The 71,706-nt window shown below is 42.1% G+C and overlaps 2 protein-coding genes across 5 annotated transcripts; both read right to left on the reverse strand.

Moving 5' to 3' along the window:
• Window positions 1-23,861: 23,861 nt before the first annotated feature.
• Window positions 23,862-43,151, reverse strand: LHX9 (LIM homeobox 9). Of its 3 annotated transcripts, XM_028120351.1 has the most exons (6): window positions 43,124-43,151; window positions 37,830-37,948; window positions 35,627-35,829; window positions 34,129-34,484; window positions 28,087-28,289; window positions 26,589-26,846 (listed from the first exon to the last, which is right to left on the reverse strand). In XM_028120351.1, the coding sequence occupies exons 1-6, from the start codon at window positions 43,149-43,151 to the stop codon at window positions 26,589-26,591; spliced, it is 1,167 nt and encodes a 388-aa protein (XP_027976152.1). The 3 variants fall into 3 exon arrangements, with proteins under 3 accessions (XP_087872881.1, XP_027976152.1, XP_027976151.1); XM_088016755.1 differs by lacking the exons at window positions 26,589-26,846; window positions 43,124-43,151 and adding an exon at window positions 23,862-23,918 and having other exon boundaries at window positions 37,830-38,003; XM_028120350.1 differs by lacking the exon at window positions 43,124-43,151 and having other exon boundaries at window positions 37,830-38,003.
• Window positions 43,152-48,436: 5,285 nt separating this feature from the next.
• On the reverse strand, window positions 48,437-53,204 carry CUNH1orf53 (chromosome unknown C1orf53 homolog). 2 transcript variants are annotated; one of them, XM_028120302.2, is made up of 3 exons: window positions 53,000-53,204; window positions 49,877-49,978; window positions 48,437-48,621 (listed from the first exon to the last, which is right to left on the reverse strand). In XM_028120302.2, exons 1-3 carry the CDS (start codon window positions 53,198-53,200, stop codon window positions 48,550-48,552), a joined length of 375 nt encoding a protein of 124 aa, XP_027976103.1. In that variant the 5' UTR covers window positions 53,201-53,204; the 3' UTR covers window positions 48,437-48,549. The 2 variants fall into 2 exon arrangements, with proteins under 2 accessions (XP_027976103.1, XP_027976102.1); XM_028120301.2 differs by having other exon boundaries at window positions 52,937-53,204.
• Between the last annotated feature and the right edge of the window lie 18,502 nt (window positions 53,205-71,706).

The following is a 71,706-nucleotide window of genomic DNA, read 5'->3' on the forward strand; positions in this document are numbered from 1 at the left end:
AAACATGCTACTAAATGGGCCTGTAGTCAAACTTACTGAAAATCTTTTATACGACAATTTCCTCAAATATTTTTAAATGTAATGAAATAAATACATTTAAATAAATATTTACTAAATTGGTGTTAAAATGATCAGAGTTTAAAGAAAAATGAACTCCGCCTTAGTACCATCCATGATTCCAAGTCATTGCACTAAAGAGAGAGAAGGGTCTAGAATGCACCTAGACCCTTGTTCACCACTGGTGGTGAGCTCTACGCATTCACACCACGTCATCGAGAAGGCTTGTGAATATAGCAGAACGGTGATGCACCGGAAAGAAGAGCCAGACTGAGCTAGCAATTAATGATGATATATGGTATCCCCCAAATCTACTCGTCTCAGGAGAGAAAGTGTTCCACATGTCAACAGCAACACAGTTGTACAAAAAAGTGAACCACTATGCAAACTCTACGTCTGCCAAAGCCCCATTTAAAACAAGTAGTGTATAAAGTCAGCTACATTCATCAGTCCTGGGGCGTTGGCGCAGCCCACAGCCTTCTCAGAGAACTTCCGGTGCCCACCCACGTCTGGGGGAAAATACGGCCTTCTGGTTTATACCATAGGACCCTGCCTCTCTGGCACGGCCCTGACTACCTGCGGCCTATCAGAATCGCTCTCCAGGAGTTCGGAATTATGAGAGGGGAAAATCAGTCAGCCGCCCTCATCTGTGATCTCAACAGACACGAGCTGTGGTGCAGCCATGTTGATCACATGTGGCGCAGCAGAGCAGCCAAAGTCCAACTGGAGGCGGGGAGGGGGGAAGAAGGAGAAGGCGGAGGAGGAAGAGGGGGAAAGAGGGGAAGAGACAGAGAGAAGCAGAGGGAAAAAAACAAAAAACCTGTGGGGCTGTGGGGTCGAGGAGGGGAGGGCAGGGAAAGGCAGATGATACCCGGTCGGGTATCATTCCACCTCCTCTTTCCAGTCCCTCACCTTCGGTGGCGTTTATTTCCTAAGGCTCGACTTTCCCTTGGGCTGGTTTGAATGAGTTCTGCAACGTAGTCTATTCTGGCTCTTCTTGCCTTCCTCGCCTAGTTGCCTAATCTTGTCCTGCCTTCCCCCCTCCCGCCCCGCCGGCCCCCCGCGCCGGCCCGGCCCCGCCCCGTGTGAAGCGAGCCATCTTGAAATCGCGCGCTTCTTGCTTCGCAGCTGCTTCCAGCTCACGGTTTTCGCGCAGAAGTCTCTCACACTATAGCCGTAGGTGTCTCTTGCTGCCGTAAATGAGGCAAGTTTCAAATAATCAATCTTTGTGCTCACTTTGCTCTCGAATTTGGGACTTTGAGGCCCCTTTACGAAAAAGTATTTCCTTTTAAAATCTCCTGACGTGTAATCGGAACCAGAATCATGCAATGGACTACGACCTCCGCCCGGGAGCACCCACAACCCCTTGTTTTGCCTTCCCTTTGATTTCTGGTTAGTCCGTCTGGGGTGCTTGTTTCCAGGCATGAAAAAGGAAGGGAGGGAGGGAGGGACCTCCTATCTGACTTTGCCATATTTTTTAATGATTTAGCACACTGACTTGCCAAAAAGCCCAAGGCTCAAAAACCCTAATAGGGCCTTATAATAATAGAGTTTTTCCTCAGAGCAAACTTCCCCTCGAGAGCACCTGAGTCAGCTGGTTCACTCTGTAACAAGTCCCCTAATAAGCTACAAATCCCTGCAAAACCAGAAAGGAGGATTGTGTTCTGGAGCGGGCAACCAGAGGATTCCGAGTACAATTCAGGCCGATGCAAAGACTCAGCAAAGAGACAGCTCCCACCTCTGGCACAACGTGGATTATTTCTTATAAAGATATTAATTAAAAATAGAGTTTTGGAAATTTGCATCTTACTTTTGTTAGATGTGGGGCTCACAATTTTTCTGAATGAGAGTTCATGCTATTCTTGATAATACACATGAAGGTCATGCAGGTCTCCTTTTTTTTTTTTCCCCCCAGTATGGAGAAGTGAGACATTTTCATGTCAGTGAACTGTAAGGAATTTTCTCATGGACCTTTTGCCATGAGAGATCTTTCTCTGCCTCCCTGCCAGGTGAAAACCTTCTGCTGGGTGACACTTCAGGTACACCAAACTCTCTCTGGAAATTGCCTTCCAGTGTTTAAGGGTTACTAGGCAGGTGATTTTGACCTGTTCTTCCCTCCCCTAATGGAAAAACAAAATTAAAGTACACAGGCTTTAAATTCAATACAAGTGTTTCACAAAAACTATAACCTGATAAAGAGTTCTAGAGCAGATAGAGGATTGAATTAGCTTGGTGGTGGCATTGCCTTTCCAAGGTGTTCAGACCTGTTGGGAGAAAGTGAAGTGATCTGAACTAGGACCTCTTGAAGTTGCTTCCAGGCATATGGTTTTATTATTACTAACTTCCAGAAATACACAAACATTTTTATTTGTCTGCCCCGTTTGTGGAAATAGTCACAAATAGAAGTCCCAGCCCCAGGGAACTCTCAGCCTTTATTTAAAACTCATATTAATTAATGAATTTTACTATTAGTCAAAGGCCTTTCTGTAAATTGGATTTTGAGGACTCAGGCTGTAAGACACAAGCTCCATTTTAAGGCTCTCCCTGTCTGGTCTCCTCCTGTCACGCCAGCTCGCTTCCTCTGGTACCATGACTCCAACACCACTTTGTGGGTCTAGGGAACTTCAATCTATTGATCCTGCCACCTTTTCAAGGTCCTCAGCCCCCTCGTGTCATCACTCATCCTCTGTAGCAGCTCGGCTTTCCTTGTCCATCATGATAATTGCTCCCTTGGTTAGGCCTTCACTCCCAGGACCCTCTCTCACTTTGTCTTCCTTCCTTGGCAAAACTCCAGCTCCTGCCTAATCCGCGCCTGCACCTGCTCAGCTGATTGTGGCTGGAGACAGGCTGGGCTCTGTTTAAATTCACCACAAGAACCTTAAAGGGGCCCTTACGGCTGGTAGGCATCTCTGCTGTCAGTTCCTAGTCCATTGTTCCGTCTCTACTTTTCATCAAACCTCCAGCACCTCCTCACCTATTGTCTCTCTCAGCTGGTCACCTCGATGCCTTTTCCACTTGAGAAAATGAAAGTAATCAGTAGAGAATTCTAACCCCCCTCCCCGACCACCCTCCCACCTCCCCCCCACCCTCACCCCCCCCCCCCGCTTTCACCATCACCTTCACCCATCCCTTGTATCTGTGCTACAAACTCTACCTCTTTCTTATTATTTCAAAGAAACTCCCTATGTCCCGTGGGGACACTCAATCCCTGCTCACCTACTGGAGAATATTCACCCCAGCAAACTTCCCCTCTCTATTGTTACTATCAGTTTCTCATCTCAGCCCCATCCCCCCAGCACACATAAGGTCATTTATTCTGTTTTAAGAATGTCAGTTATTCCGTAGTAACTGCTCCCTCAACATCTCCGCTTGAAAACCTAATGATTTACCTCAAACTTAACTTTTCTAAATCCAAGTTCCTGTTGTCTCATCCCCCACCCCAAGCCTTTTCTCCCATAGCTTTCCCATCTCAGCTAATGGCATCTCCATCCTTCTAGTTATTGAAATTAAAGTTTTTTGAGTAGTTCTTAATTCCTTCCTTTCATGTGCCATATCCAATCTGTCAACAAATCCATTTTAATCTTACCTTTAAATATATCCAAACCTGATTGCTTCTTGCCACTACCATTGTTCTAGCCTGCTTAAACCCACCATTTCTCAACTGGCCTATCACTATGGTCTCCTAACAAGCCTCTTAGTGTCCTTCAGGTTTATTTCAACATAACAGACCAAGTGATCATGTTAAAACATTAGACATTAGACATAGTGCATCACGCCTCAGCTTCTAGCCCTCCAATGGCTTCCCATCTCACACAGAGTTAAAACTAGAATCCGGTGAGGGACGCCTGGGTGGCTCAGTCTGTTAAGCATCTGCCTTCAGCTCAGGTCATGATCTCAGGGTCCTGGGTTCGAGTCCCATGTTGGGCTCCTTGCTCAGCAGGGAGCCAGCTTTTCCCTTTGCCACTCCCCCTGCTTGTGCTCGCTCGTTCTCCCTCTCTCTCTCTCTCTGTCAAATAAATAAAATCTTAAAAAAAAAAAAAAGCTAGAGTCTAGTTAATCCCCTACAAGATTAATGATTGGCATCCCCAGTCGAGCTCTGAGCATAAAGGCCTTCGGCTCTCATGCTCCTGCCATGCTGGCCTCCTTTCTGTTCTTCCAGCACACCCTGGCCACTCAGGCCAGGAACTGCCTTTCCCCAGTTAGACCCATGGCTCCCTTTTTCCCCTGTTTTTGGTCTTTATTCAAGCTCAGCAAGCTCAGCATCTGAAATTCTGACTCCTTTCTGCACTCCCCTCCTCTCCTGCTTTGCTGTGTTCTTCTCCATAGCACTCTGTCAGCACCCAACTCTATTTCTGTAGAGAACTTAGGTCTGTGGTTATGCTCTCTTTCACCATAACAGACATCGAGCTGGAATGCAAGCCTCATGAAGGCAGGGGTTTTGTCTACTCACTGCTTTCTCCCAGCCCCTGGAGCAGTGCCTGCCTCCAGGTAAGCCCTGGAAAACTGTTCTGGGAATTAAGAATTATGTTAAATGATACGACTCTAGTTTGCAGTGCACCTATGTCTTAAGTAGTGCCCTTGGACTACCTTTAAAGCAAGAATGGTAAAAAGTCACTCTTACCATCTCTCCTCTTTTGATGGATATAATTATGCTTTTCCTTCCTGATATGATTATTATGGGTCAATTTAATGCTCAAATTTGTTACAATGTCTCATTCACTGAAACAAAATAAAAACACTACCTAGTAATGGAGTGTCAAGGTTCTACTCATGATCTGACTCCTTAGTAGTAAACAAATGGTCCAAGATTTGCAAGTGGTCTTTCTGACTCCATTAATCCATCTACTAACATTTGCTGTGCTCAGGCACAAAGATGCAGCCCACAAAGACCACAGAAGAAACATGGGTTTAAGAAGCTTGTGATCTTAGAGAGGAGAAAAGATTTACGGAGAACACAGCAGTAAAATTAATACACGACATGATAGAGTGAAGTGGCAAATACAGTGTCACAGACAGTAGGTGCTATAGAATTAGAGATTTTCTGTGCCATTCGAACTAAATGAAGCCTCTTGATTTTCTGTGTATGAAAGTAGTATTGGTTTTTATAATCTCAGTCAACTTTGTTCAAATATACCATGTGAATTTCAAAAACAAACCAACAGAAAATGGTCCTGATCAGGATTACAGAAACGTCCCACAACACTTTCCTGTTAACCAGGGAGGAGCAGGTAACTCCTCTTTGGACACTGAAAGGCTTTAAGGAAGAAGGGGCAAGGGCTGGGTACTGGTGAGAATGCCTTTGGCTGTACACTCACTGTGTTTTAAATCAGGATAAAATTGTCAGTCCCTGGAGGGAACTGACACACGATGCAAACTGTTATCTTGTAAAGTAAATGTGTGAGAGGGCAGAATGTTTCCTTATATATTGCTTTCACACTTGTGAACGGGCACTGGAGTTTTTGTGGTCTTTCAGGGGAAAAATATTTTTTTTCCTGCCTAATTTACCGGAATGAATACAAAACATTTGGCAAATTTCAAGGATAATGTTTACTGTGAAACCTATATGAACATAGGAAACAAAATGCTAAAATTATTTGGCCATGTAAAAATAACCCTAGACTTCAGTCAATTCTGTATCTATTGAGACTTTATTACACAAAGAAAGTGATCCAAAATTTTTGATATTTCATTATACTGAAAAAATATGTTTTTAAAGTGATATATTCTAAAACCAAGAACTTCACCTGTATATGTCCAACGGCTATATTTCTTTTTTTTAAGATTTTATTTTATTTGAGAGAGAAAGAGAGAGCAGGAGAAGGGAGAGGGGCAGAAGGAGAGGGAGAAACAGGCTCCCGCTGAGCAAGGAGCCGGATGCAGGACTTGATCCCAGGACCCCGGGATCATGACCTGCGCCGAAGGCAGACGCTTAACCACCTGAGCCACCCAGGCACCCCTAACAGCTGTATTTCTAAAGAAATTAATGACCAGTGGGCTGTGTCAGGTTTGACACTCTGCCACTCCAGTTGTGATTATGAGTAAACGGTTGCCCCGTTTCCAAACACGGTACTTCCTCATGACTTAAGTCCTCACCTCCTGAGCAGCACCCATTCTACAGTAGTGCTGGGTATTTTGTAATTTATCTCTGAAAAATGGTTTGATACAACAATAGCTGTAGAATCTACTCAGACAATAGTGAGATTTTTAGCACCTTTCATAAAAAAAAAGTAGAATCTTAATGGGTTATGGTAACTTCTACCAGGACCTGCTTTGATCACCTGAAAACCACGTATTACAAACATTTTGACACTTTTGTTCCTACAATGTGGCTCTATCCACATCATATTAGAGATTGTAGTGATAGAAGGGAGCACGTAATAGTTCACAGTACCCTGTGCCTTCCAGGAGGAGCCTCTGGTTTTCCCCAGGACCATTGTTCCCCTATCAGTGAGGCCAGGTAGTAGAGAATGAAAAGTCAACATAGACATAATTTGGCTCCGCACACGCAAATGTTACTGGCCCACCTTTTCTTAAGCTGCTCTCACTGCTCCGTGTCCTCTTCCCTTCTCTCCACTTCCTGCCTAATTTTATGTTCTTCCTTCCGGCCTGTTCTCTACACCTCCAGGTACCTCCTCTCCTTGGTATTATTATTGTAACCAGCACCCTTTCCTATATTTTTCATCCTGCCCCACCCTGAGAATTCAACTCCTCAACCCTTTATAAATTCCTGTAAAGCTAATTTTGAATCCTATGAACTATTTTTATAATCATTTCAGTCTGAAATGATTCTTCTTTTTCATAAACACCTATAGCAATTATTGACCATAAAATTGAGGTAGCAATCAACAATAGATAATAGATTGTGGTGTGTCTTTTCTATTTCTGGCTCCCACAATTTTTAAATACTGCATTTTTTTTACTCAGATTTCTCTTATCTATTATTTGCACCTGGACAAAACTGTAAATATCTTGAAGACAGGAACCCTGTCTCAATCGTATATTTCATTCCCTAAAGCAGTGGTCCTCAAATTGTGGTTCCCTGGGCCAGCAACATGAGTATTACCTTGGAATTGTTAGAAATGTAAATTCTTATGTGACACCCAAGACCTACTGAATCAGAAATTCTGGAGTTGAGGCCCACCAATCTGTGCTTTAACAAGCCGTCAGGTTATTCTGATGCTAAAGTTTAAGAACCAGTACCCTAGAGCATCTAACACAGTGCCCTGAACATACTATTCTTTATTCAATCCACACTCACTCAATGAATATTTATGGAGTGCCTACTACATGCCAGGCATTTTGCTAGGGATATAGTGCAAGAGCAGAAATGTCCCTGCCCTCATGAGTTTGTAGGCTACTTAGGAAGGCAGACATAATTAAGTAATCTCACAAATAAATATAAAATGGCAGCTGTCATAAGTTGTATAAAGGAAAGGCACATGAGGCTCTGAAACCTTATCGTAGAGAATTGATCTTGTCTAAGCTGTGCTTCTGGAAAAGTGTCACTTAAGCTAGAAATGAAGGATGAATATATGTCTAACAGGTGCAGAGGGACTAACGCACATTCCAGACTGAAGGAATAGCATGTGTGCAAAGGCCTGTGTTGAGGGGAAATGCGGCCCCTGTGACTGGAGAACAGAAAGTAAGGAAGAGCTTGATGAAAGATAGACCTTCCATCCCTAGTTAAAAACTGGTCTTTTTCTTTTTTTAAGAAGCAATTTAAAGAAAGTATAAACCAGGAAGACGGGTGGGATGAGGGTGGTGAGGTGATTAGACCACAGAGGTGGCAAAGGTGGAAGTGGATATGAAAAATATTTTGGAATAAAAATTAGTAGAACATGATGATGGGTTGGATATGAGAGATAAAGAAAACTAAGTGTCATGGATTAGTCTAGGGTTTCCGGCTTGCTTAATGGGTAAATGATAGTGCCAGTCCCTAAAATAAAAAAAAAAGAAAAGCAATCAGATCAGTTGACAAACAAGAGAGAAGATGAATAAATTGCTATGGATGACTCCTGAAAATACTGGAGAATCCATGGACTCATAGATGGAAGAATTGTATATAGGATAAGGTAAACCTCCTTTACTGTGACAGGAGAGAAGTGAGCTGTCATCCTGATGTGGCTAGGTCTGTCTGTTTTAGCGAGAGTTGATGTAGTCCTATCTGATAGATTATATTTCCTAAGGAATGAACCAGGTCATCTGCATACAAAGAGTGAGATGTGCAGCTGGGTGGTGTCATGGAGGAAATAATGTTAGAGGTTTGACAAGAGTGGAGCAGACCTGAATTGTTGCAGAGGGTAAGAGATTCATTTATCAGAGGAATACTTGGACGACCAGGAAGTATTGAGGTTTCCATTGTGAATTTATCACAAAATCTATCTGACCTAGTGTGCAAATCTCTCCAGCAGAGCTCAGCTGTTTTATTGTGGTCATGGGGAAAAAATGCATAGTGAGGCTCATCCAAGTCTGAATGTTTGTCACTCAAATGTGATGAAAAGATGGAGGGAGAGAACTTAAGAGTATTAGCAAAAGTGTATGGATGAGTGAATGAATGAATGAATGATGAGTGATGAAAGAATTCTATTCCATAAATATTTTAAACTTAGTTCCTTGAACATTCATGAGTATGAAAAGAATCATAGCCAGACCATATTACATGTGCTTGTGTATCATAGTAACCTTACACTACTTCTTCTAACCTTGCTTGAAGGCAGCCCTCATCTAACTATGTCTGTCTTATATTTGCTTAGGATTTTGGCTGTCACCTCCCCTTTTCATATATTCCATCTGATGAGCCAAAATTGCAGTGAGCTTGACTTTAACATCAGGGGCTGACCCTGGGGAAAGGTTCCAGGATCTCATTACTGGTGACCTGATTGGGAATGAAAGGGCCGGAGTTATGCCTGTGGCATTGATAGAAGCCACCATGTCCTTTCTCGTGCTGCCCGTTTTCCATCACTGGTTGAAACCAGCCTCTCTATCGGCCTCACCTAGGTGATATGTATCTTCACTCCGAGTGAGACAAAAAGAGGAATATGGCCCTGGAGAAGTTAGAAGAAAGAATGAAGGGAAGTTAGGATGGATGGAAGGAGGGAAGGAAGGGAGGGAGTGCAGAGATCAGGAACTCAACAGGCCAGAAATCATATGAAAATTCATTAAGAAGTTGCATGAAACTATGAAAATTCAAGTTGTTTTTTTTTTTTTTGTATACTCAATTCTTCTATCCTTTTCCTTTTTCTGATTTCTGCATTGTGAATATCCAAGCAAAGAATTATTTTTAAAAGAGAGGGAGGGAAAAATAGCCCAAGTAGTGAGACATTTTCAAGTAAATGCAGAAATTTGGTGGGGGCATTCAGCACTCACCTTACAGCTTCCAGACTCTGCAACAGCCATCACAAACTGGGCCCTCATTTTGTGACCATTGGGCCCTGCTAATACAGATCACACAGTGATCTGTGCACCTCCTGACTCATCCTCAGGAGTAGAAACACCACAAGGTAGGGTTATCCAGACAAAAAACATCATCTTCCTTTTCCATGAGCATCTCCCTACCTCAGTGATTATGACAACTGCTCTCCCTACATCCTCGTTTGGGGAATACAAAAGGGTGGTGAATGTTATCTCTTTTCTCAAATCTTGGATCTCTGGTATTACTTAACCACCCTCATCTCAGTCTCCAAACTTCTTCATCCCTACATTTCATTTCTACTTCCTGGAGATCTAATAATTATGCTACCTTTTGTTCTTATGTACATTTCCTAGAAGAATGCCCTTCATTGAAACAAAACTCAGACAAAAATTTCCATGAAAAGGAATCACGTCATAGCTTCAAAAATCAAAATATAAGAACTCAAAAAAGAGTACTACAGGTATTATAGGATGATCATTTTTCAAATTCCTGGTGGACCTTCATGTAACCAAATGAGGACAGAAGAACCGGAAGTTCAAGAGAGAAACAACAGCAATTAACTTGCTTGAGAAGGAAATTTCACTATTTTAATAACCTTTTAGAACATCTGTTCTCAAACATTTGGTCTCACTCTTAGACTCTTTTTTTAAAAGATTTTATTTATTTATCTTAGAGAGAGAGAGAAAACAAGGGGGAGAGGGGCAAAGGGACAAGCAGAGTCCCACTGAGCGCAGACCCCAATGAAATGTTCCACTCCAGGCTCCATCTCAGGACCTTGAGATCATGACCTGAGCTGAAGTCAGATGCTTAACTGACTGAGCCATCCAAGCACCCCTCAGTCTTAGACTCAGTATTTGCTGAGGACCCCAAAGAACTTTGGTTTTTACAGGTTGTTTATATCAATATTTACTGTATTAGAAATGAAAATGGATTCTCATAACTGGTTCTGTTTTCAATCTGTTAAAATGTGTTGTTTTGCTTACAGTATATGAAGAAAATTTGGCCTCATTAGGGTATATAATTGGAAAAGAGAGGAATATTTTAATTGCCTTTCAGATCATTGTGAATAGCCTGATAACACCAAGCCTTGACAATGGTAGTTTCTTAAAGGTTAGCTGCAATATGGGATCTGGAAACATGACCATGAACTTCTCATACTCCATACACTCATGAGAGAATAAGAGTGAAAATGGCAAGTAACATCTTAGTATTATTATGCAAATAATAGTGACCTTGTGGAAGCCCTGAGACCCCCTTGGGAACCCCCAGTGGTCCTAGCACCATACTTTGAGAACAGTTGCTTTAGAATTTCCACAAGAAGATTTCATGATACTGACATGGAATGGATACATTCAACTGTAATATAATGCACTGTGTATTATCACCTCCATCTCTGAAAGACATGTTTTTCACTGCCTGGAAACTGTAATAGATTTGCAAAGCATTAAAGTCAAAAGGAACATTGAGAGATCATCCCATTCAGATCATTTGTTTTTAAGATGAGGAAACTGTTAAAGAAGGTCAAGGCTAAGTTAAATGGTAAACCTGAAGCCACCCTGGTATCTAGGGAGAGACAGACACACAATCCATCTCCTTTGTGGATTGTGGAAAGAATACTGGGAACCTTAATTGTGTGGAGTATTTTTATTGCCTTTGTTACTCTTATGCCACATCCCAATGAGAAAACAACACACCTTCATGTTACTATCATTCTTTAAATCCTTGAGGAGCAAAGACCCTTTTTTTTTTTTAATTCATCTCATTTTCCAGTCATACCCATTGGTGTATGTCTGATCTTAAAAGAAGCCATCTTAGAGTTCTGAATGGCAGACAATCTAAAGGAAAAATATGAGAAAAAAATTAACCAGAACAGTTTTTTATTATCATTATAGTCTCTGAAAATGCTGTCTCTGGACTTGCACTGTCCACAGCCTGTGCAGCCATATGTGGCATCCCTGTCTAAACTTCCAACAATGATAAAATGTTTATGAAAAAGCACGATGCAAAATTACACCTTCCAGATGATCACAATGGTTTGAAAACATTCCTGTATGGTTTGTCCACCAGAGACTCCTTCCCACTCGTACTTCTCTGAGTCTGTTAACCTACCATATTCGAGGAAACAATCACATCACACTATTAGTTTACAGTGAGTCCACCTTGAACTAAAACTGTTCAAGTTTCTTTCACATGCTGGTTAGCCATGTTCAGTCCTCCCATCTCTTTCTCCCGCCACTCTCCCCAACACCCCAGAGTCCAAGAGTTTTCTGTGTTTTACCAAAACACAGAGGCTTTAGAGAGAGGTGGCAAGGAATAGGAAGGTGTCCCCCATTCTTCCACTCCCACGTCAGTCAGAACAGATTTTATCTTACATACGAGAATTCTGGTAAGATTTTATATGATGGAAATATTATATGTTCAATTAATTTAAACATCACCACCATAGCTTGTAACTGTGCAGGACAATTTTAGAGCCTACACGTAGCTTTTCATTTTCTTTCTACTAAATTTTATCTCTTGGGTTAAAACCAGCCTTCCAATCTTTAAGTATCTTTTCAATTCTGATTTTTCCATCGACTGTATTTTCTGTCCCTCCCAGCTTTGTGCCATCTGCAAGTATGATTAGCTTGACAGCTCTGTCCTCAAACTAATTCAGTAATATAAATGTTGAAAAGAACAGAGTCTTTGAAAAAGCCCCTAGCCACCTCCCTCGGGGTATATTAATTCATTAATTGGTACACTCTGGGACTGGATTTTTTAAATCAGTTATCAATCTACATAGCTATATATAGTGGCTCTCCCACCTTGGGCCCAAATTGAGATTCAAATATGTTGAATCATGTCTGGCAAAAGGGACAGGCCTAAGAAGAGTAGATTTGCAGGAGTTAGTTGTCTGAGGACTTCTGTTTGGGGCTGAAGGAGGAAGGAAGATTGTGTACAGATGCCTGGGAGTAAAGGGGGAGAGGGGTGATATGAAAATGCTATTTCTCCCACACACAATCCTGTGGACTGGTATCAAGGTCAGGGGATAGAAGAGGCCACAGGCAGAAATGGAGGGAAGGACTGTGCAAGGGGGTTCCCACAGCGCTACTCAGGTCCCAAGTGACAAGTACACCAGTAAATGGGGGAGAAGGCATTCTCCTCCTTTAGGAACATTTGGGAAATAGCACCTTTGACACAAATGTCCTGTTCTCATGGTGAGTATGCTTGCACGGCTTTATAAGCAGAAGACACCCAAGGAAAACAGAACAGAAGGGGAGAACATGAGCACATCTCCTATTATGTACCTGACAGACTGATAAATTAGTATGTCTAAAAACATCCCCTGGGGATTCCCAGATGTTTCCAGAAGGGGGTGTTAAGAGAACGGTAGAAGTCCTTTAGAAGCACAAAGTGGGTAAACATTGAGATTTGGATGTTTGAAGTTAATGTGATGCCTCATAGCCCCAGACTGACAAGGCCTGGACAGATGCAGAAATATACATTCCATTATCCGGTACACATTTCACCCTAAAGGATATTAACATTTTATTGAACCCCAAACGCATCCTTCCAATGTCCACCTTAGTTTTTGCTACTTTCTAAAAGATTTCTGACAGCTGTTGGGGTGAGGTTTGTGGGAGGAAAACACTTTTATATAATTGTCATTGCTTCCGTCATGTTTAAGTTCCTGCCTTTCAGAGCTACTACACCTTTGCCAATCTAAGGAAATGTCCCCATCACAGACGTTATGAAAGAAATAGAGGAACTGAGTGGAATCCTAACAAAGGTTGGTGATGAACGTTATCAAAGTATCTAAGCCTGTGTTTTCTTCCCAAACTCACCTGATCGCTTGAGAATAATTATGAAATAACAGATTTCAGACCTCTTGCATGGAGTGAGGGTGGGACAAGACCTTCCCCCCCCTTTTTTTAGCCAGCCCTCCAGGTGAACCTTAGGATCAGGTAAGTTTAGAAACAGGGTGGTCTTTCATTCTTACAGATGTTGAAACTAATACCACCTCTGTTCAAGTGATTCGTTCAAGGTCACACGTTCACTTAACCTTTCCCTCCTTCCAACTGCCACAGAAAATCATTTTTGTTCCTCTCTACACTTTTATCAAAATCTGTAACAGGATCTCTGGACTGGATCCAAAATTGTGGTTTTCAAAGTGAGCACCTAGAATCCCCCAGACCCCATGGCAAGGCTCAGGGTTGCTGTGTCCTTAAGGGGTTGGAGACAATGATAGAACTACAACTTTCCATATGCCTTTTTCTCTCCATCAGAACAAGCCTTGTTCTTACCTATTTTATATATTCAGTTCTGTGAAAAATCTTAGCAAGGAAGCTTTTGATGCCTAAAAGATTTTGAAAGCAACTAATTTAAAATATTCCCATCTGCAAACTTGATCATACTTTTAAAAAGTTCACCTATCTTGGGGCTCCTGGATGGCTTGATTGATTGTCTGACTCTTGGTTTTGGCCCAGGTGGTAGGATCAGCCCCACGGGGGCTCTGTACTCTTTCCTTTTCCCTCTCCTTCTCCCTACCCCCCTGCTCCTCCCCCTGCTCTAGGGCACTCTCTCTCTTTCTAAAATAAATAAATAAAATCTTTAAAAAATAGAAGAAGAAATGCCTCAGAGCCTCTTATTTCAATGTTCATTAACCTTTGTTGCTAATAACCCTTACATATATTTATCTAAAGGTCACACTTACTTTATTAATGGAAAGATGACCAGTATACTACTGGTCACCACTCATCTCAAAAAGTTCATGCTTAATAAGGACTATTAGCATAGATTTGGTAGAGGAAATTAATATCTGTTTTCTATTGTGAAGAATACCAAAGCCAACAACCATCCCAGGAAAATAATAGGATCCATGAACACCAGTGAGCTATGGCCTCTGAGGGAGAAAACAACATGCCACCTTCTCTACCATGGGGATTCTCAACCAGAATGAGGTAGCTGGTGGAAGCCAGGTTGTGAATACCGTAAAGGTTTGATGCCAAACTTAAATGTATGTGTAAAATTTGTTTTTGCTCTGCATTTATATACTGATAAGATAATGCTATTGGTTAGAGGTTTGTGAAGCCAGGTACACTTGGTGCCAGCAAGCGGAGAAAATGTAGCTTAACACTCATCTGGCACCAAAAAAATATTTATGCGTATTGAAATGTGAAATTTGCCTCATGCATGTGTAAGAAAGTCTGGTCAGGGCAGTACGCAATCTTATTGAAACCAAGACTCAGGCCAGAAGGATAGACAAGTGAAGAGTTCAACAATTAAATGCTTTTGTCTTCATGTAAGGCATTATGATTCACTAGTATGATTGTGTTGTAATCATTAGTGATTAGTGCCCTTTGAGTTTCTTAAGTCTTTTCAAGTGTGCCTTCAAAAGCTAGGAGTGGTAAGTGCTCTTAACAAAATGGAAAGAACTTCTGTAGTAACCTAACCAAATGGCATAGGGCAAGGAGATCCTGTGCTTCCCAATCACGGCACCAGGACTCGTTCTTGGAATGCTCTCTGTTTCAGAAATGTATAATGATGATGGGTGTTGTATGCTCCATTATATGCCATATTGTATGCTCATCATTCTGAAGAGATTAACTCCAAGAAACACTATTGGTCTCCAAAAAGGAAAGTAAGACTTAAACAAGTCTGGTGGACCCATATCTGTAACCCTTCCCCTGACTTCCATCATGAAGAATTATAAGTGGCAGTAGTAATTCATAATGAAAGCTGCGTTTTCTTCCAGAGTTCAGGTCAAAATGTCTTCTTCAGCCAATCCTATCCACTAATCTATGCTTCACAACTCAATTTTTAAAAATGCCTACCAAACAATTGTTATTTTCCTAGCACCTTTAGAAAGACAATGGAAATATAAGATATCATCCCTTTTCTCAAGAAAGGTATAATATTTGAGGAAGACGTAAGAAATAATTAGACATGCAATGTGTATATAACCTAATATTACTCATGTCAAATGAATGGGACATACAGTGAGTTTTATGGTGGTCAGGAAGGAAGATATCAATCATCACAAGTGTTGGTGGGAATTCAAACTAGTGCAGCACTGTGAAAATAGTATGGAGTTTCCTCAAAAAGTTAAAAATAGAATTACCCTATGATCCAGTTGTCACTCTACTAGGTATTTACCCCCAAAATACAAAAACACTAATTCAAAGGGATACATGTACCCCTATGTTTACAGCAGCATTATTTACAATAGCCAAATTATGGAAGCAGCCCAAGTAAGTGTCCATCTGTCCATCAATAGATAAATGGATAAAGATGTGGTATATATATTGGCATATTATTCATCCATAAAAAAGAATGAAATCTTGCCATTTGCCATGACATGGAGGGAAAAACAAATACCATATGTTTTCACTCATATGTGGGATTTAAGAAAAATAACAAATGAGCAAAAGAAAAAAAGAGGAGAAAAAACAAACCAAGAAACAGACTCTTAACTATAGAGAACAAACTGATGGTTTCCAAAGCGGCGGGTGGTGGGGAGGAGGGATGGGTGAAATAGGTGATGGGGATTAAGAAGGGCACTTATGATGAGCACCGGATGTTGTATGGAATTGTTGAATCACTAAATTGTACACCTAAAACTAATATAACACTGTCTGTTAACTATACTGGAATTAAAATTTTTCTTAAAGATTTCATTTATTTCAGAGAGAGCAGGAGCGAAGGGAGGGACAGAGGGAGAGGGAGAAGCAAGCTTCCCGCTGAGCAGGGAGCCCAATGCGGGGCTCGATCCCAGGACCCTGGGATCATGACCTGAGCCGAAGGCAGGCGCTTAACCAACTGAGCCACCCAGGCGCCCCTGAAATTAAAATTTTTTAAGTAAATTTAAAAAAAAACAAGTGCTAAGACAATTTTCATGGAGATACAATTAAAATAATTTAAAGAAATGATAGTTTTGAGATTCACATCGGTTACCATTTATTAAGTATTTCTCATGTCCCAGGTACCACACTATGAGCTTTAACAAAATTACTATAATTTTGTAAAAAATACCAGGACTGGACAAGAACATAGAAAAAAAATTATGTAGATGCTATATGATGGTTTGGGGATACTAGGTGATTTTATTTCTTCTGAAATGTTGATTTATTAGTGGTATGTATGAACTAAGCAATGAAGAAAAAAGAATTTGTAAGATTTAGGCAGATAAGAAGTCACAAAAAATATTTTATGATTAGAGAAGATATGGTGTGCAAAACTGTGATGGTGAGAATACCCCTGTGATACTGACAATGAAGGATTTGTGTTAGGAAGGAGTGAAAAATAAACTGAAAAAGTATGACAGTCATATTATGAAGAATCTTAACGGGGTTCCAAGAGTTTATATTTAATCATATATACAATGCGAATCCATTAAAATTCCTGAGGAAGAAGGTGTCACAGAAAGACAATATTTTGAAAGATGACCCTTGTCACATACAGGAAGGATTCTGAGGGGAGAGAAATGAGAAGTAAAGGGACCCACAAAGTTGTAATCACCGTATAAGGAATGTGGACAAATCAGGGTTTTGGCTAGAATCTCAGGGGAAGAGGTAGACTATGAATTCAGGTCTGTCTGTCCAAAAACTATGATTCTGCTGCTTCATACACCTGTCACATGGCTGGAACAAGAAAGAATCTTGGTGACTGTATACTCCACTACTTCTCAAACTCCTCCACCCAAGTATTCCTAAGGACCTGAGGTCCACATGCAGACCAAAATGTTCTTTGAAATAGAAGATTTTATGTTCCCAATTTGAGCAACACTTATTTTCTCCTATTGGGTATCCCATTTGTTTCATATGCAATTAATATTTTAAAATTTTATCAAGTAAGACTAATGATACGTATATTCTATTCCAGGTACATGTGGACTGTGGATGCTGTCCTCCAGTTCCTCCAAATAAATGATAACAAGGCTCTTTTTAAATCCACATGGAGAGAGTTCACCATTTTTAGATCATATGATTCTATATCAGTAAGAAAGCTATTTCATATAAATCATTTAAATGTAATCTTTTTAATATTCCCAACCATTAGTTCTACTCTTAGGGCACAGGAATGGGGAAGCAGCACAATATTTGAAATACCTTATGACTTCCTATTTTCCCACAAGCTAAGAAAACCTAGTTCCAGTGAGTATAGCGGTAGCGGGCGTGGCAAAAAGAGGAAGATCGAGAGGGTTGATCAAAGACATACAATAAAGAAAGGATAAATAGGACTTGGTAACAGAATGGTACAAAATAATTTGTAAAGGAAAAGGCAATGGAAAAATTGCAAACTCGATGATTCTCAGCCTGCCTGACCTACCGGGAGAAGAGTCCTATCATTAACAGAAATGAAAAAAGTCCAGGACAGTTGGCCAAAGAGAAGAAAATGTGTTCAATTCCTTTTATGCTGTACTTCAACGAACAGAACAGTCAGGTGGAAATATCCCAAGAAATATATCTGGAGTCATCACTAAAAAGTTGAACCTTTAAGAAAGAATGCAGTTTTTTTTCCTTTTTTATTGTTATGTTAATCACCATATATTACATAATTTGTTTTGGTGTACTGTTCCATGATTCATTGTTTGTTCATAACACCCAGTGCTCCATGCAGAATGTGCCCTCCTCAATAAAGAATGCAGTTTTGAGAGAAGCAAGCAGAGGGGAGATGCGGTGCTGAACCGTGATGTGCTCCCTCTGAGTCAGCAGAGCCAGGGAGAGAAGCAGCAGGTGCGCTGCCTGTGGCAAATGCCAATCAGGGAAATCGTTTTAAAGACATGCAAGTAAGAAGGGGTGTAAAATCTGGCAGGAAGGCAAATGTGAATAAAGACAGGGAAAATGCCATGATTTGGGTAAGAAAAAGATCGTTGCTAACTTGAAGGAAAAGTGTTTCAGTAGTGTCATGGGAACAGAACTGAGATGAAAGAGAATTTTAGAGGAATGAGGGTGAGCAACTGATGAGCTAAGGAGAAGCAGTGAACATTTATAGAAAATTCCAGGAAGTAAAAGCCGTCAATGTTTTGTAACCATTGTAATGTTTCTCAGTGGAATATAAATTGCACTAACAATGCAGCCGTGATAGATCAGAGGTTCTAGTAGTGGCCATATGGCTGCAATGACATTGTTTCAGCAATGTTTTGTCTTGTTTTGTTTTTTAAAGCAAATCTGCAGAACTTTAAGTTCTTGATGTCCACACTTTTCTGAGGAAGGCCCACAATTGTCTGAACTAAAAAACAATACACATCTGTCTGAGTGCTTTCTGTTTCAACTAAAAATGATAGTAATAAATGGGAATCTGAACCAGACAACCTAGTAAGGCTCTTTCCAGCACAAAGAATGATTCCATGAGTTTATCCATATCTGAGTCAAAACTCAAAAACAAAGCCCATGGCGATCATCTTTATTGGTAATACATTCAAATGCAAGGTACTTCAGAAAAAGAGAGAATACCAGAGTTGAAACCACATGCTTCATAGTGCAACACTTAATAGTCAGGGTTTCAGGCTATTGAAGGTGCATACATGGTGAAAGGTCTCTTGGGAAGACTCAGAATCCAGCTCAGTCTATGATATAACATGCTTATTTAGCCTATCATAGTGTATACTTTCATGTAAATATATATGGTAGATGGACCGATTTCTACTTCTTGTTCACTAATGAACTCATGGAGGTCCAGTCACCTTAACACACTAGTAATGCTCAATTTAAACCAAAATATCTTCTTCAAATTGTAAAACAAATGTTTGTTTCAATGTGCCTCTTTTAATAGATGAAGTAAATTAAACTATTCATTCCAACGATATTTGCCTTTTGCTGTTGTTATGGTTGTTTATATTGATATGCTAGCATTCATCACACTTTGTTGAACAGAAAAGTTTAAAACAGCAACATAATTCTAGGAAAAAGCAAAGGTATGACCAAGCTCTGTGAAGACAGTAACCTACACAGAACCTAGAAAGATTACTAGTATTAATTAGCAGGGATACTTCCAGGAGCATAGCTCCACATTCAGTTAAAAAGAAGGCCTATTACAATATCTCCAACTGAAGGAAAATTGCCATTATTTTGCCCTTTTGTTTTGCTTTTAATTAAAAATTGGTTTACAAGAAATGAGCCTTCTTTCTTAAAAATATATATCTTTTCATGAGTGTTAGAAAATATACAACACACACACACACACACACATACACACACACACACACACACACACTGCCTGGTGATACTTAAGAAGAAAACTGAATAAAAAGCTATACTAGAACCTTTGGAAATACAAAGATCTCATTAAAATATCCAGAAGGAGACTTCATATCTGCACTGAAATAATAAAGTAACTACATAATTATATTTATAAAATAAGTTGTCTCAATTTATATCATAGAAAAATACCATCATTTAATTATTTACATCATAACATTTTGGAAGTTTGCTCTTTAAAATTCCTACAGAGCATCTAGGTCAATCTGGTAAGATGCTACAATTATATTTAAATTTCCCACTATATTTTCCTTCTGAAAAACCACTCTTGAATTCAAACAGCTTCAGCTGGTTGAAATGGTGAAATACCGTTGTGCTTTTCAAAAATCACATTTCATAAAGGGCATTTATTCTATAGAATTAAAGTTTACTGAATAATAAATATAACTTTAAATGATGCAAGCTGTCAAAACCTTTGAATGTCAAAGTTAAAGCAGATAGCCCTGCATGATTTTTTCTACTTCAGAGAAGGAGAAGAAGCAGAATGAGAATAAGTAAAGGCAACTTCACCTTTGAATTTCTTCATCTTTGTATATTTGTCATAAATAACAATTTAAATATCCTTTGAGGTTAATATTTTCTGGTTCAGTGGGAAAGTACCGGACAAAAATTAATATATTCGTGCATAATATGAGGCAACAGAGACTGGAGCATCTTATTTGTAGCAAATTTTATTTTCAAATAACCATAAAAGGTATCCAGTTACTCTTCAGATTAATTTATAAGATCATGCAAGATATAAACAAGAAGTTCCAAAGGAAAAAAAAATTGTTCCTGACAATTCTAATATGTGAAGAAAAAGTACACAGAAATGCACACCAGGAACTTTCTACATATGGCTAATACCTGGATCTTTATTCTTGCCTGCTTTTTGTCATTTCAGCACAAGATAAATGTAGTGCAAAGAAGCAAAAATTAGTAATCCAAGGGTAAAAAACTTGTTAATGTGATGCATGATAAAGGAGGGTTTGCTATATTAATATTCACAAAGAAATGTTGGAAGTGGGAAGTGATGTTGGATAAAAATATCTATTGTGCAGCACAGATAAAAAGAAATTTCATTGTGGTGATTATATTGCTACTTGCATCATATTCATAGACTTTTCCTTGAGTACCATGCACAGTTCTGAGCTTTTTTTTTTGCTTTGGAAACAGGTAAAATAAAATGGAAACCTTCCCAGAGGGCATTCAAAATAATATATTAGCTTAGAATTATAATATTTTGGTGAAAATAAGGTAAATGGTAATATTATTCTGAAAAAAATGTTGGGAAGGCAGAACAGGTATTATAAAAGTGTTTCAGAATCAATGGCACACCATAAAGAAAATAACTTCTGTTTTCACATTGGCTGTAAAGTAAAGGACCGTGGCTTTACATCAGAGGGCTTTTATTTATTTGAATATTGAGTTGGTTCCCAGTTGCTAAAAATATAAAATCCAAAAGGCCAATCCAGAGTTTATCTATGTATGGTTTTAAAGACCCTACAATGCCATTTCTCTAGTTTGGACTAAGTCCCAGTGTCCTTATTTAATCCTTGTGTCTAGAGACGATAACATGTAAAAGGCATTGAATCATCTTGAGAGTACACAAACTCTCTACCAGTAAAGCTAGCTTTGTTTAAAGCATAGTTGAAAATTAAATAGCAAAACTCCATACCAAATTAGGTGTTTATATTTATCTCTTATGACAACGGTATTCTCCCTAGTGTTCTCCTTAAGAGCCTAGAATGACCTGATTCCACGATTCCATTCCACAACTTCCCACTTCTAACACTTTTCTCCATGATGCCCTTTGCAAGCACGCTGCAACAGAAAATGAGATGATAGGTATATGTGGTTTATAAAATACTTTGACTTCAAAGAAAGGTTACTGTAAAAGAATGTGCTGTGGGTTCTACAGGGGTTTTGTTAAATAAAGCTATCTATTTTTTAGGTGATGAAAAATCACCCAGGTCTTAAAAGTGTTTGCTTTGGGTCCTTTATTATGGATTTTTTTTCCTTATTTGAGGTATGAAAAGCCTGCCTACCCTGTAAGCCAGCATTAAGGGGGCCACTCAACCAAAGCTGACAGATGCTAACTCTCCGTAAAGCTTTTTTTGCCCGAGATCAATTTGCCAGAAGTTAGACTAACCCAGACATGGGAGGTAGAAACTATGAAAATTTAGTACCTTGCTCCCTTCTAAGAAGTCTACATCCTTCTCTTCCATGCCCAAAAATAAGTGTGTGGTTGCCCAGACTGAAAAACCACGGTACATCATGGGAAAGCAAGACAGACCCTCCAACTCTACATCGCATGCTTTTCTTCTCTTCCCACTCACATAATGAGGGTTCCTTTCTTTTACTTTTTAAAAATGTGCCTGTTTCAAATTTGTATTATTTTTTTCAGATGTCTAATTGCAGTTATGTTCTTTCCCTCTTTGGTCTCCTCCCGCATTTCACATACCAGACAAATATTTAAAGGTCTGTAAAACCAGGCGAGGCTCCAAAATATTTCTAACCGAAACTGCCATAGGTGACAGCACAGGGAAAGAAGGCAAAGCTGTAGGACAAGGATTTGAATAAACTGAGTGGAAATGTATTGGAAAATCTATTTAAGTTGCTATAGCCATGCATGAGGTTTCAATGAGGCATAAACATTCAAGTTACTGACAAAACCAACATGTTTCATGATCACTCAAAATAGTCTACTTGTCATGGTGCTTTTCTTTTTTTCTTTTTTTATTATTAGTAAATTGCTCTCTCTTTTTAAATTTTCTTTCCCCTTTTTAGTATTCAGGAAGTGAAAGCATTTAAGAAAACATTCAAAGTTCTGAGAATACATGTAAGTGAAATATTTAATGTCTGTCATTCATAAAAGTTACATCATTTACATAGGGTTCATTTGTATATAATAAAAATTTCATCATAATGAAAAGTTTTCTGGAAAGTTATATGTTAATTTGTTTAACATATGCTTTGGATATACAGCTAAATAGGAATCGTTAAAAAATTCTTTCTTCAAATAGTCCCTTTAACAATTAAAAAAACCTCATTCCTAAATATTTGTTTTTCTTTCCACTTGCTCCTTTGTTTGTAATATCATATGTAATTTGAACCATGCAAAGATCGGAACTTTTCATAGTTCAGGATATATTTGTATACTTCAGTAAATTTGCTCATTGCATAGCAAACATGTAAACTTACAGAGGATCTATAAATTTTACCCTAATAATCTAAAAAGTTGCTGAAATTTTACATGATAGTTTATTCTAAGGTTTATTTTTTTGTTGTAACTTGTGTTTTCTTTTTTTTTAATTTTTAATACATGGGTCGATTGAATACAACAAATAAAATGTCATGAAAAGTTAAAAACCAAGTAAGTCCTTTTATCCTAGACTACCAGAATTTTACCTCATTAGATTGTTTGGATTTTTTTTTTTTCCTAAGTATCACAAGTTGGAAATGTATCGTGCTGCCTCTTAAGACAGTGTTCAAAAGTAATTTCAACAGTGTGTATTTAACATAAAGTTAACTATGTTTGCATCAAATAAAATGTTTATTCATGAAAGCTATTTATCATACAAGAAACAGCAAAGATAAGTCATTATACAGAGATGTACACTAGAAGTGACAGATGTAAAAGTGCATGCAGAGATTTCTGTTTAAAAAGGAAGGAATAAACAATGATACTAAAATTACTGGGTTTTGATCCTATACTCTCAAAGGAGTGATAGCTTTTCTTTGAATTTACAATTGGAAAATTCTATGAACAGATAGGACTAGTACACATTAGCAAGCAAGTGAAATGGATGTTTTTGGACTTTATTTTACAATTACTGTGCTTGACAAATGTGTGGGATTTTTTTTTTTAGCAATAATAATTTTCTTCAAATATGGGGTGGGCACATTACTGCCAGGCTGCTCTGGTTTATACACGGCTTATCTAATTTTGTTTTAAACCACATAACTTTAAGCCTCCATTTGTGTTAGACACCATAAAGAACAGAGTTTTTGTTAACATTCAGTAAATGACATTTAAGTCTCTCTCTCTCTCTCTCTCTCTCTCTCTTTTTTGGCTCAATAGATTTTAAAATGTATGATTATCATAACCTAATATTGTCTTTGTCTTCACTGCAGTGGATTTCCGATCAAACTTTTCCCCTTCTTTTAATACTTTAGGGAATTTTCAAACGTCGGGATGTTTGGCTGTAATGCCCCAAGATTTGTTCTCCCTGAAAAAAATCATAGTGACAATTTATTAACTACAGAGCAACTTGGCTTTTAGGGGTCTGCAATTTCTATTTTGATTTACAAATATCCATTTGTGCTCAATAGACCTAATATTAAATCTTAATCATAGTTAAGTTTCTTTTCATGCAATTACTTTATCTGCTAATTATCTTGTTTTTAATTCTAAAAATTGGGCAGAGTCAAATCGGTGGGGCATTACTTTTATTATAAGAAAATATATTTAAAGGTAATTCTAAGTTGAATCACATTGCATATGCAATGGTGTGTACATTTAAAATGAATCAGAAGTTTGGAAATCTGAAAACTATTTGTATGTGTGAATATTTAAAATTTTTTTGTATTACCACTTTAATAGCTTTTACATACAGATATTGGAAACACACTAGTACAGTTAAACCTTAAATTAAACTGATGGGAAATAAAACTCCTTAGATTCAAAATGGTTTATTCACACAAATTTAATAGGATATATCACAATTGTTTGGTCCATAAATATTTAGGGGAAATAGTTTCTATACAATGCATTTATCAATAAACAAAGAAACATGGACAATTTTGCTAGACCACTTACTGTACTATAAACACGAAGCTCAATATATAAGATTATTGAATTTATCAACTATATTTGAAAGAGTGCACAACTGCTTTCTATGACATGTTTGTCCCCTCTAACAGGATACACCATAAAAAGAGTTTCGGAAATAAGAGGTAAAACAGTACAAAACTAGTGAGGTGTCAAAAGGGCTTAAAACAGTTAATTTAACAAACAACACATATATCCTGATTTTTCACAAACTTACTTCCAAGTTATATCATAAGGCACATAGGAGAACTGAGTTATAATTAGTCTACTTAATAAAGTAGATCTATAGTACCATACATTGTTCTGTCAAAGAACAAAATTTATAAGTATCAATATTTTACCTGTAAAAGTGTATTAATAAGATCTCAGCCTTACCAAGGTTGTTTGGTCTGGTTAGTGGTAAATGCCCAAAATGTAATAGAAATATGAAAAGTCAAGATTTAAGCTCCATATAAGATGATAACCACACTTGCTAAATATATAATGGCAATCACACCTTTCTTCTGTTACAGTGTTAACTTATCTTCCACCATCTTTTTTTTTAAAAAATAAGCTACTTTCTGTGCTAATTTTCTAAAGACCCTGAGCAAAAGTTACAATAATGCACTTTAATGTGGGCAGTGAACTGTCAATATGTAACCACACATTTATACAGCCAGAAGGACACCTTTAAAATCTATTAAATAGCCACTTCGACCACCGAAGATTTAAGAGGTCCAAAAAGTGGGGAATATGTGCAAAGTTATTCTTAACAATCCACTAAAGCAAGACATAGATCTTGACTTCTTTTTTATTTATTTATTTTTTTTTTTTAGGAAATCCACAATCTAATTGGTATTTAACTACAACAGAAGCATATAGATGAACATTCACCACTGCCCAGACCATTAAGATTTTAGCTTAAATTAAAAGAAAAAAAAATGCTACTGTAAACTAGGAAATATATTCAGATCAGCATCCACAAGGCTTCTGAGTTTATCTACTTTAAGACTAATAACTTTCAATCTGTACTGTCAGAAAAGGGTTTTTTTCTGATAAATATATCAACCTATGCCAAAGTAAAATAAAGAAAACAAACCAAAGATTTCTTGTTGTTAATATTAGTCTACTAAGGTTTTTTTTTAAAAAAAAAACATTATTCATATAGAATGCCAGATACAATATCATGGTACAGCTGAAGCCAATTAATAGATCTATTAATTAAATTATACTTTTTTAACTTCTTAAAAAATTATATTTTGCTTATTTCCATTTTCCCTAGGAAAAAAATTAATTTAGAAAGAATGGTTTTACAACTATCATTTTTAGCTTTAGGTTAAAAGTATAGAATTTCAAACTCTATATGGAATTTTCATAGATACACAGGGAGTTTAAGTATTTTTCAAACGTTGAAAAACAAGTAACTAACTAACAAGTTTTGCTGGGATGTACATCCCAAAAAGAAGGAAAAGTCACGTCCTTGGAACAGATTTCCCACCTAATTAATCTTTAATATTTGGAGCTGCTATAGATAATGCTTTTGTTTAATCATATTCCTCATTTGTAAGAAAAAAAGAATGATCAAAACATTTTTTTCAGTTCTAAAATTCAAAAAACAATGTGAAGTTTTCAAAATTCCGTAAGTACACAAACAATTGCAAGATTTAAAAAATAACTTTAATTATCTGATTCTTTATTAACCTACTCATTTAATTGGGAATATGATTATTTGCCCATCATAATACCACTTTTTTTCTTTGAGATTCTGGAAATAAGTAACATACAATTTTAAGAGGCACTTATTAGAATAATTCAAAAACTCGCCTTACCAACTGAAAGATCTAATTTAAAAAAAAAAACCCAAGTACACTTTGTAGACAAAAAAACAAAAACAAAAACAAAAAACCACTTTGTAAAGGAGACAATACTGTAAACTCATTTGCCAAGTGGCTGCAGATGCTACACACCAAGCTGTTGTTTTTATTTCCCAAATATCTTGTGGGTTAGAAAAAAAAAAATCTTGTAAATAATAAAATAAGAATAATAAGAATAATAAAAGAAGAGGAAGAATTAAAAAAAAAAACCAATGTTAGAAAAGGTTCGTTAAGGTAGTTTGTGAGGGGCTTCCGGATTCGTGGCTGTCCATGTTAGAGGTCACGGATGTCACTACAGTGATAGTGGGATTGGTCAGGTCTGTTAAAGTGGTCGCAGTGCCGGGTGGAGTAAGAGCGCCGCTGTCTGCTGAGGGCGGGGCCGGAAGCGACGTGCCATCAGCTTTATCAACACCCCCATTCTCCTGCCGCAAAAGGTTCCTTCTGAATTTGGCTCGTGCGTTTTGGAACCAAACCTGCAAACCAATCCCAATTGATTTCTTTACCGATGTTTATTTTAGACTTCTTTTGTTTTTTTCTTTCTTTCCTTCTTTTTTCCTTATCTTTTTTTTCTTGCTTGCTTGCTTTTCTTTCTTTTTTTGTTTTTTGAATGTTTTCTTTTTAAATATAATTGTTTGTTTTTCTTGGGAGAGAAGGGCTTTTTTTTTTTTTTTTTTGGCTTTCTTTTAGAACAGATTAATTCAAGTAATGCTACAGATATTCTCTCAACTGCATATATCCCCCCAGCATTAACAAGTGCCACGTGGGACAACTGATGCTTAAGTGGAAATACCATAGAAATGAAGGCACAGAGATAAAGGGGAAAAATATATCCTGATTCCTTAACTGATTATTATCTTTTGAGAATGGGGAGAGGCAGGATCACTGAAAGTTTTGCAAAGTAAGAATGACTCGTATGAAATGAACATCACTGAAACAGATTTCAGGCTATCCTTGAGTCTGACACATGGTAAGTAGTCTGTGCATAGGAAAAACCCAGGACCACAGACCCCAAGCAGCCAGAAACTGGTTGTGGAAATTTAAGTATCTGCAATTTGTCACTGAGTAGTAGAAAAGGATCACTGGTGACCTACAGCAACCCACTATAATTTCATTAGTTGTATATTCTTACCATTATGAGTTTAGGAAAACAATTGGACAGCACATCTAACTCCCAATGTTTAGTTTTGAAATATGGTTTACTAAAATGGGAAAATACTTGCTACAGTTGGTTGCTGAGACACCGTAGTTGTGGCTATTCAGGAAATGAAAAAAAAAAAAGGGTTGATCTGCATTTGGAAGGTCATGGCCTGTGAGTGAGGCTGCCAAGAGTTTGCTGAAATACAAAAGCACCAGCAGGTCCCCCTTCAACTCTGTACTGAGCCTAGTGTGAATGGAACTCTCTAAAGCCACAACTTGTACAAATAACATCAGCCACATTAGCAAAGCGGTGAGGCAAGCTTGCTGGCTTTGGTGGGCCCATCTCTCCACCTACAGGGAGAAAGTGGCTGCATTTTAGAAGATCCTGGGAGTGTCTTTGGGCACCCTCCAGGAAGCCCCTGCAAAATTTCAGCCTACCCTCTTGGGAGATAACTAAGATAAACTAATGAAAAGCAGTACAGGAAATATCTGTATTGCTCTAAACAGGGAAGAGAACTATTTTTACTGGCAAGGGTAAGGGAGAGGTATACACAGCCAATGATGGAGGCTTCTTACCTGCAAAACTCTTTTGGTGAGGCCTGTTTTCTGAGCAAGCTGCTTGAGATCCTTGGCATCCGGATTGTGGTTGATGGCAAAGTAGGATTTCATGGTCCGTAGCTGGTGATGCTTGAAGGAGGTTCGCATGCGCTTGGTCTTCTGCGAGGGTGGGTAAGGCTGCTGATCCCGGTCCAAGTGGTCTGCCTCATTCTCATTACAACCTGTTGCGGTAACAGCGAACAAGCAAGGGCTCAGTGGAAAGTCAGCCATTAGCTGCAGGGGTGGCAGGCTGTATAATGCTTTGATAATAAAGCAACAGTGGGAAAGCCTGTCAACCCACGTAATAAGCAGTATCTAGACCAAACAAAGAGGTTAATTGCCAAAGTCCGCCAAACCAGCCTCTTAATATGGACACAACCAAAGTTTATGTAACAGAAAAGTATTAGATAAATTCTCTCTTTTGCATAATGGTTGCTAGCAAGCTCGGGAAGACAAGCCCTAAGTGTGAAAGAAGCATCCAAGAGTGAAAAGGAAAAGCTCTAATATATTTATACATATCAGCACCTGCCCTTCTACACAAACACAATTTTTAAAGACTCCATATTTTGTCTGTTTGTGAAATGAAACATACTGTCTGAAGGCACTGTTCTTTACCATGAGGGATATGCAAACAAGTAATGTCAGCTCTCTCAAATCTGAGAGTTTTTGAGAGCCCACCAAGTAAGGAAGAATCTAAGTCAGTTCCAAATTTTAGCTTTTCCTGATGTTCCTAGAGTCTTCATAATCAGGAAAAAGGTAGGAAGTGGCTGGAGAAAAGGGAGAAGTTACAAAATAAGAATTTATAGATTTCTTATATAATCCTAAGAATATTGTTTTTGAGGGTTTTTAGCTATAACTGGTTAACATTGGGCAATCCCAGAAAGAAAACAGTTTTCCCTTGGAGTTATTTTAATAAATATTTCTGAAAGAGAATGAGCCCAGACTTCTCTTCACTCAGTTCATGCCTGAAGCGCTCCCCACAGCTCACAGTTCAGAGACACTGATGGCGTTTATTTCTCAGCTCAGATCTTGGCCCTTTTTGCTGGGACGTGGATGTGTGTGACTGGGATTTGAGCTGTGCCCCCCGGCTGGCCTGGCAGAAAGAGGGTGACATCTCTCTCCTTGCAAAGCCCTGCTCAGCATTGAGGGCAAAACAATCCAGCCTTTGAAACCAGCCTGAAAGTCATCATCCCAGGGTGTAAAGATGTACATTTAAAAGGCCATTTCCAATAACCTACTGGTTCTGCAAAGAAAATAGGATTACAAAATGAAAATATTTTGCTCAATATTGACTGATTTCATCTCAACTTAAAGGGCATGGCATTTTTTTTTCTTTAAACCCTTACTTCAGTTACTTAGATGATGCATTTGCAGATCTGATCATCCTACATTTTAGTACATTATAATAGAATATCTAAAATCAACCTGATCATGTCACTTGGTGGGGTCAGACAAAACCTGAATCTGAAGAAAGTAAGGCATTTCTTAATATTAGCTCTTCTGCTTGATAAAATATTATTTGTCTGCTATGGTCTGATTAGAATTATGTTCTAAAACTTATTTTTGGTTAAGTCAGCATATATACAGAAACAGTAGTTTTGGTCATCAATGAAGAGGTCATCACATTTCATCACAAAATCCACATAACAAGAAATTCTCTCTAATGTAAGAAGACATTATATTAAGCATGAATTAATGTCTCCTTTGTTTATGTTTCCATAAGACACTTAAGTAGAGGGCACGTTTGGCAAAAGAGCAGATGAGTTCATTGAGGGAAAGATTATATAACTTTCACCTTTGTGTCTGCTAAGTCAAGTACAGGGCCAGGACTCAAAAGCATTTCACCAAGATTTTGAATCTTTGTTCGTCAATAAAATTGAGTGACTACTAATGAAAAATCAAGTCAACTCAAAGGGAATCCAAGCTAGATATATACCTACAAATGTTGAACACAGACTTCTTAAACTGCACCAGAAGAGTAACATGTACTCAGAGATAAGAAAAAGTATGTACTTTACATTTTACCCTATTTTAGTCCACTGGGGATATGTTGAGTTCAAATATTCTACAGAATTGTACTTTCATATCCTCAAATGGATGAAACAGCATCTTATGACCTACTATAAAACTATACTTATCTCCAGTAAACTGAGCTATATTTCACAACCAGATTATAAATGTGCCCACAACAAAATGGTCAAAGAGGCACACCTCAGTCATTGGAGGCTTCTTCAAATACAATTTCATTCCTATCATATGTGAGTAACATGTAACTTTTCCTGAACAGCACATCAGATTGAATATTACACTTGGGATAGAAGATTTGAGTTAGTGTTTAAATAATGCCCTTAGCCATTCCCCCATCCCTAGATAATATTTCTTAGAGATGAGTATGATTCCTAACTTCACTATGTACTTCATTAGTCTTTAAAATGAAGTTTATGAAAAATAATTATAGAATAGTTTGATTAAATTGCTTTTCTGAATATGTATTCTATATTCATTATTGCAGATTAAAAACTCAGCAGATAACTTTAGTTCATTAAACACAATGATGGGACTTGTTTCCACATAGACTAGCTCTTTATTAAACAGATATTAGTGTATGCTTTTCCTGTGACAGTGTCATCATATTATTCAACTTAAAAGACCAATCTGTTTCTTCCACAGAGTAACTCAGTGTATTATCCTAAATTGCTTGTGTTTAACTACAAATGCATTATATAAACTTGCAAGTGATTGTGTTTCCCCAGGGTCTACTTCTAAAAGCTATATGTGTTCCCCCTGAATTATGAGATGAAATGATAACACTCTTAAAACTGCTTTAACCATCCACCTCTAAGTACACATCTGGCATTATAAAGTCAGTGAGAAGATCTAAATATTTTATTTTCCAGTCACTTACGAAGTGGTCACCTATACTAAAGTGAGTTTCTCTTCTGAAGGTATATAACCTTCTGAGAACTAACTGATCCCTGGGAGACCACTAGGGGTCAGTGCCAGGCTAATTTAACAACCATCAGGAGCTTTTGAAGTTTGGAATAGAAGGAAAACCTACACTTGGGAAGGGAGATTTTTAAAACTAGCAAAAATGTAGTCTCTCCATTAATGCTAAATTGCCCAAATAAGAGTTGCCTATTCTAGACTAAATCTTCTTCTCACCCCTGGAGGGCTGCTTTCCAATCCAGCATTCCAAATAAACTATGTCTCTTTCTAAAATATCTGCCTGGTATCTGCACAAGGAGGTATAAACTAAATTAGGAATATTCTCATTAAAAGGTATTTGCCAGATGTCAAGCACTAAGTGATCTTTACCAAGTTTCACATCTTCTCTCGATGTCTTTGAATCCTAAACACATTTTCTGTATATTTTTTTAAATATATTGATGTATAAATTATATTTGTTTAGTGTCAATTTTACTCTTTCTGAGACTAGGTTACATTTAAGCAGAGATGGCAATGTAAGATCCAGAGAAAGTTAAAATAATGAGTTAACATTTTTTTAACTTGCTGAAGCTTTTCTTTTGCTAGTTTTGCAACAAACTTGCATTAGATTCATAAATATTTTTTTAATACCGGGGTTGATTTCTGGTCATGTATCTTTAACCCAATTTCTCTAGATTATTTTCATCTGATTTTAAAGAAGTATATACTATTCATTTGTATCTCTAGGGAAAGTCCGGAAAGGATGGGGTGGATGCTAATTAATAAGCATCCAGTCTGAGGTGGTGTGATGTACAAACTCAGGATAGGGAGGCCTCAGCAACCCTTTCCTCCCGCATGAGCAAAACAGCATCACCTTTCTCAATAAACCTTGCAGCAGCACTAATCTGCAAACTAAAGACTGAAGTGGAAGGAGATTTTCATTCTTTTTTTTTTTCTCTTAAGAAATAAATGTGCAAGCTCTAGAAGTAGGTGATACTAAATTCTACTGTTCTTAAAGCCCCCCGGATCTTTCTAACATAAAGTAAGATCCAAGACAAAATCAATTTTAGCTAGTTAGATTAAATAAACAAGCGCAAAAACTAGGATTCCTGCCGCGTGGCTAGAAATCGCCACCCTTCTGCACACTTTCTCGAGGCTGAGGGATTCCCTCTCTGCAAAGGACTCGCTCGTTATGTGGGTCTCGGCCTCTTGGTCTCTGTCTCTGTCTCTCTCTAATTAGGGCATTAGGGCCTTGGTGAGTGGCTCGAGATTCCGATGTCATCTTCTATTAATAAAGAACAATTAGTGCCCTGCCCGTCCTGCTCCGGGGACCTCGCATCAAAGGAAATGAAATGAGCGCGCTGGGCAAAGTGGCCCCGAACCAAAAACCCTTGCGGAAGCGCAGCAGGGGCGAGCGCAAGGCCGCGACCCGCAGCCGGGGGTTGGCAAAACCCTGGGCTGCGCCCGCGGCCCTAACACAAACCGGTCCGGGTGGGGTCTGTTGCGAGCCAGCCGCTCTTTTCCTTTGGTCTAGCGACCCTGGCATGAACCCTCTAGGGACAAGTGTAGCGGCGCTGAGCTCCCTGGTCCCTAATCTCCGTGGGACGCCGCCCCGCCGCGCCGACCGGGTTGGGATTCCTTCTTCTCAGTTAAATCAGCGGAGAACCCAGGAGGAAGCCGAGCACAAGGCTGGGGAGAGCCCGCTTGTCCAGAGAGGCTTCCCCTAAAAACTCCGGGCTCAGAGCAGGACTTTTAGTTCCAAATGGTTCACACTGGCTATGTGACCGTGGATAAATCACTTATCCGAATGGATAACGTTCCTTTACCATTGAGCAACAATGGGTCAGGCACCGTACCCAGCACTGGGGACTGGAAGATGAAAACCAGCAAGATCTGTGTTCTGGTACGTCCATGCTTTGGCTGGTATCTGGGTACTCATGGTATCAGAGTGGGGTTGCCACAGCGAGGTCCCCAAGGTCCCTTCCAATAGAATGGACTCCCTAGCCTGAGTCGCCTGCCTCTGAGATTCCCATCCAGGGCTGGGCCCAGCATGGGAAACCAGGCCTTAGTTTCCCAAAAGTTAGCCTGGGCTTTCCAGGCCCCTTTTCCCAGTGTCTGGAACTCAAAGAAAGAGCTTCCTTCCTGCTTGGAGGAAGCTATGATCTGCAATGTCCATCTCCATCCTCACCTGGGGGATGGAGAGCTGGGCAGACTACCAACCATGGGAAAGTGGTGAATGAGAGAGATTGATAAATGATAGGTGTCCCCCAAAGCAAGGAAGAAAGTGCGCTCTCAGGCCTGTTGCCTGCATTTTGTTTTTAATTAAGAGAGGAGGCCAGTGGAGGACAGAAGAGCAGCCTGTCACACCACTAAGGCTCCTCAGTGGGCCTGACCTGGAGCTTCTTTCATTTTTCCAAGGGGTCTGGATGTCCGGATGATTGACCATACAGGAAATGAGCTGGTTGGATGAGTACCCTGACCTACAGAAGGGACAGGCCAGCTCAACTGTGGAGAGTGATTCCCACCCCTACAGCTGCTTTTCACCAAAATCAGGGATTCGGTTTTCAACACTCTTGCCAACTGTGTTCCTGATTAACTCTGGGCTGGTGACCACAGCCTCTGCCTCCTCTAGACAGACTGAAGTTGGGCTCTGAAGATTTTTTTTTTTTCAGTATATAGGAAAACCTCCTCCAGGATCTATAATTTGGCTTCCACACAGGAATTGCCCTGGGGCTGTTTTGCTCCTACTGGGAGCCAGAAACTAATGGGCTCATTAACTAATGGGCAACAAGGATTTGGCTCAGCCTGTTTGGGGGAAGTCATTGCGGCCCCAGGGTCATGAATGTGTTTTTTGCCACAACCTAAATAAAGGTCTTTCTCTCCCCTCTCCCTTTCTCCTTCTTTCCCCTCTCCTTCTCTCCTTCTTTCCCCCTCTTCTGAGTGAAAGGGAGTTGTACTGAGGAAAGAGGCATGTTAAGCAAAACCCCCTCTTGCCACCAGATCTTGAATGGGAAAGGAGCTCTATGGAATCTTCCTCAGGACAGCCGGAGGCCAGGGCTGGAGGGGCCGGGGGTGGGGGGAGCAGTAAGGGCCCACCTGAGTTGTAATTGACGATGTCCACTCCCAGCGCTGGGCTCTTCCGCTTCCGGGGCCGCCCTTTCTGCACCGTGCCAGTGCCATTGAAGTAAGGCAGGGCCAAGCCACCGCTCTTGGCCGCCAGCTCGGTGTAGCTTAACTGCGGTGGATACTCCCCTTGCAAGAGGGTCTCGAAGTGGGCGCGGCAGTACACCAGGCTGTCCTTCATGCCAAAATGGTCACCCGTGGTCAGGGTCTTGTTGCAAGTGGAGCAGGTGAAACAGCTTAGGTGGTAGACAGAGTCTCGGGCACGCATGACCATCTCAGAGGCGGAGATGCCAAGGTGGCAGCGGGCACATCTCTGCACAGAGAACCTTCTGGAAAAAAAAAAGTCAAGTCAGGGCGCTCGGTGAGGCCACCCGTGACACCTGGAGTTTGGTCAGCAGTGGTCCTAGACTGACACCTAGGAGGGCTCTGACAGAAGAGGACACCGGTCCATTTGGTCATTAATTTTACTTGCTTATGACCTGTTCTGGTGGTGAAGCAGGACAAAGAACCCTTACATTAAAATAAGAAGAATCGGGTAACATCCTCAGTTGCCTTCTCTGTAAAGTTAAGATTTAAAAAAAAAAAAAGTCAAAAAAAAAAGAAAGAAAAAGAAAAAGCCCAACAACCAAACAAACCCGCACTAGCTAACTCAAACGCTATGTAAAGAACATTAAATTGTGATGCCAAGGGAAAGGGTTTCATCCGTTACAAAACACTCTATGAAGGGTGGTATTATTATTATTTATGGATGTGTGCGTGTGCCTGAAAGCATTCAGACAGACGCTTTTGCAGAAGAAATCTAATTCTTTTTTAATCACCTCTCTCCCTTTGGTTGAGAGTGGAGCTAGGTCACTTGCGCATAGTTCTCTTTCCCACTCCAGAAAAAATAACTGGGAAGCATCAGAAAACATCCCTGGAGTTTGCTCGCCAGGCTAGCCAGCAAGGTTCTAACTAGCAGTAAATGGAACTCAGAACTGAGTGGCTTGGGTTTCACCAACGGCGATTATTCCTTTTCATGGCCATTTACGTGGTCTCCCGCCACCCTCGCAAAAACCTAACACCGGGTTCCGGCTGCCCCGGCCACCAGTTCAGTTCCAAGGTGCGGGTCTCGCCCAGTTCGTAGTAAACGGAAAAAAAGAAAAAAAAAAATACCCGCTTTAGTCTCGGTCGACAGACACATATTTATTCACTATTTCAAGATTTCTCCAGATTCCCTCTACTGAACTGTGAAGTGTCGGGAGTGGGGGATAGTCACTGGTAGCTCTTGACCTCGGGTATTCCTCCCACGCATCCTCACCGCCCTTGGTAGGGGTGGCGCAGCTGGAAGGCGTATGCAGTGGACTTCCCCGGTCTCGGGATTGATAACCGTACCCCGAAGGGGCGAAAGGTGGGGGACAGAGAGGAGGCTCCCGGGCTCGGGCAGGTGGCCCCGCCAGGTGTACCGGGGCGTAAAGGTCAGGGGCGGGAATACCTGTAGTAATCCTCCTTGCAGTAAATGCTACCGTCCTTGGCGAAGCAGGTGAGCTCGGACTCGAGGGCCAGCTTACATTCACAGCACTTCAGGCACCTCAGATGCCACTGTTTGTCCACAGCCAGCAGGTAGTACCTGTCCGAGATCTTGCCCCCGCAGCCGGCGCACAGAGCAGGCTTCTCGGGGCTTAGCGGGGGCATGCCCTGCAAGGCAAGCACAGCGCACCGCTGAGGACGGAGCGCGGCGGAGATGCACAACGCGGAGTTCCCTCCCCGCAGCGCGAGTTTCAGTCGTTCCGGGAGCAGGACAAGGGTCAGGGGCCACAGCGCAAAGGCAAACGTCGGGGGAAAGTTAGCGATTTTTCCTTTTGCGACTCACTCCCTTTCTGCAGTGTCTGCCTGAACCCGGCGTTCGCATTCTCCCGGGACTATTAACCTAAAGACAGGCTGGCCATCTCCACCCTCTTCTAAAACCTTAAAGACATGCCGTCCACCTCGAAACTCTTTTAAAAATGCTAGGAGCGCACTGAGTATAGTTTGGCGGATGCTCCCAAACTCGAATATACATGCTAAAAATTGTGGCTTTCAACGCACACAAAATAAAACAATGGAAATTTTTACGGGGGAATGGAAAGGAAATTTGAACGAACACAGATTGTTTTGAAACCATTCCATTTCCCTAAATTCTTATAGGCAGCGTTAAATTAAAAGGAAGGGAGAGATTATGATACCTGTGCTCCTAATTTGGTCGACATTGTTTTGACCGGGGTGTATTTGGCTGTTCTCTCATTTTCAGGGATATTGGTCCTCTCCCCAGTAAGGGTATAAAGTGCCTGTTCCCAGAAGAGTTCGTTGTCTAGTCCCCTCTGCACAGTCCCCTTTTCCCCCTGCATTAACCTACCCGGGAGACCTGTGTCCTGAAAATCTGTTTAGTGCCCAAGTTCAGCTTCCCCCCCACCCTCCGCTTACCCACCGACCAGGCTGAAGATGAGGAAACCTCACCGTGACGAGCCCAGCCCCGCCACGACATTCGGGTTTGGGTTGCTTTTTGGTTTTAAACAGGATAGCCACAACAAGGAAAAAGAAAAAGAAGAAAGTAACCACTGGTCATTTCCCTCAAGACTAGCAGAAATGGGCTGGACTTCCCCACAAAACTTTGGCGGGCCTGGAAAAGTAAAGTTTCTTCCTTTTACTCAGATCTGGGGCCCTCCACACTATGTTCAGTTTGCAAATGCGGCAACATCCACCAACTCGGCTACTTGGTGTAACCCAAAACACCACTGACCCGCGGGAGCAGTCGAAAGGGTTGGTTCGAGCTACAATGCCGGGTGTGAGGCCGTAGGATCTACACAGCTCTGTTTCGCTGAAATCATTTCCGGAGACTTCTGTAGTTTTTCCCCTCCCGCTCGTACGTGGGAAAGGGAAGCACATAGATTACTAATTGGCTTTCTTTATTAATTGGACACGACTTTTATTAATGTGAATTGTAGTAACAGTGGTAGTTGATTGTATCGTTTAAGGGTAGAAAGTTCTCGCGCGTAGCCTAGGTGCTCCTCCGGGTTTTTCTTAGATTTCCCCCTACACGTTACACCCGCCCGGCCCGGAAGTTGAACGCAGTCTTGTTTCGCTAGAGGGGCCGGGCCTGGCTGCCCGAGACCCCGAAAATCGCTGGGCTAGGCAGTGCCGCGCTCCGAGCGTCCTGAGAACTGAAGGTGGCCCAGTGGAGTCTGAGTCCTCTCCAAAGATCCCGTCAGCACACCCAGAGACTAGAACCACCTGGGCTCCTGCTTGGCCGCGACGCCACGGCCGCGCGCGCCGTCCGCGCATTGCCCGCGCCCAGCTCGCCCTCGCTGCCGCTGTCCTCGCCCGGGAGAAGCCCGGAGTCAAGGGGGGCCGGAGACCGGAGTGTGAGGTCTGCAGAAGGGGACACCCCCATTCTCTCACTCCCGGCCCTCCCTGCTCTGCCGGGAACAGCTGCGGCACAGAGTAGCGAACTCAGGGTCTCGGTTGCGGAGACGTTTCAAGTCAGAAAAGGGGTTTTCTTAGCCCGGCAGGCAGTCAGACCGGAGAAAACCCACCCGCCAGCCTGGAACGGACGTCCCTAGGACCCTCCATCCTCAGCTCGGCCAGCCAGGGAATGGAGGCTCGGCTTCGCAGGGCGCGCTGGGGCGCCAGGCTACCGCCGCCGAGGGGCCCGTCCTTACCGCGTCGCGGCCGTTGAGCTGAGCGCCTTTGGCCAGGCGGGCCTCGGTCTTAGATCTGCGCTCCATCTCCTCCATGATGCCTTGGATGTGGCCTCCGGAGATCCCGTGGAAGAGCATGGCTGGGGGACGGAAAGGACACGAATTGTCTTCTGCTCGGCACCCCACTATTTCCATATACACACGCCCGCGGCTCTCAGCTCATCCGAGTGAAGGAGCAGAAGGGACGGCAGAGAGCTGCGTGTTGGAGGAGCGCAGAGACGCTCGGGGACGGAAGGCAAGAGGGAGAGAGGGAAGAAGAAAGAGGCAGACAGAGTGGAAATTGGTGTGTTTGGAAAAGAAAAAGAAAAAAAAAAAAACAAAAAAAGAAAAAGAAGGGGGAAACCCCAGCGGCTCCCTGAAGGAGATGTGCAGAAAACAAACAAACAGGGGCGGAGGGGAAAGGAGACGAAGAAGGCGAATCTTACTGCTCCGAGAGATCGAGTTACTAATGGGAAACAACTGCAGCGGGGGGAGGAAAACAAAATCTGGTGAAGAAAGAAAATAGTTTTGAACACAAAGAAAGAAAAAGAAGTGCTATTTTCAGCGGTCCCTGGCTGCTTGCAAGTTCCCAGTGCCTGTAGGTTGGGTTGGGGACTGCTCCTGCCGTAGCTGTGTCCAATTTGTTAAGAGACTAAAGCCAGCCCATTTTTGATAATTTAGTAGGAGGAGTTCTCTCCCTGGAGCTGCCGCGGATTTTTATTCAGACAACAAAGACCTGTCATACTCCTCTCAACCCCCTGGTGATGGGCAAGCAGGGACAAACATTACAAAGGGGAGGGGGCTGGAGGGGGGGGTTAGTAGGAGGGGGCATTTACTTCCCCCCAACACACACACACACACACATACACACACACACATCCTTCCAAGAGTTCTCAATAATCATGATTTAAAGGGGAAATGAGCCCTTATTGTCCCCGCCCTGGTGCAGGAGGCAGAAAGTCTATTTGGTCCAAGTTCAAGATCAGACCCCAGCTCAAGGCATACAGGATGTCAGCTCCAAACTTTGGGTTTCCTCCTTGTGGACTTTATGGTCCCTAACTTACAGGGGACCCCCAATACGCAAATGTTAAACAGAGATTCCTCCCTTCCCCTCTTCCTCAACTCACTTTTTAAAAGCAGGTTGCCTCACCTCCCCTAGAGGCCCTCCACCCTACCAGGGCCTGGAACATAACCCAACGTGAAAAACAGGCTACAAAAACCTAAGATTCTGAAGCTTACTTTAGACCAAAAGGTTTTGTTTGAAAAATGAATGTGGAGGACAGGGCATGGACTTTTCGCGGGGGGAGTACTCAACTGAACCACGACACGGGGTGAGGTATTGTCTTACCCAGCTCAGGATTGAATATGAACTGCTGGTGATCCTAGTGTCCTACTTGAAACTCCTCAATGTGGGCAGCCAGTGGAGGACCCCTGCAGGACTGGATGCGCGCCCTATTGCGTCCTGTTCCCACCGCCCTGGCAGGACAGGGGACTTGTAAAACTGGATGCACCGCACATTTAGGAGGATGTGAAAGGGGCTCCTCGCTGTGGAGGAGGGGAAGGTGAGAGCTGACAAGCAGAACGGCAGACCTGCGCCCGACAAGAGGCGGGATTGTTCTGTCTCCCTCTGTTCCCACTAGCAGTGGCCCCTCCTTGGCCCTATTAAAAAGTGTCCACAACACTCTGATATTGTCGATTCATTCAAACCACCAGAAGCCCCCTAGGGGCCTGAAGCATAGAGCAGTGGCAGGAACCAACCCAACTTTATAATCAGCGAAAGGAGGAAGCCAGGGCTGCTCCCCCTTTCTTTCCTTCCTCCTGCCTGCCTGCTTCCCACCACTCCCCATCATCGGCTTTCCCAGGAATGGCTCGTGTCTCCACACACCCCGGGTACCTCAGAGGAGTACCCTGTTGGCAGACTTGCTTCCCTCTAGGGGAATGGTGGTCAAATCTGGAAAGATGAAGGAAGAGAGGGAGGAAGAGATAGAGGAGGGAAGGATGAAGGAAGGTTAAAAGGGGAAGGGAAGAAATAAGAGAATGAGAATGAGAGGGAAAGGAAGGAAGGAAGGAAGAAAGGAAGGAAGGAAGGAAGGAAGGAAGGAAGGAAGGAAGGAAGGAAGGAAGGAAGGAAGCGAAGGCAGACAAGAATGGAGGCAGGAAGGGAACTTGCGCAGCAGTCTGACTTCCTGTCCCAAAGCATCGCCTTCTGAAGCTGCTGGAGTCACCTCTTTCATGAAACCCAAGACTCCACTGCTTCCCCTTGCTCTTTTCTCAGGGTCAAAAATAATGTTATTTGCAGACTGGACGCTGTTACAGTCCTCTGGGTGCCAGAATACAGCTCATAAAACACAATTTCACACAAAAATGAAGCCAATCAAGTGAACTAAGCTGGAGACCTCCCCCCTCACTTTGGCAGCCCTACCGGACAGCAGGGCTGCTATTTACTGTAAGTAATGTAATTAGCCCCTTTGGATGGAAATCAATGAGCTTTTCAAACCCACGTGCACAAACGAAGGGCCCCAAGGAGGGGCTGGGAGCAGCAACCCTTTCAGAGACAGCAGGTCCTCTCACAAAGGGGCAGATTGCCTTCCCACAAGTCAGCAGCTAAATGGACTCAGATCCCGGGGAGGAGGAGGAGGAGAAAGAGGAGGGGTCTCTGAGAAGAAAATCAGTCAACCCAAGGAAGCTCCAAGGTAAAAGTAAATTTGGGACCTCAATCCAGGGACCTGCTTTGTCTAGTTTCTGGACTAAACTACCGCTCTCACCCCCCACCCCCATCGCCCGCCTGCCAAACGGGGGTGTTGGAATTAGGTTTGGCTGTTGTTGAATTTTGGTCTTGCTCAGCAAAAACAACAAAGAATGCAAGAACACAACCCTGTTCTTGCAAGAGATGAACTTTGGAGACTTAATGAAGTGAAAGTTTAACAAACAGCTCCAGGAAAAATAGTTCTGTGAAGTTTCCAAGGAAGCCAATCACAGAAGTCCTGTAAAACATCCTTCATGCGTTCATCTGCTCCACAAATATTTGTTAATCGTCTATCGGGTACAGGCAGGGCAGAGCACCTTCTACAGTCAGCTTTGGGGTTGGATTCCAGCTATGCCTGCTTTTTTCTTATAAAACTTAGGTTATAAGTTCCTGCACCCAGTGGGTGTTGTTACTTCCCATAAAGAAGTGTACTGCCAGGAGTCTTCCTTCTCAGCCAAGGCAGGAAATTTGCAGAGCTAGGGGTGGGGCAGGGGGTGCTGCTGGAGTTTGGGAGGTCCTTTTTAGTTCTGCAGAAATTGCTCCCCACCCGCCCAGCTCTGCCTCCTCTCACAGATCCTTAAAGAGGATGCCCATTGGGGGGGGGGGAGGGGGGGATGCTCCAAGAACTGGATGTGTGATCTGGGGTATCCTTTTTGTCTTGGAGCCCCAAAAGTTTACCTAAGAGGGCCCCCCTCACTACCTCTTATTTACAAAGGGAGTAAGCACTTTAAGGAGAGCATCTTTGTAGCTCTGACTTCTTTCACCTCTGGAGAGGAGGGACTGGAGCCCGGTGTCCCTCAGAATTGCCCGAGAGTGCTCTATAAAAAGTTGGAGTGCTCCCTGGTTCATTTCCTGGGGCTCCACCTCTCTAAATGGGACAGGTGCAAGGGGCTGTCCTCCACCTGCGGCCCATAATAGGACCTCAACTCTCCTCCCTGAACTCAAAGCTCTATTTGGAGCGGTGGGGCAGAACCCTGGCCAGTTGCCACCCTCCTTACAATTGGGCACACACAGTCCATTCTCTTCTTTGCTCCATGATCCATCCATCAGGCTACTGTTGCCCCTTTCAGAAAAGCGGTTGGCTGGTCGCTAGTGGGGCAGAGAAGTAGGGAGGGGTTGATGGTTCAGGGTCCTGGAACCTCCAGGAAGGCAGCAAGTTTGTCCCAGGCTCTGGCCCAGAAAAACTCCCAAGAGGGCAAGAGAGGGGAAATAAAGGGAAGGCATAGCTTTACCCAGGGAGCAGTAGAGGCTTTAGGATCCAGAGAGGAAAATAACCCTGCAGACCCATCTCTTGAGAGCATTGGCAACATAAGTTCTCTTTATATCTGATTTTTGGAAGCCAAGATCCTGTACCCCCGGTTTGCCCTTCAAAGGGCAGAGGTCACCTTTCCTCCTGACCCTGTTAAACTGGTTGGGGAGCCCCTTTGGTCTGAAAGGTGCAGGTCTTGAAGCAGTGTCTGTCTTTGGGCACTGTCGTGAGCACCCCAGAGCCCGGGGTAGTGGACGTCGTCCGGGGCTGGGAACGGCGCGTTCAGTCCTGGTCTCCCCGGCTGCGCTGGGCAGGAGGTGAGCCGATGGCCCCAAGCCGCCAGGCCTTTCTCTAGTCGGTGGGCATAGGGAATCTCTATGTTCGAACAGATCCACTGGCACTGCCGCACGGGTGCATCTCTGATTCAGTCTTGCTGGAAGGGCCTCCCTCCAGACAGATGGGAGCGGGCCGAGCGGAGCTGGGGCCCGGGGAGCCCTCCTGCACCGAGGGGAGACTCAGGGCCGCGCCCCAGCTGCGCGCCGCTTGCGCCGCAGGACCCTACCGTTCCGTGCACTCTGACCCACGCACATCCTCTGTACCCGCAAAGCCACCCGACCGTCGTTTGCTCCCTTCAAATCTCTGTCCATCGTGGTCCCTGACTTCTTCTCCCGGGGGGCGGTTGCCACATCCGAAATCCGAAGCCCCTTTACCTGACATTTTCTGCGCCGTGGGCCCTCAGCCGCCCGAGGAATAAAGGGAGACGTCCCGCACAGCGTCCTCTGAGGTCGCGCGCAGGAACAGCTGCGCGGGGTTTGCATTGAACAAAAAATGCGGGGGAAGCCAGTTTCCAGTTAAGCCCTACACAGGTGAGAAACGGTGTCAGCCCTGCCCCCCACCATCCCTTCCAGCGGGGAGACGCCCCCAGCAGCACCACCGAGGATCGAGGGCGCATCCATCACGCTGCTGACAACTCGCGGCTCAGCTGCACCGTGACCTCCACCTCCCCCTCTCCATCCTCAAAAAAGTGAAAGACATTCAAGGAAAAGCAAAAGGAGGGAAACGCAGCTTTCAGGAATCCTGGCAGGAGACTGAACGAGACTGCATTGAGCCTTCGAAGCGCGATTTAATTTCTTAACACACACACACACACACACCCCTCTTTCTTTCACCCAATGAAGGCGCGCACACGCGTGTGCGCGCACACACACAAACACACCAGTGTGCACACCAGCCCAAGAAAAAGGGCAGAGGAAATGAGAAGGAACCTGGCGTATAACTCACCTGCCTCTAGAGTGGTGCCGTTCAGCATTCTTAGAGCAAAAGGAGTTGATCACGCCGTAATGGTGGCTGCACTGTCAGAAAGAAGCCGCGCTTTAGCGGGGCGTTGCGGCCCGGGGGCCCCGGAGCCTCCTACCACCCCGCTGGGGCGCGTCCGAACTGCTCCTCCCGCCGCGACCTCGGGCCCTGGGCGGCTTGAAGCCCGGCCTGCCTCCGCTAGTACCCGAGACGCTCCTGGGGTGCCCGGCCGTCCGGGCGCACGCCCAGGCCAGAAAACCGCTCCGACCAGACACCCCCCGTGGGATCTTACCTTGAGGTCCAGACGTTTCCCCCAAGAACCCGGTCCTCGGCGAGGGAGGGCAGGAGGCGGCGGCCAGAGGTGCGGGATGGTCCCCAGGTCTCGCCGAGGATTCCTCTGTTGATCCAAATAAATAAACCGTTGGATGGAAATCTCTCTCTCTCTCTCTCTTTCTCTCGATTGACCCGAATCCCTCACCTCTGACCCGCAGCTCCTTCCACTTGTCTTTTATTCTCAGTTTATGCTTTCAAATCGGGAGGAGGAAGGGGTGTGCAGAGGGCACAGACGCGGGCTGGTGCTCGGAGACGCGCTCTGAGGCTGCGTTCAGCCCTTCCAGCCTCCCAATAATCAGGGGAGGTGTTAATGGAGGACTCGGCCGTAACTGAACCTCATAAAGCCGAGAGCATCTTGAGGCTTGGGCGCAGCGGGGGTGCTGGGGTCCTGCGGCGCGCCCTGGGCTCCCGGCCCCCCAGCCGGCCTTTGCCTTCCTGGAGCTCGTACCTAAAAGATGCTGCCGCCAGCTGGTGCCTGCGTAGACCGTGAATGGGCGGTAGCTCCTGCGAGAAGCTGGGCTAAGCCATTGATTGCTCCCCCGCCACATCCCCGCCTTCCCCTCCCGGTCCTTCACTCTCGGCGCTCCCGGGCGAGGCGCCAGGAACCCAGCACTTTGGGATGCACTCCGCGCGCCACAGCGGCGTTCCCAGCCGGGTCAGCTCAGGGGCTGAAGGTGTCTATCCCACCCGCCCCGGCTAGGAGGTGGGGATGGCGATTAACCGGGAGAAAACCGACTCAAACCTTGGGAGATGCGCATTCTCAGGAACACAGACAGACTCCCAGACCCGGGATGGGGCGGGGGCCAGGTTACCTGGTCTCAGGTTCCCGAGGGGCTGCGTCGCCCCAGCAGCCCCGGGCGCAGTCAGGCCGCGGGGAAGCAGAGCGAGAACCGGGAAGCCGGGCCTCTGGCCAATTATTTACTCACTCCCCCACCCAGTGCGCTCCTCGCAGGCGGAGATGGGGGGCGGGGGATTGCTGGGAGGCTCCGGCATGGATGCGGGAAAGGGGTGTGAGCCGCGAGATTGGACGCTCCGGGATGCGGGTCCCGGTGCTGCTGCCGCCCTCCCTCCCCGTCCCTCCCCGCCCCTCCCCGCTGTGCCACCTGAGCTGTTCCGCGGCGGTGCGTGGGCTGAGGGCGCCGAGGGCTGGGGCGCCCGCTCTTCTACCAGCCGCCTGAGGAACTAGCGTGGGATGGGGGGGCCTGGGCTGTGCGGGGGTGGGGGAGGAGAAGTGCACCTCTAAGCCATCCCCGCAAGCTCCGCCACACAGTTTAGGGGTGGTAAGGGAACCAGCGGGAGCCACGAATCCAAGCCCTCTCTGGCTCTCTCTTTCCATCCCAAATCCCGGAATGTGGCTCTGAGCACCCAGGACAGAGACCCTGGTTCCACCTCAACGCTTGGCTTTACTAGCCAGTCCCACCACCCAGCTAGTTCCACTAGTTTACCTCTTAAGTTCCCCTCACCACCACCACCCCGACTTTCCCTTTCCCGTTCTGGCCTCCTTAGGTCTTTCTCTCCTCGAGAACCCCCCTGTGTTGGTCCGTTTTTGCGGCCAGGGAGGGGACAAGCCTCTCAGGTTTAGCTTCTATGCTCGCCGGCGAGGCCATCACACAGATGGACGGTGATACTGACACGAAATGCTTAGATGCTTTCATTCACTCCTGTCCAAAGCAGAGGTTTTTATCCTCTTTGGGGTCACGAACCGTTTTAGTATTTGGGAAAAACAAACAAACAAACAAACAAAAACCCATTCATTCTACACACGCACGGGCGCGCGCGCCAAGTGCACGCGCACTGAGGCGCGCACAGAGGAGCTCACACTTTCGTACAAATTTCGAGTGGGAAGATATGGTCGTCACGAACCTCCCAATCCCTCTACAGCCTATGATTCCCCGGTTTACACTCTTTTACACCCATAGTCTTAAAAAACGGGGGGCCCGTGAGTCTGGAGATTTTGTGTCATGACCCCAACCTTGAAACTATTTGTAGGGACGAGGGTCAGTTAGCTTTCAGCGCCCGGGGTGCCCCGTCCGACACGCAGCAGGGTATCTAAAGATCCCTGGTAGGCTGGGAGTCCCGGGAATGACTTAACCTCTAGGTAAAGATATCTGTGGGTTCCTCCCCAACCTTTTCTCAGAAATCAAGTTCTCCACAGAGGTGTGCAAGAGGGTCTTGACAATTCCCCCCCCACACACACGCACACACACTTAAACATATGACTTTCTTTTCTTTTTTCTTTTTTGAGGGGAGAGGATAGTTTTGGCACCCGGAAGTACCTTTTAATTGTTGCAGGGTAGTGAAAAACAGTACGGACTTTTAAATCGTCCACCACGAGCAGATGTCCACAAACTCAAGCCTTTGGTCCAATGTAGAGAAGATGAAATGGCAGGTGTTGGTATGGAGCGGAGGGGGAGGTTCCTTCTGGGCTAGCAACGGACTGTGAGGTTTCAAAGTGCTGGTAGGAAAGCAGCACGCTGATGGCCCTTTGCCTGGTACTGAGCCCGCTTCCCTAGCTTTGTCCGGAGATTAAGCCCGGCTGGTTTCTGGCAGTGGAAACGGGCTTGCGGAACAGACTTTGCGAATGCCTTGGATAAGGGGCGCTGCGGTGGAAGAAAGGTCCCGGCAGGGCCCGGAAGCATCTTACCTTCTCATGGACCCTTCTTTTCCAAACACACCAGGTTTGGGAGTCACAGGTTTCACTTGGGGGGAGTCCTTCTTTTCCTTGCGCTGCAAAAATCAATGGGGCCAGTGTGTCTTCTGAAGAGAGGGATGTGTGCATTGTAATCCACCTGCAGCGAGAACGACCAGGACAGGGCCCTTTCCCCAGGGAAGGGAAGCACCACTGCTTCAGGAATCGATGCCCATCCTCCACCTGGGTGAACCCCGTAAGAAGCTTCCCCAGTTTCCGCTGGGTCTTTCTATATTGGAAACAATCTAGAAATCAATGCCCCTTGATTTATGGTGACTTGCAATAGGAGTCCCCAGAAGCCATGAAAGTGGAGCAGCACCAGAGTTGATTTAAACTGGGAAGTTTCTACTTCTTGGCATCCACATGTGTTTGTATACACACACCCAATAAGAAACCTGAATTTTTACTTTACAACGTGTGAATACAATATAGCTTGAAGCTCTTGCAGCGAGGCCCATTTACGTGGCCATATCGTGTTTAATGTGGGAGCACCGACCCGCTGCCACCCCTGATGTGTGGTTCACAAGCATGTCCACAGAACCACAGCGGAGAACTTCAGGCCTTGGCTCTCGGGCTCCAGATGGGGGAGAGAGTAAGAGCTTCCCCCATCCCCCAACAGCTGCTCCTTCACTGTTGCGCTCAAGGCTTGAAGTTCTGCCAGGAAGAGTTCCACATGAGAATCATCTGTGATGGACATCGGAGTCCTTTTACGTGGGCCAATTCCCTCCCGAAGGAAGTGCACTAGGAGGAGGAAAGGGCTGCCTCTAGGAAGGAGGCATCTCATAAGTTATTTCCATTTGTCAAGGGGCTTCCTCAAAACACGGCCTTAAATCGGGCCCCTTTTCAAAATGAACTTCTTTTCCTCTTTCTCTTGTTTCTCCAGAAAGACGACTTTTCAGGCTCCATTTCTTTCTCTTCTCCCTCTTGGGACTGCTGAAGAAAGCAACATCCAGCCCCAACCCAGAAAATGGCCTTGGTAATCTTCAAATTTAGTGGAAAACATTGAGCTATCTGGTTGCTTCTTGACCTGAGAATAGAAAGGAAATTGGCTCCCAGGAGAACATAAACCTGTCTGGAAAATCTAACTGCCTCCACAATCATAATGCTGAGCCCTTCTCCTATTCACGTCCTCAAAATGATTTCTAGAGAAGACAACAGCTGGCCACAAAAGCTGATTTTTTTGTTTGTTTATTTGTTTAATCCAAGGCGGATGCCAACACCTCATGGGGCCCACGGACAGGGTTGCTTAGGGCACCACAGTGGGAGCACTAGCAAAACTGGGGCACTAAAATGCCAAAAATTTGGGGAAACAAAAAATTTAATATTTGACATAAAAATAACAACATAAATCACAATCAAGGGGGAAATCAGAACTTTACTGGGCTTCTTTTTCACTTATTTTACAGTTTGGAATGGCTTTTACTTTAAATCGAATGTGTGAGAAGGTACCAGGATCTTTTTGGTTGCTTCAGATCTCTAAAACTCTTATTCAGGCCACAGAGACTAAGGAAGCCCTCTGAGATGTTTGAGAACCTTTCAGATTCTGTTGGGAGAAGAGGCTGATAGTCAGCAGCCTCATTTTACTCAACAGCCTCCACTGGCAAGGAAAAGGCTTTCTGGAGCCATTGTCCTCAGAGGGAAGCAGGGAAGAAAGTATAGGAACAATAGTCCCTTGAGCTCCTAACCTGGGTTGGATACTGATGCCCAAAGGTGTCACTGCAGTGAATGGAATGGGTTTAAAGATAATAAAACGTCCTAAGATAGATTTGCCTGGGAAGTGCCGTAAGACATGGAGAAGGAAGCTGTGGGGGAGAGAAGTGAGAATGGTCTAATCAGAGGCATCTTAAGTGGCCTGACCTCCAAGTCAGAATGATTTAGAGTTTTTATTGAGAGAACAGATGGAAGATGAGAGCATTTCTTGATGCAGAATGGCACTTCTTGGGCACTCATATGCTGCACAATATAGCATTATATCAATCTTCTTATAGCTCAAGATATAAATAAAATGAAGAATGTATTCAAACTCTTCTATTTGCCAGCAACCTCCCTTGGGTTGCTAACACGGAGGAGAAAACAGTAGGAGAACGGAGGCTATAGGAAAAATCAAGAGCTACTAATGTGACCCGGTTGCTACTATTTATTTAATGGCAGTCATTATTTTCTTTCTTCAACATATGTGTCTGATAATGAAGCAAAAAGAAAGGAAAATAACTATCAATGTGCCACTTCAGAAACACGCAAACATTTGCTAGCTTTTTCATTTTATTGATGTTCTTTTAATATATGTACTTATGATTAAACTAGTGCTCAAGGACTAACAGCACAGACAGCAATTCTGGATTAGGGTATTTTTTTTTAATACAGGCTCAATTAGGAGAGGAAACTGTTGTCAAACATAAAAATATGAATTGAATTTCTTCCTTTGAGATGGATCTTTAACATTGACTTGACCATATGGACACTGCAGAAGAAATAAAACAAAACTATTATTGAATTATTTCACAGGCATCTTGAAAAAGTACAACACTTCTCATGGTGGAAAAGGAGACTTCTAATCATGTTATATATAGATCATTTGATCTACTGGGTCCTGCAGATTAAGAGGAGAATAATGGCAACCTCTGGCAAATGGTCCTAATTAGGGTCCAAGAATCACTTCCTAAATGCATCCTTCTAACTTTAAGAATTCTACTGTCAAAAACTCACTCTTAGAAAATTCTCAAGTCCTCAATTTATGCAAAGCTCTTAATGCATTTGATTAGAAACAGCTAATGACACAGGTAGGAACATACATAAAAGTGAAGGCTTAATTTTTCAATACTGGCTCCAGCCAATATATGCATTTAGGGTTTAGTCCTTAATTGTAAAGTGGGTCAGTTACAGGAAATAATACCTTCTTGCTCCCAAACATAAAGTCGAAGTGGTCTGTAAATAGAGGTTGTTACCTGTTTATAATCTTAACATGTAACAATTTACCTTATTAGTATGCTTTTAAAAAGTTATAGTGACAAATCCAGTCCCATTTATTTTTCTTGCTCAGCATAGGGAGGGATTAGTTCATCTTAATCAGTGAGCACAGATGTATTCACTGAAATACACATTTTAGGAAATGTACAGCACTAAGTTTGGGGTAGGTAGCTTCATGGTTATTTTTAAGATAGAATACGAAACAGCCACAGAAAGAATGAGAGGAGAGAGAGAAGGGAGGGAAGAAGAAAAGAAAGGAAGGGAGGGAAGGACCCAAGGAGGGGAAAAAGGGTGGGGGTGGGGGGAATCATTAGTATCTAAAGGAAACCCACTTCACAATGCTGGTCAAATTTCTATTTGTTCGGCTAATAATGAAGACAAAAACACTGTTTGCGAACTAGTTTGCAATATGCTGGATTTCTTTTCCTGCCCTCTTTGTACTTGCCTAGTGAACGTGACTTATTTGAAACCTCGTGAAAAGTTTCCTTGTAATAAAGAACTCCCATGAATTCCAAATCACAGCATTTCAAGGGACTGATGTTCACAGTGAAATGTTACCAAATGCCATTAACTTTAAAGGTCCTATGTTGGTCCTAAGGACTTCATTGTCCTTGGCTAAAGTGGCTTGTGAAAAGTGCACTCCAGGTCTATTTAGCTTTTTTATTTGACTTGTTTTTCAAATAATAGGTATTTACGAAGTTACGGAAGCACCGAAAACTGCTGCGGTAATGCGAGAATTTGCTACTCACGTGTCTGCAGGCAGAGCCGCAGCATTTACCTCTCTGCAAGTGGGCGAGCTGTGTGAGCACGGTATAGCCAGTAGCTGGATCCACGTAGTGTAACTGGCCAGCCTGAAGAATAATGAAATAAAACAATTCATTAATCTCAATATTCACCATAGCTCCTCACCATAATTTCTACTCCTAAAACACTGCAAAATTTTTCTTTGAACAATATTAAACTTCTTCCCAGCAATTTTGGTGGCACTTGCAATTGAAGACTGAATGCATTCCAACATTATATACAATCCAACTTTATGTGACATAAGGAGAAAATATACAGTTTGAGAAAAATGAGAAGTTGATGGAAAAACAAGAACTCCTCTATATCCAATAACTATGTAGCCACTGCTCAGGTATTTTTCATTCGGTTTCTAGGGAACAAGTTTAATAACAGGTGATTTAGATGACTTTAAGAGCTTAAGAGGCTGAAAATAAACTTTCACTCAGAAGTTGCAGTTGCAATTTCAGTACTTAAAATATGTGGATAATGATTTAAACTTACAGAAAAGGTGCTAATCAAAACCAACAGTCCTTACAGAAAAGTATTACCTTGCTATTATTGAACACTTTTCTTTACCTTCATGATGTGTTACTCCATTGCACATTTTACACTATTTTCTTTTTTGGGGAGGGTTGTTAGTTCTGTTTTTACGTGAAAAAAGTATTGTTTTAACATATTAACACTCACTGCTTTCACAAGTTTGATCAAAAGAAACTTTTACTACACCACTTCAGATGTCAAGGAAGCATACTCTTACTGACATTCAAACATGGTTTTTAAAAAGTATCCCAAGTACCCTCTGTGAAGGCAAAGGAAATAATGCAGCCTATTCTATGGATTTGGGTCATGTGGGTGATATTATTTATCCTCGAGATTTTGTAGAGGAACTTTTTTCTTGAGCTTTTTATATAACCCTTTTACCATGAAGTAACTCTGCATCACTCTTGTATAAACTTCTACATTAAAATATGTGTGACATGGAAATGTCTTCTAACATGTTTTTGTATGTGCCACAAGTTACTTCTTCAGAGTGTCTTCCTTAATGGCTAAATATTTTAATCTGGTTGAGAATTTAGCCATGAATAAAGCATGAAGCAAAAAGGCACAGAGAGCGCAAGTCTAGGTCTACTCTTAAGGTATTCCAGCCAAGCCAGACCCCCGCAGCAGAAATCCAGCAAGCAAGTCTCAAGGCCAGTCTATAGGGCCTCTCAAATCTATTGGGACCACAGAAGCAGATTACATGAAACCAGAAGCACTAAACACTACTTTAGAATGACCAATTGTCAAAACCTCACTTCTCTATTTATGAAACCTGTGTTTGAACACTTGGAAGAAAAACAAAAAGACACTGGGAGCTCTGTTAGCAGTCTTCTTTTCACTTTTCACTTTTCATAGTTTCTGGGGGTCTTCCGAGGGCAATTATCTAGCACATAAGCCTAACAAACAGATTGCTCCTGCATTTGCGCCTGCTCTCCTGCTTTCTGTGTTGATTTTGAAACTTCCAGCTTGTTGGCTGCCCACACAAACTTAATCTGTCCTCAGTAAAGGAGCCTCAGGTAACAGTGGCAACAGACATAGATGTGACAGGAGTGCGTCCAGTGGCTGGAAAACATAAGATGTTTGGTCATGCAGATCAGCACCAGGAGAAAGAGACCCATCTGCCTGGAGGTGTGGGAAAAGGACCATTGAGAGGGGAGTTCTGATTTGTTGAAAAGAAAAACAACAAACTTGTTTTGGGATTTACTTTTGGTCTCCTGGACAGCCATTTCACCTGTGATACTGACACTCAATGATGAAACCTGGATGATTTCCTAAGTGAGAAAAAGTCCTGCTCCTTTCCCAGGCTGACTGACCTGTCTTTACAAGCCACTGCTCTTTACTCTAAAAAGAATGAAACTTTTGCTTATATTTACCATATTTATATGGTGATTTTTAATGGACTATAAACAAGATCAATCAAAAGCTGCCAGTCATTTCCTGATGAATCTTTATGCAGAAGTTTCGACACTTGAATGAGCTAAACAGTGGATTCCCAGGGCCTTACTAACTGGCAGTGGGGGGAAAAAAGTCAATTTTAGAAAATCTTCAAGGTTTTCTTCTCTAGTCCCTTAGTTCAAGCAACACCAGGTAACTCTACACCAGACATCAAGTACTAGTCACACACAGAGTATTAAATAGGTTACTTTTACATTGTTTTTGTATCTTCACGCTAGAACTCCTTTGCTCTCTCAAGATAATAAAAATATAAACCTGCTCCCTTTAAACTTATGTAGTCTGAGGTGTTAGAAACTGTGAGCGGGAGATGATAAGTTGTGATATTGGCACTAATAAGTGATTGTCAAATCCTCCAAACAGAAGAAAACATAGCTCAAGATTGGGAAGAATGTAAACGCCTGATATTAGTTTCCTTTACAATTGTGCTCTGTTAAGGTGTAAAGAAAAGACGAAAGGATAGTAGCAAAAATTAATCTTTTTAAAAAATTTTGCATTATTAGTATCATTGGCTAGTAACACATGGCAAAGTGTTTAACTGATAATACAGATAAATACAGAGCCCATTTTTCCTGTGACTTCTCAGCTCCTGTCTACCTCCTCCACCAATGCCTTAACCCCCGCCCCCCAACACACGAACACCCACACACGCAGTCATGATGGGTCCCAAACTGCGACCAGAGTTTAGCTTGGACGCTGGTCAGAAGGGACCCACACTTAATACAAATATACGTTAACTCTTTGCCCATAATAAGGAACTGGCCAGTTTTCAAGCGAAAGGGTCGGAAGGGTAAGTGCACGTGCTTGTCCAAAGCCAGAGGAAGGACTGCGCGGACCTCCAGCGACCTCGTCGTCCGCCGGGGGCGCGCAGGCGCACGGATCCCAGGGCCGGGCCCGGGTTGGGTTGGGTGGGGCGGGGCGGGGCCGGGCGAGGCGGGGGCGGGGCCGGGCGAGGCGGGGGCGGGGCCGGGCGAGGCGGGGGCGGGGCCGGGCAGGCAGGAGGGGCCTGGCCGGGCAGGCAGGAGAGGCCTCACCGCGCACGCTCCCGCGTGCAGGTCCACGATCCGCTGCTCGGCCGTTGTTAACTCTTCGCTCACCGGACGCCTCGTCGTTCTCTCTAGTCCGCCTTGCGAGCGGGGCACAGAGCCTCTGCGGTCTTCCTCAGCAGCGGAGGAGAGAGTTAAGCTGAGGTGCTGTCGGAACCCTCCTACGACCCAGAGAGGTTTTGGTGGCCGGGTGGTTTGAGGTAGCCTTCCGAGCCCGGCGAGCGCCCGCGCTGAGATCTGCGTGGCCGCCATGGCCGCTGCCGGCCCAGAGAGGCGGAGCGCCCAACGCAGGGCCCCGGCGGGGCGGCCACGCGGGCCTGGGCGCCGGGGCGCGGGTCCCGGGCTGCGCGCTGGGAGGCCGGCTTGGGGCCTCGGGCCTCCGACCCGGACTGCGGAAATAAAATGGACTTTTTAGGCGGCTAATGAAACTCCAGCAAGATGCGGGGACGCGGAGGAGTGGGCCATTTCTAATCTTTGGGCCTAAATTTTAAGTATTCCATTTTGTTTTCGGTGGTGAAAAGTGGGTATTTGGAATTTTCTTAGTAGGTGGTGATTGAACTGACCCTATTGGTCCATTATAAACCTCATAGCGAATTAATAAATTGGAATCCTATTTTGGAAATCGATTTCCTTTCTGTTGGAATAATAAATTACTTATCAGGATCTTGAGATTCCTCAGTGATGTGAGAAAAGAGTTTAAAACAAGGAAAACTAAGGAGGGACTTTAGGAAAAGCTATGAAAAGGTGGGACCAAACTGGAGAAGGGAATCCACCACAAATTAGATGTATTTGTGTGCTTTTTCCCAAACCAAATTCTGGAATAAGGGAAATTAGTCTGGAAGATCAGATTGATTGCATTGTTTTAAAAAATTGAGGATGAGGACTTATTCATGACATTAATTCAAAGGGTGGGGACAGCATTTTGAAAGAGATTAGCCAGATACAAATAGGAAATAAATACTCACCTTACAACAGAGTTACAAAACTTTTGTATTGGTGGATAAGGGGGTGGGTGTGAATGTACACAGCAGAGCAAGGGAAATCTTTGTGTTAATAAAATAGTTCTGTATTCTGATAATGATGGTCACACAAGTCTACACATGTGATAAGATGTAGGACTATATACACCTTGTTGCCATGTCAAGTTCCTGGTTTTGGTATTGTAAGTATTTAAGATGTAACCATTGGGGAAAACTGGGTAAAGGGAACCTCTCTATATCTATTCTTGCAACTTTTTGTGAATCTAATTATTTCAAAACTTAAAAACAATACTTTTTTAAAAAAGATCTAGAAATGTGGTTTTTTTTTTTTTTAAGATTTTTATTTATTTGAGAGACACAGCGAGAGAGGGAACACAAGCAGGGGGAGTGGGAGAGGGAGAAGCAGGCTTCCCGCCCAGCAGGGAGCCCAATGCGGGGCTAGATCCCAGGACCCTGGGATCATGACCTGAGCCGAAGGCAGACGCTTAACGACTGAGCCACCCAGGCGCCCCTAGAAATGGTTTTCAAAGCACTTGGTAAAATTGATCACTGAATTAACCAGAAACTTTCCATATTACCTCCATTCCCAGGTTTAAAAATCCTCCTTTTCAGGGGCACCTGGATGGCTCAGTCAGTTAAGCGACTCTTGGTTGACTCTTGGTTTCAGCTCAGGTCATGAGCCCAGGGTTGTGAGATGGGGCTCTGCGTCCCACTCCGTGCTGAGCGTGGAGTCTGCCGGAGATTCTCTCCCTCTGCCCCTACCGCTCATGCTCTCTCTATCTCTCTCTCTCAAATAAGAAAATAAATCTTAAAAAAAAAAATCTTCCTTTTCAGTTAAGGCCTTTGGGCACTTAGGCTGAGAAAGATGTTTTGTACTGTTGACATGTTACCTGTATGTGCATTTTTTTTTTTTAAGATTTTATTTATTTATTTGACAGCACAAGCAGGGGGAGCGACAGGCAGAGGGAGAGGGAGAAGCAGGCTCCCCGAGGAGCAGGGAGCCCCATGCGGGGCTCAATCCCAGGACTCTGGGATCATGAACTGAGCCGAAGGCAGATGCTCAACCAACCGAGCCACCCAGGTGCCCCACTGTATGTGCAGTCTTACAGACATTTACTTTTTAAATATAATGACAAATCTAATTAAGAGCTTAATAAAATGTATTATTACAAATAATTTCCAAACATTTGATAATTGAGTATCATTTATACACTGAATAGATTATCTGCCTCTTTCAATTTTCATTTGATCTTCATACTTTAGAGTCAGTGTCATTTCACATCAAGTTAAGTTTCATTCATTGTGTCTCTTGTTTTAAAAAGCCTCCTCATGGGGAGATGAACCATGAGAGACGATGGACTCTGAAAAACAAACTGAGGGTTCTAGAGGGGAGGGGGGTGGGAGGGTGGGTTAGCCTGGTGATGGGTATTAAAGAGGGCACATTCTGCATGGAGCACTGGGTGTTATACGCAAACAATGAATCATGGAACACTACATCAAAAACTAATGATGTGATGTATGGTGATTAACATAACATAATAATAATAAAAAAATTTAAAAAAAAGCGTCCTCAGGGCTTGACCCTTACCTTAATCTAGCATGTATTCATTTCTTCTCAGGTTCTCTGCGCTCACATTAGACAAAATTATATGAAAGTGGGGCACAATGTTCTACCTTAGAATGGTAAAGTAAGTCCTCACTTTATTTGCAAGGCATTTACATCCAGATTTGCTTTAAAAAGAGTTATTTTGTGTCACATCTCTGCATGTAACATGAGATTGGATATGTTTTATAGTTCTTCCCATCATTTGAGATGTTTATGTTGATACTGGACATGCTGGTTATTTTGGGGAGGAGGAGAAGAGGAGTTCAAAGAAATGCATTCCCCTAAGTTTCATCTATATTTTTTAAATAGTTGTTAGGCTTCTCTAGGTTGCAAGATACAGATCATACAACTTAATCTGGTGAGAATAAAAGGAATTGCACGACTTCATTCAGGGCTCAACAATATTACCAGGGCTCAGTCTTTCCATTTTTCAGCTATGCCTCTTCAGTGCTAATTCCCTTTTGAGGCAGGCTCTTTTCTCATTCATGAAAGATGGCTGCAAACGGCTCCTAGGGCTTCATCCTTTCTCACCCTTGTCCACTTAAAAGGAGAGTCTTGTTATGAAGTGCCTAGACAAGAAAAAGCCTTTCTGCCCCCCAGAGTCCTAACAGCCATCTCTTCACCATGTATCCATTCCTGAACCAATCTTTATGAGTACATACGTTATCCATAAGCCAAACGGCCTATCCCTGGAACTGCCTATGTACAGCTCCACCCAAACCCATGGCTGAGAATGGCCTGTATTGATGCTGGGGGCACGATTAACAAATGTCCACAACGGTGTGCCTTGCAAAGGCAAAATAAATTCTATCAGCCCACCCAGTTCTTTTAGTATTTCGTATTTGTGTGTCATTTAAAACATGTTTTCATTGTTCCTCTGGTTCCCCTCTTGATGTCCTTTTGATCTCCCACAATTCCTTGCCTCATTTTAGCTTTCCCTATGAATTTTTTTTGCACTGTTTTCCCGTCAGATCATAAACAATCAGATCATAAGACAGTAGATAACATGTCATTTTATTATCTTTACAGCCTCTCTTATAGTACCTTGACAATTAGTGAAAAATAATGCATTTTCTTTTTCTTTTTTTTTTTTTTTAGAGAGAGAGGCAGAGGGAGAAGCAGGCTCCCAAGGAGCAGGGAGCCCGATGCGGGACTCGATCCCAGGACTCTGGGATCATGACCTGAGCCGAAGGCAGACGCTTAACCATCTGAGCCACCCAGGCGCCCTAAATAATGCATTTTCGAATGGATAAATGAGTCAGTGGTTCTTCATTCTCAAATACATATTCCTAACTACCGAGGGGTAACTGGGTGGTGCAGTTGGTTAAGCGTGTGACTCTTGATTTCCACTCAGGTCATGATCTCAGGGTCATGAGATGGAGCCCCAGGTGGAGCTCCATGCTCAGCAGGGAGTCTGCTTCTCTCCCTCTCTCTCTGCCCCTCCCCTCGCTCGTGTGTGCCCTCTCTCTCTCTCAAGTAAATAACTCTTACAAAAAACAACCATATTCCTAACTACTGGGCAAAAATTCCATATGAAATTTTAAAATTAACATTCTATACATATGCAGATTAGAAAATATTTACATGATTTGTTGCAAATAAATACTTCAAAAAGCTAGTTGATGAAGACACTAACTCTGAAATCTTATTAAATTGTATTTTTTTTTAAGATTTTATTCATTTATTTGACAGAGAGAGAGAGACAGTGCGAGAGGGAACACAAGCAGGGGGAGTGGGAGAGGGAGAAGCAGGCCTCCCACTGAGCAGGGAGCCCGATGTGGGGCTCGATCCCAGGACCCTGGGATCATGACCTGAGCCGAAGGCAGACGCTTAACGACTGAGCCACCCAGGCGCCCCTTAAATTGTATTTCTTAAAGAACATGGGGTCATTTTACTGACAAACAGGACAGATGCATACATCATCAAATTATCTGGTCTAAAGCCCCTGAAATGATTTTAAGTGTTATCTTTTAATAAATTATGAATGTATTGCCCTGTTTGTGGACAAATTAGTGCTGGAGTCACAGAGCTGCCCACAGATTTCTTGTCCATATACTGCCTGTTTTGCACAGTTCTTTTTGGACACCGATTTATGTATTTGATGTTTTTCAAATCGCCAAATGGTGTGTTATGACATGTCATGCTCCATGTAGAATACATTTTCACTATCAATTCTTATGATTGAGAGCAAATGTTACATGCCCTTAAGGTTGCCTATAGGGAATCTTTGTTTCTTTTAATCGGACATCCAATAACACTTCTGTTTCACAGAGCTGGTCTTAGAAAATTCTTTGGGGAATTACAACCATTTTTATTTGCAAGCCCAGCAAATCTCTGCTGACTTCACAGTGGATGCCCCTCCACCAATGCCACGTGCCCAGAGCACTACTGCACTCGGTTCTTACATTCCTAGTTTGTTTTTGTTTTCTTGGATGAGCTATAGAAAGGCTACACAATATGAAGCCATTTAGCCATTTACCTCTTCTTCCATCCTCTCTGTCATTCTTCAATGAATAGTAGTTCTGTGTTCTACCCGACCGCCAGCTTAAAGCATCAGGGATGAGTTGATGGTGAAATCCAGTGCACTTAGTACTTACCTGACTAAAATTGCGTGCTGCTTTTACAGCAGTCGATCATCTCCCCTTCCTCAGTCCTTCTCTCTGTAAAATACTTCCCTAAGTTTATCTGTGCTTATGTTTTAAATCTATTACATATATGCTAATGGTCTCTGCTTCAGAGTCAGTGTGTAATGAGAGCAACATACCTATCTATCCATCCACCTGCTGGACATATACACTTAAAAAATACCCCAAACTCATTATATCCAAAATGCACTTAGTCATCATTCCCTTTGAAATCGTCCCTGTTTATTTCTATTTTACAAAGATAACAGCTGTCCAAGAATTCATCTAATTCAGAGATCTTAGAGTGATCCTTAACTATTTCCACTTCTTCCCCTCCAATCACCAAGTCCTACCAGTTTCATTTTGCTTATCTATGTCTAAAACATAGACATAGGTGGAGACATCTGCCTCCATCATTGTTCTAATTCAGTTCATTATCATTTCTTCCCCATGACTACAACTAGAACAGAATGGTTCATTGATGTAGGTAATAAATAATGAGGACTTACTCTGTATCAGGACTGTCTGCTAAATGCTGGAGACTTATTGTTTCATAAGTTGTATGTGCTATTTATTCTGATGAAAATATCCCTTATCTTTTTGGAGTGGTGAAGTTACACTTGTCCTTAAAATCTCAGCCCTTATGTTGCCCCCTCTAGTAAACTTTCCCTGACTGTTCACTTTGTTTAGTGTTTCCCCAGCTCCTCTGTAGGCTGGGCTGGGTGCACAACCTCAGTGCTCCCAGTGTATCCAAAACATGTCTTTACACTACTTTCTTATTGTATCATTTTATGGTTATGGGGGCTTTTATTGAAATTGCCAGATTGTAAGATCTTTAAGGGTAAAGACTGTCTTAATTATCTTTGTAATTATCTAGTAGCCCACGTACATAAGAAAGCCTAAAAAAAAATGTTTGTTGAAATGAGTAGATGAATAATGAGAACAAAACCCCACATCTGATTTGCATAGTAAAGAAATGATACAAATGCCTTTTCCCCTAATATTTCATAGTTAAGGATCAGTATTTGGTTTTATCAACACATCAGTTGTTCTCAGGATATTGTTCTGAGACACAATATACTAAGATAACAAGGTAACTGTGATTTTATTTGGCATTCTATTTATTAAGTTCCCCCCAAATGGTCATTGAATTAATGGTAAGTGCAGTGTATGGGCTGCATTTCAAATGAAGTAAGTTTATGTTGACAGTGAAGCACAGCCTTGTTAACCCTGAACAATCATTCTAATTATAAACTACACGTACACCGTCACTGTCACATAAGATATCCAGACTAATTACTTCTAGCCCTTTTGTTATGCAAGCATTAGAAATGGAAACTACTCTTATGTATATTCAATAGTAACAATGTAATCCCCACAAAAAAAAAATTACTTAAAAAACCCAGCAAGAATGTAATTCCATTTTTACCTTATTAAAGAAAATGGGTTAGTATTGTGCTTTTAAAATGATATGGGCAACCACTGTTTTGTAGGATTTCCCACATACCAACACAGTTGTAAAGAGATCTTGGTTAAGGCCATAAACACAACATACAAATCAGAGTATTGTTCTCTGCACTCTTGTTGCTGCCTGAGGGAGAAAAGCATGTCCACTGTTCCATGACTGGAATGAAAGGCACACTGAGTTTCAGGTCAAATATCCATGACATTGACGTGTATGACTAGTCTACTCAGTATGATACATGTTAATATCTTCCCAGTGGTGGGCACGAGTGATATGCCTCAGTGATCAACACAGTGCGCACAACCCCTTTAGGTTTTGTACAGGTGTAAAATTGATACATCTTTGAAATCCGGTGGAATGTGAATCTTCTACGTGCAGTTAAACTGTAATATTGCTATGTGAATTGTCATATTCGTATAACCTGTAAGGATGTCATCAACACCAATTGCTCTATCTGATGATATTTTTTGATGGAACATTTCAGATGGCATTGTTGTGAGCCTAACCTGTTTGTACTATGTCATGGGGCCAGTAATAACAGAAAAATCAAAGTATCACGGCTGACTGAGCACTGCAAAGTAACAGTGCTCTGGCCATATTTTGGTTTTTTTTTTGAAATAGTGGTACATTTGGAACACAATTGGGTAATTCATCTGCCAGTCTAAATTCCATGATGGTAGGAACATATATATTCTGCCTGCCATTTTATTCTGCTGTTAAGAACAGTACCTGATCCATGATTCCGTGAATGAATAAATCCTTGAGTGGTAGTATGTGGAAAATAATGTTGTCTTTGAGGTCCTAGAACTGAATCTTAACCTGTCTACTTCCTAGTTCTGTGACATTGAGATTACTTGAATTCTCCAACCCTGGGTTTCCTCCTCTGTAGAATGCGAAAATTATCTCAGAACTGAATTACTGTGAACATTAAATGAGATGTGGTATATAGAACATCTGGCATAGTGCCAGGCTCACATTCTGCTGTTATCGTTGAACTAGGAAAGCATTTTCGTGTTTACAGTCTTCTTGTATGTTAGCTCCCAGCTGCTCAGTAGTTCCGTTGCTACTTTCCTATCAATCCTTCACGGCACGAGGCTTAACTTGGTTGAATAATTATTACTTTTGACTAGTAAATGATAAGAACTTGCTAGATGTGGGGGGCCTGGGTGGCTCAGATGGTTGGGCGTCTGCCTTCAGCTCGGGTCATGGTCCCGGCTTCCTGGGATCGAGCCCCACATCGGGCTCCTGGCTCGGCGGGGAGCCTGCTTCTCCCTCTCCCTCTGCCTCTCCCCCCGCTCATGCTCTCTCTCTCCCTCTCTGTATCTCTGTGTCTCAAATGAATAAATAAAATCTTAAAAAAAAAAGAACTTGCTAGATGTGTGCATAATTAAACATTTTTCAATTAGTTAAAAGAAAAATCTTTATCAAACTAAAAACCTTCTCTACAGCTAAAGGAAACAATCAACAATATGAAAAGGCAGCCTATGGAGTGGGAGAAAATATCTGCAAACCATATATTGGATAAGGCATTAATATCCAAAATATGTAAGAAACTCATACAACTCAATAGCAGAAAACCCAAAGACTCAATTATGAAATGGCAAAGAGTTAAATAGACATTTTTACAAAGAAGACATAAAAATGGCTAACAGACATGTGAAAAGGTACTTGACATCGCTAATCATTACAGAAATGCAAATCACAACCACAGTGAGATACTACCTCACACCTTTTAGGATGGGTATTATCAAAAAGACAAAAAATAACAAGTGTTGGCAGGGATGTGGAGGAAATGGAACCCTTGTGCACTATTAGCAGGAATATAAATTATACAGCCATTATAGAAAACAGTACTGAGTTTCCTAAAGAAATTAAAAGATATGTCTGCACTCCAATTTTCACTGCAGCGTTATTTACAAAAGCCAAAACACATGGAAATAACCATTATCAGTTAGGTATGTGTTAGTCTGGTTATCTCTTTGAAAAAAAAACAGCATTATTAAGGTATAACTGGCATACAATAAACTGCGCATATTTAAAGGCCACGATTTGATATGTCTCTTAAATCATCATGACAATCAAGATAATGAACATATTCATCACCCCAAAGTTTCCTTATGCCCTTTTGTAATCCCTGCCTCCCAACCTTCTTTCGACCATACATCTGAAGAGCATGTGTAGTCTGCTGTTAGGTGGGATGGTCAGTAAATATCAATTAGGTCAAGCTGTTTATTAGTGAGTTCAAGTCTTCTATGTGCTTGATAATTTTCCACCTTTTCCGTCAATTGTTAAGAGTATTGAAATCTCTGACAATAAGTTTGGATTTGCCTATTCCTGAAATTTTTTCAGCTTTTGCTTCATGTGTTTGAAGCTCAGTCATTAGATGTGTAAACATACAGGATTGTTATGTCCTCTTGATGAATTGAGCCCATTGTCATTATATAACGCCCCTCTTCATTTCTGATAGTTTTCTTTGTTCTGAAATCTGTTTTGTCTGATACTAATATAATCACTCCAGCTTTTTTTTTTTTAAGATTTTATTTCTTTATTTGACAGAGAGAGAGAGAGAGAGAGAGATCACAAGGAAGCAGAGCGTCAGGCAGAGGGAGAAGTAGGCTCCCTACTGAGCAGAGAGCCCAACATGGGACACAATCCCAGGACCCTGAAATCATGACCTGAGTCAAAGGCAGACGTTTAACTGACTGAGCCAGCCAGGCGCCCCACTCCAGCTTTCTTTTGATAAGTGTTGGTATGGTGTGTCTTTTCCTATCCTTTTACTTTAACTTATTTGTGTCTTTAAAGTGTTTTTCTTATAGGCATCATTTAGTTGGGTCTTTTTTAAAAATCTGATTTCACAACCTCTGCTTTTCATTGATATTTAGACCTGTGGTGGGCTAATGGTGGCCCTCCAAAATATATGTCCATGTTCTAATCTCTGGAATCTGTAAATGTTACATTTTGGGGGAGGGAGGAAGGGTGTTTTCAGATGCAATTAACCTAAAGATTTTAAGATGAGGAGATCATCCTGGATTATCAGGGGGCTGGGGGTTAGGAAGAGTCTAAATCCAATGACAAGTGTCTTTGTAAGAGACATTCGGGGAAGGCCATGTGAACATGGAGTGATATGAGTGATACAGCCATAAGCCCAGGAATGCTGGGGCAGCCCTGAGAAGCTGGAAGAGGCAAGGAATGTATTCTCCCTTCGATCCCCCGGAGGGAATGCAGCCATCCTGGATTTTGGACTTCTAGTCCTCTGAATTGTGAGAGTGAATTGTTGTTTTAAGTCTGATAAAATATTTTTGCGGGTCCACCTAAAATACCATTTCTCCCTTCAAAAATTTCACACATATATAAATAATGTGATCTCTCAATCTTTGTGATGGCTTGTTTGTAAAATTGACCTCAGTAAATCCCCCCATCCATATACTCATATTCCCTCATGTTGTGATTTTTGCCTCTCCTCCCACTAAGTGGTGGGGTTTATCTTTCCTACTTGAATTGGAACTTTTACACCACTTGCTTTGGCCAGTGTGACTTTATCAAATGTGACACAAGCAGTTGTTTGAATAGCATTTGTGCACTGAACTTCCCCTCTTTTCTTTGGAAGCATGAGATCATGATGCAATCAAGCCCATGTTAGGTTTTTGCAGAGGTCTTGAGAAGAAAAATTGAAGCACCGTTGCCGGCATCCAGCATCACTAAGATGTGAATAAGGCCATCTTAGACCATCCAGCCCCAGGAAATCTGTCCTATAAATACAGCCTCATGAGTGATTTCTAGGAAGAAGAGAACTGCTCAACTGGGCCTGCCCAAATTGCTGCCCACAGAGTCATGACCAACTTAAGTGGCTGTTGGTTTCAGCCTACTAAGTACTGAGGTAATTTGTATTACATCGGTAGTTAACTGCAACACTCTCTTAAACTCCATGTTTTAGTCAAAGGCGGCTGATTGCAATAACAAACAATACCAAGATCTAAGTGAATTTACACAATGAAATTTTATTTCTTACTCATGTAAAACCCACTGAGGATGTGTCTGGTCAGTCAGCTCTCCTGGTCAGACCTCCTTCAAGTAGTGATCCAGGAATTAAGTCTTCTTTCCTCATTGGGTGCACTATTTTCTAATATATTACTGCTAAATTCATTGAAATCTCAGCCTGGAAGTGACTTCATTCACTAGCCATATTGCCTTACCAAGATGTAAAGTAGACACGAAACATATCTAACTCTATATTTGCCATCTCTGGTTTATCCCTATAGCCCTTTGTTCTTCATACCCTCTTAGGACATGAATAATTATGTGTCCCTTCTCTCCAGATGGAGCCATAACCTCAAAGAATAGGGTCATATCTACTAGTTTCTGTTGCAGTACCCAATCTAAATGTTGTATATGGTAGAGATCCCCTAGCAAACACTTATAGTCTTACATAATTTTCAGTGTACATTCAGAAACTCTATTTCATTTAATTCTCACAAAATTTAGGATAGTAAATATATAATTATCTCCATTTTTACAAATTGTAGAACTGATAATCGAAATTTCTAAGTAATTTGTCCAAAGTAACTACCTAGGATATGGCAGAGCTGGAACTGAAACCCAATAACCTGACTCTAAGTCTTTATCACACTATCAGATATTTTATTTAAGTAAATGAAATCTTTGCCTTTCCCCCCCTAATTTATCCTATATCCAATTCAGTCACCGAATTTTATTCATTCTTCTCTCATAATGTGTTTCCCTTCCTTTAAATTCTTATTACAGCTTTACCTGGTTAAGTTGTTGTCACTGTATGCCTAAGTTACTGCAAAAGACTCCTGAATTATAACTACTGCCTCTATCTAGTCTCCACCTTCCCTAATTATTTCTTAACACTGTTGTCAAAATAACAGTACTTAACACACCATTCTTATAGTCATTTTCTGGTTCAAAAAGCCCTAATGTCACAACTTTACATGTAGGATAAAATATGGACTCATTAGCTAGGCATTTATGGTACTCCCTTACTTTGACCCCTGAAATACCTTTCTAGTCTTATGTCCTGTTACACTCTAGGTCACTCTGTACTAGTCAGACTAATCTACTCAATCTCCCCTAAATTATCTATGTTGTAGGCATCCCATTTTGTCTCCACAATAGTTATTCATTCCCTATTTCCCAAATTTGTTTCATTGTCCTTTCCTCCCCCATGGGCCCGTGAGAAAAATTTGGACTAGTCTAAATCAATCTTGGAAATCCCATTCTTCCTGCACTTACCGATTTATGCAAATTCCTGGCCAATGAGACATGGGGGAATTTCTGCAGGGAGGCTTTTGGGAATGGTTTTCTTGGGCTTATAAAAAGACAAAAGGAACTTTGGTTTCCAGGAATATAGCACAGAAGATATGTTTAAAAACACCCCTTACAAAAAATCTAAATGGGAAAATTTTTAAATGTATTTTTAAATGCATAGTTAAATCTGAAAAAGTAAAAAAAAAAAAAAAGCTAGGTAGCAAAAACCAAAAACTGAGCTTAACATCAAAGTGGTAATTCATCTCTGGCACTATTGTTGCTCTGGGGAAATTTGTCAGTCTTGGTAACTATAATGCTTGAGAGAAGATAGCAGGAGGGGAAGAATGAAGAGGGGGAAATCGGAGGGGGAGATGAACCATGAGAGACTATGGACTCTGAAAAACAAACTGAGGGTTCTAGAAGGGTGGAGGGGTGGGAGGATGGGTTAGCCTGGTGATGGGTATTGAAGAGGGCACACTCTGCATGGACCACTGGGTGTTATACACAAACAATGAATCATGGAACACTACATCAAAAACTAATGATGTAATGTATGGTGATTAACATAACAATAAAAAATTAAAAAAAACCCTATAATGCTTGAGTTTTAATGGCTGAATGAAGTCAGGATATTTGGCCTTGGCCTGTGCCAGGTAAGTACTTCAGCCAAGATCCTGTTATATAGTTTAGACATTCAAAAAGCTAAGCTACCCTTAGTCATGGCCAGGACTATGGTGAAGCCAGTAAGGCACTTAATTCACCCTATTCACAGCCCTGCCCTTAGTGAATGGGTGGACTGTAAAACAAATCTGTCTACTGGTAGTGAGAGTAGGAATGAAACTTGTATGTCTCTGCCTAGACTCCCCTGAAAATTTGTAAAGAGAGGTCTGCCTACCCATGAGTTGGAGGTTGAAAGTTTCATTTCCTACTGTATTAACCTGCTAGGGCTGCAATAACAAAATTCCCAGTCTAGATTGCTTAACTAATGGAAATTTATTTTCTCATAGTCTGGAGGCTGGAAATCCAAGATTAAGATATCATCAGGTGTGGTTTCTTCTGAGGCCTCTCTCCTTGGCTTGCAAATCACTGTTTTCTCCCCTTATCTTCACACGGTCTTCCCTTTGTGCACATGCATCCCTGGTGTCTCTTCCTCTCCTCCTTATACGGACAGGACACCAGCCACGCTGGATCAGGGCCTCACCATTATGACCTCACTTAAACCTAATACTTTTTTAAAGGCCCTATCTACAAATGCAGTCACATTAGGGGTTAGGACTCAACATATGAATTTGAGAGAAGTACACAATTCAGTTCATTAAACCTACTTAGTCCATTAAAATCCAGACCAAGATAAAAATAAGAATTTATCCTAAGTTAGTAGAAACGCTGGTTGCCTGACAGAAGCCAAATGAGAGAAATAAATTCTCTCTAGAGAGATAAAGTTTCAATCCCGGCCCCATAAGATTCCTATAGGAAAAAATCCTGCTGATTTGATTCTACAACACAAAATTACGAAGGACATGAAGAATCAAGGTATCATGAGCAAGAGAAACATAAATAACAAACAGTATACTCTGACAACCATATTGGTTACAGAATATAAAGTAATGATCTAAAATGCTTGAAGAAATAAAAATTGGAATTGAAAATATAAGACAGAAACAATATTAAAGATTTTGAGAGCCAGACAGATTGTAATGACAACTAAGTGGAAATTCACAAATGAAAAACAGAATAACTAACATTAAAAACTCATTATGGGGGAGGGTCCAAGATGGTGGCATAGGAAGATCCTGAACTCACCTCCTCCCAGGGACACACCAAATCTACAGCTACAGAGGCACCTAGCTGGCTCATTGGTAGAGCATGCGACTCTTGATCTCGGGGTTGTAAGTTCGAGCCCCACATTGGGTGTAGAGATTACTTAAAAATAAAATCTTACAGGGTGCCTGGGTAGCTCAGTAGTTGGGTGTCTGCCTTCGGCTCAGGTCATGATCCCAGGGTCCTGGGATCGAGCCCTGCATCAGGCAGGGAGCCTGCTTCTCCCTCTCCCACTCCCCCTGCTTGTGTTCCCTCTCTCGCTGTCTCTCTATCAAATAAATAAATAAAAATATTTAAAAAAAATAAAATCTTAAAAAAAATCTATAACTACATATGCATCATATCCCTGCGAAAAAAGATCTGAAAACAGAATGAACTGTTCTTCGTAACAAAAGATAAAAGGACTACACTGACCTAGGTAGGAGAAGCAGAGACATGGTCTCCCAAAAAACTCCACCCCAGTTGCTCCAACACACAACAGGGAGGGATCTTACCAGACAGGTGCTTCTCTTGGAGGAGCAACAGGTTGGTGCCCCACATCAGGCACCCTGGCCCCTGGGATCCACACCAGAATGATGAGCCCCAGAATGTCTGGCTTGGAAAACCAATGGGGCTGATATCTGGGCTTCCCAAAGTGCTATAGGAAACTGAAATTCCCCTCTTGGATGGCTTTAGTATGGCCTCACCAGCCCCCAGACCCAGAGTAAAAATAGTTTGAAATGCCCTGTGTGAGGGAGATTCATTTGCTGATCTGGGGGCATTGGCAGGAGGGGTGGGGTACAGTTGAGATGTTCCCTGGGGACAGAAGCACTGGGGACAGATGCTACTGTTGTACTCTCCCTATGATCTGCTAGCATAGGCAAGCAAGTTCAGGTAGAACACCATCCCCATCACCTTGCTGGGATGAGTGCGGAAGAGGGAGCAGTGTTGCCACTTGCTGAGCCCACCGAGCCTGAGAGGTTGCAGTGTTCCCCAGCTCCCTGGCTGTGTTGGACAAGCATAAGCATTGGAAGCATTCTCCCCCTTCCTAATTAAAATCTGTGAGTGTAGGTAGTTGAAACATTCTCCCACCCCATGGAGGGGGCTGGTGAGCAGGAGCGGCAGTGTCATTCACCTACTCATAGCCTAAAGCAAGGTACTCTCTCACTTGATGAAGCCAGTGGGTGCAGGCAGTCAAGCCATTTTGCACTGTTTTTCTACAGCAAGCAAGTGTGTCCTGCCTCCTACATACTCCAGCTGTAAAGCCAGTGGGCACATGAAATTCACACAGGGGATCCTCTTTGATCACTTGGCCCTGGTGGCCAAGAGGAATGGCATTCCAGAGCTTGATGGGGCTCCAAAAACCAGAAAGACAGTTTTTGCAGGCAACCACTCCCAGGACACTGCAAATACAGCAGACTGAAACACAAATGCCAGTCTTTCTGTGAAAAAGGCCTATTCACTTAGCCCGGAACTTCAGGTTTCCCACACATCTAGAGACTAAGGAGGTGCTCCCAGGAAATGTAAGCAGCGAGACACCATCCTTGTGCACCCCCTTGACATTGCTACAGCTTGACAAGACTTCCCAGAAAATAGCTTATACACATGTCTGGAGCCCCAATTTTTGCAACAATCACCCAAGGAACATCTCCATATTTCCCGGTCTGGAGGCCAGCAGGAATTACAACTGAAGCTCCACAATCCATGTATAACTGCACACTTTAAAAGCTGCGGCCTGAGGGTCTGGCTTCTAATCAGCCTGAAACCAGATGCTAAATGAGGCCCTTGCATCACTGACAGGTCTTGGTACAACCTCAACAGTGGGGACATATCAAGAATAAACTGGGCAGTTTAGATAATCACAAAGGGTCAAGAGACAACCAAGAACTACGGCAAGGTTAAATCAGAAGGGTCATCATCTACACAATACCACTCTTTCAAGACCAAGAGAGGTAGCTGGTTTGCCTAATTCACAGAAACAAACTCAGAAAGTCAAGCAAAATGAGGAAACAGAGAAAAATGTTCCAAATGAACGAAGACAAAACCTTAGAAAAAAGCCTTAATTATATGGAGATAAGTAATCTATCTGACAAAGGGTTCAAAGCAGTGGTCATAAAGATGCTCACTGAGCTCAAAAAAAGAATGTATGAATACAGTAAAAACTTCAACAAAGAGATAGAAAATATAAGAAAGTTCCAAACACAACTTATAGAGTTAAAGAACCCAATAACTGAACTAAAAAGTATACTAGAAGGGTTCAATAGCAGACTGGATGAAACAGAAGAACGGATCAAAGAGCTGGAAGATAAATCAATAAAACTCACCCAGACACAGCAGCAGAAAGAAAAAAGAATTAAAAATAATAAAGATAACTCAAGGGACCTCTGGGACAACATCAAGCAGAATAACATTTGCATTATTGGGGTCCCAGAAAACAAAAGAGTAAGAAGCAGAACACTTGTTTGAAGAAAGAATGGCTAAGATATTCCCTAATGTAGAAAAGGAAACAGGTATCCAAGTTCAGGAAACCCTAAGAGTTCTAAATAAGATGAACCCAAAGAGAACCACACCAACACACATTATAGTTAAAATGTCAAAAGTTAAAAATAAAGAGAACATCTTGAAAGCAGCAAGAGAAAAACAAATTGTTACATGCAAGGGATACACCATAAGGCTTTCAGCAGATTTATCAGCAGAAACTTTACAATGCAGAAAGGAGTGGCATAACATATTCAAAGTGCTGAAAGGAAGAAACAACTTCCAATCAAGAATATCATAGCTGACAGATTATCATTCACATTTAAAGCAGAGATAAAGAGTTTTCCAGATAAGCAAAGGCTAGTAGAGTTCATCACTACTATACTGACCTTACAAGAAATAGTACAGTGACTTCTCCGAGCAAAAACGTAGGCACTAATTAATAACAAGAAAACATGAAAGTAGAAAAATCTCACTGGAAAATGTGAATATATAGTAAAGGTAGTAGATTAATCACTTATAAGGTCACTAAAAACATTGAAAGACAAAAGTAATAAGATTAACTATAACTACAATAATTAGTTAAGGGATACATAAAAAGTGACATCAAAACATGAAACACAGCACAGGGAGTGAAAATATAGGGCTTGGGAGTGTGTTCAAATTTAAGTTGCTATCAAATAAAAACAGACTACTATACACATAGGATGAAATATGTGAACCTCAAGGTAACCATGAGAAAAATTTTAAAGTAAGCACACAAAAAGAAAATGAGAAAGGAATCTAAATATAACATAGAAAAAAAAAATCATGAAACCATAAGGGAAGAGAAAAAGGCCATAAAAGGAACAGGCAGAAACAAAAACAATTCACTAAAAGGCAACAAACACATACTTATCAATAATTACTTAAAATGTAAATGTAAATGTAAATGGACTACATTCTTCAATCAAAAGACATAGTGTGGCTGAATGGATTAAAAAAAAGACACATCTATATACTGCCTACAAGAGACTCCCTTCAGAAGTAAGGACACAGACTGAAAGTGAAGGAATGGAAACAAATATTCCATGCAAGTGGAAACAAAAAGAAAGCTGGTGTAGCTGTATCTGTGTCAGAAAAAGTAAACTTTAAAACAAAGACTGTCATAAAAGACAAAGGGGGGCACTACATAATGATAAAGAGGTCGATCCAGCAAGGAAGATATAATATTTATTAATATATATGCACTCAACATAGGAGTACCAAGATATATAAAGCAAATATAAACAGACCCAAAGGGAAAATTTGATAGCAATACAATAATAGTAGGGGATTTTAATATCCCACTTACATCATCCAAACACAAAATCAATAAGGAAACATCAGCCTTAAATTACAAATTAGACCACATAGATTTAATAGGTATATATAGAATATTCCATCCAAAAGCAGCAGAGAATACACATTCCTCTAAAATGCACATGGAACAGATATCAGATATCCAGATTGTAAAAGTAATGCAATTAGGACATGCATACATATTGAGTTAGATAAACTAATAGTCATCGGGAGAGAACAGCCTGATCATAAACAGATTTACACATATACAGAAATTTGATACAATGCAGAAGTGGCATGGAAGATCAGTGTGGAATATGTCTACTATTCAGTAATTAGTCCTAGGACATTTAGGTAAGTGTAGGATTTCTATCTCATATTATATGCAAAAGTCAATTTCTGATAAATAAAATACTTCAAAGTTTAAAGCAAAACTTTTATGTTTTCTTGGGCAATATGAGGGATTACTTGATGAACTTTGAGTTAGGAAAATTTCCTTTCCTTCCTTCCTTCCTCTTTCTTTCTTCCTTCCTTCCTCTTTCTTCTTTCCCTTTCTTTCTTTCTTTCTTTCTTTTTTTCTTTTCTTCCTTCCTTCCTTCCTTCCTTCCTTCCTTCCTTCCTTCCTTCCTTCCTTCCTTCCTTTCTTTCTTTCTTTCTTTCTTTCTTTTCTTTCTTTCTTTCTTTCTTTCTTTCTTTCTTTCTTTCTTTCTTTCTTTCTTCTTTCTTCTTTCTTTCTTTCTTCCTTCCTTCCTTCCTTTCTTTCTTTCTTTCTTTCTTTCTTTCTTTCTTTCTTTCCTTCCTTCCTTCCTTCCTTCCTTTCTTTCTTTCTTTCTTTCTTTCTTTCTTTCTTTCTTTCTTTCTTTCTTTCTTTCTTTCTTCTTCTTTTCTTCCTTCCTTCCTTCCTTCCTTCCTTCCTTCCTTTCTTTCTTTCTTTCTTTCTTTCTTTCTTTCTTTCTTTCTTTCTTTCTTTCTTTTTCTTTCTTTCTTTCTTTCTTTCTTTCTTTCTTTCTTTCTTTCTTTCTTTCTTTCTTTCTTTCTTTCTTTCTTTTTCTTTCTCTTTCTTTCTTTCTTTCTTTCTTTCCTTCTTTGTAAGCTCTACACCCAAAGTGGGGCTTACTGGAACAAAGGAAACTGGAACAAAGGGAACAGTTAAACTCTGTGGGTTGGGAGTGGAAGCTGGTACAACTGCTTTCAAAAACAGTTTGGAATTCTGATAA

This window comes from Eumetopias jubatus, unplaced genomic scaffold, assembly GCF_037043125.1.
Source record: "Eumetopias jubatus isolate StellerSeaLion01/CBP00866 unplaced genomic scaffold, mEumJub1_p1.0 scaffold_12, whole genome shotgun sequence".
Lineage (NCBI taxonomy): Eukaryota > Metazoa > Chordata > Mammalia > Carnivora > Otariidae > Eumetopias > Eumetopias jubatus.

What these genes read in the sequence shown, in the direction of transcription:
- LHX9 (XM_028120350.1), bottom strand. Translation starts at nt 38,003, where the DNA reads ATGGAAATAGTGGGGTGCCGAGCAGAAGACAATTCGTGTCCTTTCCGT. An exon ending in TGCAAGGAGGATTACTACAG is followed by an intron (nt 34,485 to 35,626) that starts GTATTCCCGCCC and finishes TTTTTTTTCCAG; the next exon opens with AAGGTTCTCTGTGCAGAGAT. An exon ending in TCACCAAAAGAGTTTTGCAG is followed by an intron (nt 26,847 to 28,086) that starts GTAAGAAGCCTC and finishes ATTGGTTTGCAG; the next exon opens with GTTTGGTTCCAAAACGCACG.
- CUNH1orf53 (XM_028120301.2), bottom strand. Translation starts at nt 53,200, where the DNA reads ATGGCGGCCACGCAGATCTCAGCGCGGGCGCTCGCCGGGCTCGGAAGG. An exon ending in TGCACGCGGGAGCGTGCGCG is followed by an intron (nt 49,979 to 52,936) that starts GTGAGGCCTCTC and finishes ATTATTCTTCAG; the next exon opens with GCTGGCCAGTTACACTACGT. An exon ending in GCGGCTCTGCCTGCAGACAC is followed by an intron (nt 48,622 to 49,876) that starts GTGAGTAGCAAA and finishes TTTCTTCTGCAG; the next exon opens with TGTCCATATGGTCAAGTCAA.